The sequence below is a fragment of the Sorghum bicolor genome, chromosome 7 (assembly GCF_000003195.3).
Source record: "Sorghum bicolor cultivar BTx623 chromosome 7, Sorghum_bicolor_NCBIv3, whole genome shotgun sequence".
Classification (NCBI taxonomy): Eukaryota; Viridiplantae; Streptophyta; class Magnoliopsida; order Poales; family Poaceae; genus Sorghum; species Sorghum bicolor.
In genome coordinates this window covers 58,999,265-59,070,071 of record NC_012876.2, presented here as the reverse complement: position 1 = coordinate 59,070,071, position 70,807 = coordinate 58,999,265, and the positions used below count along the sequence as shown (strand labels likewise).

Sequence of the window (70,807 nt, the reverse complement as noted above, 5' to 3'; positions counted from 1 at the left end):
TGGACCCTCAGAGAAAGGGCTTGCGATCGTCTCGAAGGGCCCTAGCGATTAGTCTTGGTCCGTCCGACTACCGAGACATAGGTTTCGCCTCGCCCGACCCTTGGGAACATCGAGCTAGCCCTATCCAAGGGTTGGGACATGTTCCATGTCTTCCTGGTCTAATAGGGTGCAAGCCTCACCCGATCCGACCCCGTGGGTTCCCCCTTTGCCTCGCTTGACGACCGGCACAAGGCTTCCGCCTTGCCGACCCCTCAAGGCGATCCCCACTTCGCCTGGTGGATAGAGGTGAAACCAAGGAGCGGGCAATGAGCGCCTGTTGACGGTTCTTAAGTATCAATTTTAATCATCAAATAAATAAGAAAAAGGACCTATATGCAAGCAACACCTAGAATTAGGGTTTGATCTGACAGAATTCCATGAGTTTTGCTGTTTATCTATTTCTGTAGGGGGTTATGAGGAAATATGGAGGAAAGGCCCACACGTCGGGTTTACATAGAGATATTAACTTGTGCGCCAATTTTCCTTGGTCTAGAAGAGTCTAGAAGCAACATGAGTGAGCGGGAGGCCGAGCGGGCCCACAGGCAGGGCGCCCGCCCTACCCCCATGGGCGCCTGCCCTGGCCAGGCCGCCAATCAGGCTCCATCACGCGGATTATGCTCCACTGCCTCTAAGAATTAAGGAAAACCGTTCAATTAAGGTTGGTTTGATCCGACGGCCCAGATTCACTTGAGGGGACTATATAAGCAGGATCCCTGGCCCCTGGAGGAGGGCAATCCCCATTATTCATTAGCATATTTTCTAGAGAGGATTTAGAGAGATGCTCCTTAGGGTTCCAACCTCATAGGGCTTAGCATCCAATGTGAGATTAGACTTAGTTCTTCTAGATTGAGAGAGATAGAGTGGAGGTGTAGATCGAAGGAAGGCTGGCCTGTCGGTGTCTACTCCGAGGTTGTACCTGTGGGATCAAGTCTCCAAACCCGAGGCTTGCTCCTAGGATTCTTCATTATTTCGACTTCTAAATTCTAGTAAGTTCTTTGTTTTATTGTTCTTTAGTTTATGAGTTTACTTTAATCTCTTCATGTAGAGTTTAGAGTAATCATCACTAGCGTAAACGTGGTGTTTGGGCTAGGATACTCATAGATATCCCCTGTCTAGCCGGACCGTGGTAGTAGCGAGGAACGTGACATTTCCGTAGCTACCTTTGTAGCCCATAATCCCGTTAGCAGGATCGATAGGGTTTATAGGTGCAGGTCAAACATCCTCTGTGGTGTCTAGATTCTGTAAGCGTCCCCAATAGAGCAGTAGATCATCCTTACCAAGGTTGGAACGAGGGTACAGTTGTAGTCTTCTCTATACGTCGCTCACATCAAATCATAGTGGTCGTAGCCTAAAGGTTAGTAGTAATAGATTTGGTTAGTCAGATGCACGCTTTCTCCTAGTGGTAAAAATATAAATACGATACTCTGGATAACCTCCCGGGTGAAGTGCTCACCGATATCCGTGCGCTTGCGGATCATTTCCTGATTGCGTTACCAAACATCAACAGCACCCGGGCTTAGGGTGGGCACCAACTATCCACCGCCACCCCACACGTGGAAGGCTCGTACTGCGGTGTCATCCAGTCGTACGGGAGTTGGCACGCCCCAAATCATCTAAGGCTGCACTAGGCCACACTTAAGGGCACGCGCATGTGACAGTGTCGGACGAACCGGCATTGTGCCACCAAAACCATGTACGACACCAATCGGAGACGACATAGGCTGTGTTGCCACCCGGCGCAATGGTGTAGAACAACATGGCCGACCAAGTGGCGTACCACTATTGCCACAGCAGCAGTAGCGCGATGACGTGGGGGGACACCCCCGCCCTCGACGACCAGGTCAGTGGGCCCTTGCTGACAGGGAGGAAGCAGCACCGTCGTAGAAGCTCCTTCCCCTACACTCCTACGTCTTTTTTCTCTTTCTTCTTTTCCTATCTTCCTTCTTCCTTCACCGTGTACCCCAAGGCTCCTCCCTTGAGCTATAAAAGGGAGGCCTTGGGACCCTTCTCAGGCAAGCTCTCTGAACTCCATAGTTCATAGACATATAACACCAATCACATACACACCGTAGAGGCTTGGGAACCTTCTCCTTCTCTCACCCACTTGTAACCCCTATTACAAATCAATCAAAGAGCGAGTAGCACAAGCACCACGACTCGAGTAGGGCCATTCCGCCTAAACCAGAATAATCCCTCGTGCCCACCTTTGCTCACCATCCAAGCCTAAACGCGCAATCACATAAATTTAGGCCCTATTTAGTTTCCACCCAAAAATATTTCGCCTCATCACATCAAATGTTTGGACACATACATAGAGCATTAAATATAGATTAAAAATAACTAATTGTATAGTTTGCATGTATTTTGTGAGACAAATCTTTTAAGCCTAATTAGTTTATGATTCGACACTAATTACTATAGTTATAAATGTGCTAGAGTATCAAAAAAATTTCTTTTCACAAACTAAATAAGGCCTTACTAGCCAATGGTTTGGTGACACCGACACATATATATATATATATATAAAAGAAAGAGAGTATAGCACAATTTTTTTAGTCAGTATATTCTAAAGAGTTACACGCATTGTTCTTTTCATTGTAGTACCGTGGACTTGACCATCCATAAGGACCGGTTGGCTTCATGCGTGTTTGTGGGCTCGTGGCAAACCTTCGAGTTTGCCCACCACCTTTTCTATGATCACTACTACAGAATGAGGCATTGGTTGATGCCTAAAATGGCTAAAAACCTCGGCCATTTTGCGGCCCGGGTTAAAGACCCCTTTAACACCGGTTCGTAACACGAACCGGTGCTAAAGGGTCCTGCCCAACGGCTACTGACAGGTGCTGTCGGGGCAGAGACCCTTTAGCACCGGTTCGTATTACAAACCGGTGCTAAAGGGGTCCCTTTAGCACCGGCCAGAGCCACGGTCCGAGGCAAATCCTTTAGCACCGGTTTTTGTTACAAACCGGTGCTAAAGGGTAACCCTTTAGCACCGGTTTTTGCCCTGAACCGGTGCTAAAGTTCCGGTTTATAGGCCGGCTCCCTCCTCCCCTCTGCCCATTTGAAACCGAGAGCACCATTGTTGTTCTTGGAGCTTCTTCTTGCTTGTTCTTCATTTGTTCTTCATCTCCAACGCCCATCGTTGATCTTCTTCGACTCCGTCATCGTCTCTTCGTGCTTGGAGGTGACTAACTTTTGTCTTTCTTGTCTTTTCATGTTGTTTTTGGCTTGTGATGTTCGCATTATTTTTAGCTCAAATCCACGTTGTTATTTTGAATCATTCACATGAATTAGTATCCATATATATATATATATCGTATTTCATGGTTGACCTAGTATTAATGTAGTTTGCAAGAATGAATTATAGTATATTTTATGATCTTAGAAAGTAGGATAGTTCAAATTAATTGGTTTGTTAATATCACTTGATTTATTTTTATTACTACATATAATGTCCATTGTATCATACATGTTTACTAGTAAATGTGGAATTTATAATTGTTTAAAAATTGAGTATGGATAGTAGATGGCAACCGTGACCGGGTCTTCGGTCTCTCAACGGGTTCAAAAGCGATACCGTCCGGAACTCCCTCTCATTACTTGTGGCAAGTGTGGGCAGAAGATTTTGATGGAGTACAAAGTGTCGAAAGAGGGAGTAAACAAGGGTCGTATATTCTACAAGTGTCCAGATCGTAATGTGAGTTATTTCCAGACATTTGCTTATATATGTGCATATTTTTTTAAATGATATTAATTAAACTTTTGATTCTATCTTTTAATTTAAGTGGGACGGTACCGGCGGATGTACAGGTTGGTACTGGGAGGAAGAATACATTGAACACATTAAGAAATCTTTTGCACAGGTGGTTGAGGCTGAAGGTGGTGAGGTAGTGAGCCAACGAAAGGAGTTCAATGATGTTGATCAAGCGAATGATCTATCTATTATAGTTGGGATCGGACGCGAACTAATTATGTTGCTTAAGTGCATTTTAGTTTTGGTTTTTTTAGTGCTAGTTGTGATTGTATTTGTTGTAGCCAAGCTTTCCTAAATTAATCAACTTTGTATCTTAGACATGTTGTGCAATAAGATGAGAAACTATATGTGTGCATTTTTTTCATAATATATATGTTATATTTAATGCAGATGGTAACACGTAATTGGATGTATAATGCCGATCGGCGCTCCGAAGAGTTCATTAATGGCGTGCACTATTTCTTAAGTGTGGCCGAGTCAAATAAGAGGGACGGTTTCATGTGCTGTCCATGTACCGTGTGCAAAAATTTGACGGAATATTCTAACTCAAGAACTCTTCATTCACACTTATTAAAGTCAGGTTTCGTACCAAACTACATTTGTTGGACCAAACATGGAGAAAGCGGGATTATAATGGATGAAGGTGAAGAAGAAGAAGAAGAAGAAGAAGAATTGGACCATGCCAATATTATTGCTCAGTACGGTGGCTTCAATGATGTTGCAATGGAGGGAGATAATGAAGAAGAGGTGGCAGCAGAAGATGATCGGGGCAATGATGCTTTTGGTGATGCCATCCGTGATGCACAAAGAGAATGTGAAAGTGATAAAGAGCAAGCCAAGTTCGAGCGCATGCTAGAGGACCACAGGAAATCGCTATATCCCACCGCTGAAGAGGGGCAAAAAAAGCTGGGTACCACACTAAACACTAAACACTAAACTATATATATATATATATATATAAAGCTTTTTACATATCTATTTAATTTTTGATGTGGTCTATTCATTTTATTATAGGCAAAGCTTAATTATTAAGCTAAGCCTATAATTTTCATTTATATATGCTTAATATGCGTGTAATATAAATATATTATTGTATCAGAAAAACATGTATTGAAAAACCTATTATTATATATTATATATAAACAATAAACAGAACCGAAGAAGTGAACCAAAAAAAAGAAAAAGAAACAATACCAACCGGTGTTAAAGGGTCCTGCAACGTGGCAGCCCTGGCAGGACTCTTTAACACCGGTTGGTAGGGGGGGCTTTAGCCCCGGTTGCCCGAACCGGGACTAAAGGGTGGGCCTTTAGTCCCGGAAGGGCAGCACCGGCTCGGGAACCGGGGCAACAGGCCCTTCCCGACCGGTGCTAATGCCCGAAGGTGTGGCAGTGATAGGGTAGAGAACGGTCGACTAATACCTGTGCCTAGCATGCTGCCAGTTTTGGCATTTATCTTGCACACGTAAGCTGCATCCTTTCATGCCCACACAAGTAATTAAACGGCCGTTTGTCATCCTTTGCATGCTGCTGCTTGCCAATGCCATCTATTAACTTGCACGTAAGCTCTGCGCCTTACATGCCCACAAGTAAACTGGACTGCCCGTGCACGTAAGCTCTATGCTGGCCACGTCAACAAGCAGGTCCATGCAAACCTGAGTTCATCATGCATGCATGACTCCAGGCCACACACATATAGAGATAGTAGCAAAGATCAGTTACAATAGCATACGTGTGTGTCAGTGCGTGCATTCTAGCTTGATAAATGCATTTTTGGCTTTTGTTTTTGCAAAAGTAGTCTAGCTTTACTATTGTAACAAGATATAAGATTCGAAATTGTAGAAATGTTGGCTCAAAATCACGTCAGCACACTGTCGTGCCGTCGTCGGCCGTGGGACAATGGGATAGACACTGATGATGAACGGCTGGGCCGGGACTCCAGCAGAAAAACCCCGTTGTCTGGCTAGCTATAGCTCCGATCTAAACACGGTTTTTTAACTCTGTTTTTGTTGAAGAGTGCGGTGAACCCAAAGTTCCGTTGTCGTCGCATGCAGCCGATCGACACGACACACATAGATGTAAAGCTGACAATGCAAGCAAGCATTATGGACACACAGGCGCTGAAACTCTGAAAGACGTACTGGACTCCCATGCATGCACACGTACGACCCCTACTAGTTAGTTGGCTCCGAGCACGGCTGGGGATCTGAATTCGATGAATTTGTAGGAAATTGCATTGGTAATTGGTTAGATAGTCAGCGTTCATAGTATTTTTTTTATCTAATATAAGAAATATAAAATTCTGAAGTTTCCATGTATTTTCTATCTGCTAATCAAGTATAATGTAAAACCCTACCTTCAGCGTAAAATCTACATGCATATATAGTCTATACATGTTGTCTCGTGTATTACAAAAAAAATGGACCAAAATATAGTATAGCTATATTTGGTAGGCGTCGTCATCAGATGCATCACCCGTTGTTAGTATATATATATACATTATTACAATGCTTCAATTGTGAAAATGGTTGATGAGACCCGTTGTTAGTATATATATATATATATATATCACCCGAGACTTTGTATTCCATGGATGAGTTCATTTCAGTTTGACACACATCTATCGGTAGTGTATATATATACACATGTCACGTGGTGCAGCTAAGACGTTTACACGTTGCAAGATCTTTGCTTCTTTTTTTTGATACTAAGACCTTTGCTTCCTACAAACCCAACCCAGCACCGGTCAATGTAAAATCCTAGCGCGGGGTTTCCTTGAAATCGCATAGAAAACCCAAGAAAAAAAGGACCAAACTTTCATGACCGTCTACCTCCATCTCCCTGACACGCATGCAATGCAATGCAAATAAGCACTGCGGCTGAGATGAATCAGTATCCGAACGGACCTGTTCAGCAATGTCAAGCGCTGACCGTTCACAGACAGCATATATAGTATGTGCCAATCGGTTCAGTAATTTCGCACGCAAAGTCAAACGAGCCTGGACCTGCGTGTAATACACGAGATCGCACGAGAACGAGACGTGGAAATGCAGAGCCACCACGGCCTGTGTATCTCCAAAACCGCACCCACTCCTGATGCTGCGGCCACACGCGGACGCACGCGAATGGCCGGGAGCGACAGCTCGTGGCCGCGTCGCGGGCGGGCAGGCGGCGCAGTTGTTGCCGGCACGCGGCCAGATCGCGAGCTGTCGCTCTCCGGCGCCGTGGCCGCGCGCCACGGCCTGACACTTGGTTGCCCGCGAGCTCGCCACCTGTGGCGGCGGCGAGCGCTCCCTGCAGGGTCCAGGCTTCAATTTCAACCGTCAACGGCGAACCAGCACGCACACGCAAGGCCGGCCGGCCGGGAGGAGGAGTGTGCGTGATCCCGGCATCTTTTTGCTTTGCTTGTAGTTTCTCACCCCCGATGGCATCAGCGATTACGCTCTCGTTTTGACGCGATGCATGCTGGCGTGGCGGGGAGAGTGCACTTGAAACGGACGGACACAGATCGAGGCCGGGGGCGGCTGCTGCAGGCTGTAGCACACCTGGTGCCCGGTGTGGTAACACATGTGTACGTGGCGCTCCTTGCGTAGAAAGAACGCTGCATGCATGCATGGCGTTGGTCCCTAAAGATGAGTAGGTCGCCGCTAAGTTTCCGAGAATGAGATGTGTGCTGTATCTCGGTAACGCTAGCTTGCTTGCATTGTCAGGTTTACATCTCTGCGTGTCGTGTGGATCGGCTGCGACAACGGAAGTTTGGATATTCACCTCACTCTTCAACAAGAACCTGATGAGTTCGGCCGCGCGTGTTTGGAGCTAGAGACACCAGCCGCTTCATCATCAGTGTCTATCCCACGACCACGACAACCACCGACGACAGCACGGCAGTGCTAACGTGATTTCTAGCGAGCATTTCTACAATGTGGAGTGTCGCATAAACTCTTCGAACGAACCTTATCTTATATACAATAGTAAAGCCAGAGTACTTTTGGAAAACAAAAGCCAAAATGCTATTATCAAGAATGCATGCATGCAAGCACACGTATGCTGGCTATTGTAACTGATCTTTGCTACTATCTCTATCCGTGGCCTCGAGTCATGATCATGCATGCATGATGAACTCAGGTTTGCATGGATCGGTTTGTTGACGTGGCTAGGAAAGCAGTACGTGCACGGGCAGTTTACTTGTGGGCATGCCAGCTAGGCGCAGAGCTTACGTGCAACATAAATAGCATTGGCAAGCAGCATGCAAAGGATGGGCATGTGCTGATGGAAGACGGCCGGGCAGTTTAATTTACTTGTGTGGCCATGAAAGGGTGGAGCTTACGTGCAAGGTAAATGGGAAACTGGCAGCATTCTAGGCACAGGCGGGCAAAATAAGGTTGCCCCGAGCCCACGAACATGCCGTGAAGCCAAACCAGCCTTATATGGATGGTTAACTCCACGGTATACTACAAACAAAAGAAGAATGCGTGTAACTCAGTGAAATATATCTAACTAAAAGGTGTGTTACTCTTTAATTTATATATGGGACAAAATGTGGATAAATTTTAAGACGTGTTAAGAACACTTGTCACAAATATTTTTCCCATACTACACCTAGGCCCCTAAGTTTATGAGAAATACACTTTTAAGCCATGAAATTTTGTTAAGTAATTCAAGAGAAGTTCTAGTCCCATATCATTATCTCCTCGTCTACGTGGTATGCTAATTATGTGCTACCATAGTCATCTGGACATTTCCCTCTTCATGGGCAAGAAAGGATAGAAGAGGTGCATAAATGATGTGGCAACTCAGTGCACAATCAGCATGTGTAACATAAGCGAGGAGATAATAACATGGGTGATCTCTCATCAACCACTTGAAAATTTTAGTGGGTTAAAAGTGTATTTTCATAAATTTAGAGGCCTACATGTAACAAGAAAAAAGATTAGAAAAATGTATTCTGACTTTACTCTCTTCAAAGAAACTAACTCTAAGAATTAGTTCATGGTCATGATGTACTACCTCCATTATAAATTATGAGTAGATTTGGCTTTTTCTAGATACATAGCTTTTGTTATACATTGGGAAAGAGTGTATATCTAGATGCATAGAAAAATCTATGTAGAAAAAACAAACAACATAATTTGAAATGGAGGGAATAGTACTAAGGGTGGAGCTTCCTTAGAATCAACATAGCCCATACCCCCCTCCATGTCATCTGGCTCAATTAGTGGTGTTTGGTTAGGTTGAAAATAGTCAGATAAATCTAGCCAACACCCATTGATTATTGGTGTTCTTTGGCCCGGTCGAATCAAATTTAGGATACATAGATGCACTCTTGGTGACGAGCATTCCCTCTATTAATTTGAACTTGATCTATAGTAGTGCAAGAGAGGTTAGATCAATAAGAGTAACTGATGTTAAACAAAGCGAGGCTATATTTTTTATGTTTTTTGACAATGTGTTTAAAGTAGCATGTTAATGAAACAATGTGCAAACTAGTAGACCAAGATAAGTTTCTTTCCAAATATGGAATTCATTAATAAAAAATAATGTATGAATCAAATTCCTATTTTTGCCTAGAACCAATAATTCACATATCTGGAATGCATGAATCAAGCTCCTACTTCGGCCTAGAACTAATGATTTAATTATCTCTTGATGGCTTGACGATGATCAGGGGATGAAAAACTCACAACTAACCACCTAGGTGTCCTATCACACACAAAGGGACCAGGTATAAATAAGTCAGAGAAAAGGTGAGGGGAATGGGAGAGAGGCGAAGAAGAAGGTGGTGCACATCCTTGAACACCAAGATGGTACAAGAAAGACAAGATCTATATAGCGCATGCAAGATTTGGAAAATACCAAAACTACCTTGATCTCACACAAGTGGCCACCTTAGTGTCCAACCGCCCAATCTCAGTGATTAATATAGTCAAAACATTGCACAACACAAGCATACCATAAAATAATTTTAAAAAAATACATAATCGCAGTAATCAAACCTGGTAGATTGTCCAGCGACCACCTCTGTTGCAATCAATATCATCGTTAATGTGTGACCTCCAATGTTCTGATGCAAATCCTTGTTGGTGACCTCACATCTTGCTCTATGATTGCTTAGGAAACTAATCTTGCTATTTCTCCATGAAGCCTCCACTAGTTCTTGCTATTTTGCTAGATCAAAGTTGGTAGAGAGGTAGTGGCGGCGATGAGGGGCTGGTGGATGATGGGGAGAGGGCAAGGTATGAGGATAAGGCAAAGATGGAGGAGAGGTTCATCAGGGTAGGACTAATTGTGATAGAGCATAGACAGTGTGAAGGCATCGAGTAGGAGCAGATATTTGTAGAGGTTACTAGGTGGAGAGAGAAACCGACAAAATATGCTTGCGTGGCAGATGTTGTCGAGTGGTGTGACGTGTGATAGAGTGGGGCGGAGTGAGGGAGGTCTTCCAAAAAAATTATGACAATAGTGCATGGACATTGTGAAGGCATTGGGTGGGAGTAACTACTTATGGAAGTAACTGGATGGAGAGAGGAATCAGTGAAATACCTATGATAGTGTTTTCAAGTAGTGCACGGGTGCATTTTATTTTGGTTTAAACATGGGTTGAATAGCTGGACAAATAAATAAGCTGGCACAAGGCTCAGTCCAAGGATGGTGTGACCTAGTTGACCTTGTGTCTAGACTGACATGGGCCAATAAGATGTGTAATCATGGGCCAAAGGGCGGCCTAGTGTGTCGGCCCCAGCCAACCCCATTTGTACCTTGTATATATAGCTCCGCTCATACCTATCCCTAACTATCAACACCACTTGTGTAGTCATGCTCACACTGCATGCATTCCCAATCGCCTTTTGTCTCGCATATCACCACTCTTCTTACTTCCTCTCCCCTCTTGATGTGCCCATTCCCTATGCTAGAACTCACTCAATCATGTTCTCCCCTCCTTTCTAATTGACTTGAAACTCGATAGCTAATGCATGCTTTCATGTCTCCTAGATTAAGATTTGCACCTTGCCTTCGCCAAGATGTGCTTTTGGATCACTAGGCATGCATCACCTTTCAATCTTACCCATCTTTGATTTCTAGAATTATGAGTGTCTCTCATTAGATTTTTGTGTGATGTCAGTGACAATCTAATCAAACCATGCCTCATCTATAGGTTGTATTTTCCAAGCAACAATAGGAGGAAGATAACATTAATCTCCTTTGGAGGTTCTTCATTTAAATATCTGAATGGAGCTTGATATATAACATATACATAGAAACTATTTTTCAATGCATTAAAGCTGCAAGTTCTTATGTGATGAAGTAACATAGAATGCTAGTAATGAATTTGTTAAGATTAGGGTAAGTGTTAGGGGTCTTGGGATTAATATATAGAAGTATACAATAGACTTTCTTTTTAGTAGGGGAAGAGTGAGAAGGAGCAACGGTCCTGTGGCTTGAGGGAAAAATAGTGCGAGCCACTGACTGTAGGTGATGGTGGACAATTGGATATGAGAACAATGGTTTAAAGGAATCATGACATAGGTGAATTGCTAGAGGTGGGGATGAGTGCAACTTGCAATGACACACACATATTCAAAGACACAATCTAGGTATCTACATTTGATTCTATGGTTGAAAGGCGTTGCCTAAAACTTTTCTTTTCTAGTTGTCTGGTAAATAATAATTTTTTAGCTTATATGAACGTAATTTAAGTCATATGTACCTCTGATTATTGCACAGATAAAAGTTACGTGAACTATCTAAAGGAACTCCAATAATGGTCCCTAAAATAGGAGCGTAGTTTTGTAGGGCTCTACAATTAGCTCTCGACTCTAACAACATCCATTATTTTCCTCCTTTATTTATTTATATAGTACACACTCATATTTTTTTCTTTCTTTCTTGTCTTTCTATACACCGTACTACTTCCATGTTGTCCTCTGGCATATGCTCGATCCTCTTCCTCCCCCAGGAGCGCCTACACTATCGACGATGGATTCGACAAGCATGAAGAGATAGGAAAGTGAGCAAAGCATTGTGGAGGTGAGTGGAGTCAGTGAGGAGACATGCCTCATCCAATATCACTAGAAGTGTCAGTGGCTACAGTCCAGGATCTCGAGCTCCATGTCATAGGAGATGAACACGTCATAGGACCACATAGCCTAGAGATAGGGGAGCTCTAGGAATGCATAGTCCCACTTGTTTATGCGTGCCTGATGGTAGTAATGTAGGTGTCCTCTTCAAGCACCTATGGGTGGTCTCACTTTGAGGAGGTGTTCGTGGTCATGGTGCTGAGGGAGAAGGCAAAAGAGGACATCACAGAGACCAGACAAGTGGTAGAGGGTGCAAGGTTAGTGATGAATGATAAGGCAAATTGCTCGATGAATAGATAATTGTGGTGTCGATAATGGCATGTACACTACCTTAGGAGGCTCATCACCACCGGCTCGAGAGACCCCATCACCGTTAGTTTTCAAACCTATTGGTGATCTTGAGGTCATCAACACCCGTTTGCAACCATAAAAAATGCCACCCTAAGGTGGTGCCCATTTGGCGCACTAGCCACCAACATAGGGGAGACCACGCTTGCATCATGGGGGCCACAATCGCAGAGAGTGTCGGTACTATTGTAGCGTCAAATGAGGGTCGTTGCTTCGCTAGGGGTCACCTGCTCCTGTGACAGGGTAGGAGGGAGGGTACGCTCATGCTATGGGGACCAGGGCCATTGCCATGGTAAATGCTGAAGGCCACCATTGCTCCAAGCTACCATCATGCCAAGCATTAAGGGCCGCCTTCGTAGCAAGGTCTGAGCTAGGTAGAGAGATGGAGGGAGCTAATGGATGAAGAGGGAGCCACGGAGAGAGACATGAAAAAAGTAACATATGGTGGAGAGAGAGCAAGCAGCTCCATGCCTTTGCGTGGCGACACGTGGGCGCATGGGACCTATCTATCGGCCATAGTGAAGAAAAACACGTGGGGGAAGGCGCTAGTCCATACCACTCGATGATCTCTAAGGCTAGGCACTTTTTACCTTCGCTTTTAGTTTTGAGCCAGTGATGGAAATGTTTTTCGGCATCTGATTTTAACAGAACCAGCGCTGAAATACTATTGGCGAAAATCAATTATGTAGTTGTGACAGCAAGGAGTCGAGAAATTGACAAATGTGGCTAGAGTACAACTTTTTGCCTCTCCCTTGAACATAGAGTAGGGGCTATGTTGGAGTTGCTCTCATGACTCATTCCCTTATCTTCTTGGTTTTAGCCTATTTTATTTTGTAGACCCCTAACATTTTAGAAATTGTGATCAGGACCACATAAGTGCTATTTTCATTGACACCCCTCTCCACTTCCCTCCCGGACCTATAAATACCACACATGTGGCTCCCCCTACCACCACCATTTGGAAGAAGAGATCCTCTCAAGATTGCTCCCCTCGTGTCCCTCTCGCCTAACACCACAGCGCCACTGGCGCAAATCACACTCGGATACGAAAGGGAAGTACAGCGAAGGCACTTGCCTGCCTTCTGATCTTGAGAGGATCACTCTGCTTCTTAATTAGAAGCTAGGCTGCAGCGTAGGGGCGGCCACCACACATGGCTTTCCTCCTCGCTGTAGCTTGCATCTACATCGTGTTCTCACTACTCACTCTGTTGGTGCTGCTCGTCGTGAGCAGACGCAGAACGACGGCGGTCACTGCCGGAAAAACCGGAGGTGCCACCACGGAGCAGGATCACAACAAGCTGCCTCCTGGCTCCCTGGGCCTGCCGATCATCGGCGAGACTCTCCAGCTCTACACCCAGAATCCAAAGGACTTCTTTGCCTCCAGGCTGAAGAGGTAATCCGATTGCTAGCTGCCGGGCGCCATTGCTGCAATATATATTATTCTGCTACTTGCAAATGCTTACCGGCAGGGTTAGCTAACATGCACCATCTTCGACATGGGATCGATCTCTGTCGTCTGTGCCGGCGGCCCGGCCGCATGCAGGTACGGCGAGGTGTTCAAGACGCACGTCCTGGGTTGCCCGTGCGTGATCCTGGCAAGCCCGGAGGCGGCGCGGATGGTGCTGGTGTCGCAGGCGCACCTGTTCAAGCCGACGTACCCGCCGAGCAAGGAGCGCATGATCGGGGCGCAGGCCCTCTTCTTCCACCAGGGCGACTACCACCGCCGCCTGCGCCGCCTCGTCCAGAGCTGGGTCGGCCCCGACGCGCTCCGCGCCCTCGTGCCCGACGTCGAGGCCGCCGTGGCGTCCACGCTCCGCCGGTGGGAAGGCAACGTCACCAGCACCTTCCACACCATGAAGACGGTGAGTGCCAGCAAGGAAAAAGATGTCCGTCCGTCCGGCCGGGACTGATCGACTGCTGCTCAATGCGTGTGCTGCCGGCCTTTCATTCTCTTGCACTGTACGGTTGCGAGCATGCGTGGTGGACGCGTGGTGCGCCGTGCGGCGCCTACTGCCTGCCTGCCTGCCGTATTTTAGTTCCTGTCCTGACGGTGGTCTCCCTCGTCCCTCCCTTGGCTTTTTCCTGTCCTTGATTTAATTATTCAATTCTTCGCAGCTCACCTTCGACGTCGGCGTCGTCACCATCTTCGGCCGCCGGCTGGCCGACCACGTGAAGGAGGAGCTCAGGAAGCACTACTTGATCGTGGAGAAAGGCTACAACAGCTTCCCCATCCCCGTCCCCTTCACTAGCTACTGCCAGGCCATCAAGGTACACATACGTACGATCCGGCCTCTTCTTGAAACAAATGGTGCTCGAGATCGATCTCATCGATCCCTTCGTCACAATGTCGCCAACCGCCTCTTGCTCATGCAGGCGAGGCGGCGGCTGGGCGAGATACTGAGCGGCATCCTGGCGGAGCGGCGGCGTGCGCGGAGCGGCGACCTGGGCGGCGGCGGCGACGACGACGACCTCCTGAACACCCTCATGCGCTACCGCGACGACACCGGGGCGGCGCTCTCGGACGACCAGGTCGCCGACAACGTCATCGGCGTGCTGTTCGCGGCGCAGGACACGACGGCGAGCGTGCTCACCTGGATCCTCAAGTTCCTCCACGACAACCCGAAGCTTCTGGAAGCCGTCAAGGTGAGATCGATCGAGCGCGCCGATCGACCGGCCGGGAGACCCTGCTTGCACAGCAATCTTTTTGTAGCATCTACTATGATCGAGAGTGACAGATGACATAGTAGGTAGCAGCAGTAGTACTACCAACAAGCTCGATCGGTGTTTGGTTCTAACCATCGTCGTCACCATTGTCCTTGGCCACGGCCGGCGTGTCGATTTGCAGGCGGAACAGATGGCAATCTACGAGGAGAACGATGGCGGGAAGCTGCCGCTGACGTGGGCGCAGACGAGGAGGATGCCGATAACACACCTGGTACGCCCTGACGTGTAAACTTGTGCAGCCAGCACACATCTCTATCACAGAGAAAGGCCTTCCATTTGGAACCTTGCTCTTGTTTCGTTTCAGCTAAGGTTATTAGAACCTTTACGTACATTAATTTAGGCCTTGTTGCATTTTTTTTTTCCTTCTATAACTTGTGAAACTTGTCTGCAGGTTATCTTGGAGAGTCTGAGGATGGCGAGCATCATCTCCTTCACGTTCAGAGAGGCTGTTGAGGACGTGCACTATCAAGGTACGTTTTTCCTAGCTAGCTCGCTCGAAAATAGAAGGACCGATGGATTCCAAAAGGCAGCACGTGTAGAACATGGAAGCGGCAGTGTGGCCGGCCGGCATGCCTTGCCTTGAGTAGTGTTGCAGCAGTGTAGTGTGCTAACAAAGTTAACTACTTTAGCCAGATGGGATCAGCCTTTAGACACCCATGATGCATGAGGCAGTACACAACACAAGGACATGCTGCTTTTAGGGAAAACTTGTGAACCTGGCAAAACTCACGATTACCATGAAATAAGTCATGCAAGACAAACACGGTTGTAGAAGAGTAAACAATCAACATGCCAAAAAGGTGGAAAAGCTCTTACCCATGGCACTCTGAAGCAAGATTTTTTTTTTCTAGTGTAGTCCTAATTCCTACCAAGCACAAAAATGACCGAAAAATGCTTATATTCTACTCACTCCAATTGATCCAAATTGCAAGTCGTTCTAGAAAAAGGATGAATTTTTCAAACATAGATTTTGCTACATGTCTAAATATAATTATGTCTAAATATAAAGTAAAAGTTATATATACCTAGAAAAACTGGAATAACTTACAATTTAAAATGAATCGGGGAGAGTATTCAATAAAAAAAGGATGGATAACAAAATTCACCAATAAATTAAAAAAAAGGATGGATAACAAAATTCACAAGGGATTGAAATAACGTTAATTCCTGACGAAGACTCTCATATATGCAAGTTGTGTCGAGTCAAATCCACCTCAGCAGCGTATAATACATGGAGATCCTATATGTAGCATCATCCAGGTGGCTGAATCCATCGTCTTCTTGCATATAAGCCTAGATTCATCGTCTTGCATATAAGCCTCAGAACATTAAAAGGGGAATGCATCAGTAGTTCATTAGAGTCCTCAAAACCCCCCACCAAGAAGGAGACATGCATTTTCGTGCCTTGATCGGACTAGTCGGCAGCTGTTTGTATGAACACGGCTGCATCCGAGCGTTGATTTCGGGCGTACGTCGGCCCACGCGGGGACGACGATCCGTTTAATTTTCACCTCAGAAAACACGGCAGCGCCCTCTCGTTCCCGGTTAAAATCTGCGCGATCCGCCGCCGCCGTCGTTCCTGGCTGTGCTGCTGCCGCTGCCGCTGACGCTGCCCTTCCCGGACGGCACCGGCACCGGCGGCCGCTGCTCCACTCGCTCCATTCCTGCAAGCAGCATTACTGCAGGATATCAAATGAGACAGACAGGGGAAAGGTAGCTGATCGGCCGGCGACGGTGGACACGTGGAGTGGTTTGGTTATTCGGGAGAGACATTATTTTTATTATGAGCATTATTAGTTGCGGCGTTTAATCTGTAAAGCTCGATCCGGACTGATTGCAGTACTAAAAAGGTGTGTGTGGTTCTTGTTTGGTTTGCAGGGTTCCTGATTCCCAAAGGGTGGAAGGTGATGCCTCTGTTCAGGAACATGCACTACAGCCCGGACTACTTCCAGGATCCACACAAGTTCGACCCTTCCCGGTTCAAGGTAATGAATGGCCTAGCTAGCCTAGCTAATGGGGGTCAGGATGCATGATCGAATGGAATTGGCAGCATGACGTCAGCATTAGCATCGCTGATGGAGCTGCAAAAGATTTGCACTACTAGGAAGTCTAGGATAGATAGATAGATAGATAGATATCCTGCATATGTAATAATAGCAACACAAGTCCTAATCAACAGAGCGCAGAGTAGCATTACTAGTGCTGTAGTGAGGCCAGGCCACCAGCTAGCTCTGTTTTACGTGGCTTGCTTGCCTTGCCGGTCAGCTATGTACCAGTTGTCGTTTGCTGCTGCAATCAGACAACTGAAGTCAAGGACGACAGTAATTACCAATTTTTTTTATTAGGTACGACATCAATTAACCGGCGGCACAGTCATTGTTGACTCGTGCCGTGGTAGACTCGTTAAACGACCAATCACCCGGCCAGGCCTGCATGCAGTTGGGAGAGAGAGAGAGAGAGAGAGAGAGAGAGAGAGAGAGAGAGAGAGAGAGAGAGAGAGAGAGAGAGAGAGAGAGAGAGAGAGAGAGAGAGAGAGAGAGACAAGAGACAGCGCTCATCAGTGACACCTCTAGCTCTAGCTCTTAGCTTTTTGTTACCGCACAGCCAAGCTAGTGACAGGCCACACGACAAGCAGTAGTCGCCATACCAGTACACCACCCCAGCACGCGTGCAAGTATATATATATGCAACACACCTTGTTCTGTTGGCAGACTAGAGAAATGAACAACATACTACAGCAGGCTTAATTAGTAAACAATAGCATTAGCGGCCTGCTGGCATGTGTATCATCCAGCCTAGTAGCTAAGGGGGAATTAGTCGTCGTTTATTAATTTGTACTGACGCGTGCGTCGTGTTCGATCGCAGGTGACGCCGCGCCCCGGCACGTTCCTGCCGTTCGGGAGCGGCGTGCACGCGTGCCCCGGCAACGACCTGGCCAAGCTCGAGATGCTCGTCCTCATCCACCGCCTCGTCACCACCTACAGGTATATACTGATATCATTCACGCACGCATGCATGCATTTATGCATTTTCGTCGTACAGTACGTACCCAATACCATGCAGCTCATGTTTGGATCGATCGTTCAATTCGGTAGCTTAATTTTCTAGCTTTATGTTTTCTTGCTTGGCAATTATTGGCATTGGCACAGGTGGGAGGTGGAGGGGTCGAGCGACGACGTGACCTACAGCCCGTTCCCGGTGCCGAAGCGCGGCCTCCAGGCGAGGCTCACCAGGGCCGCCACCGCCTGAGCGCGCGACGGCGGCCGCTGCACTGCATGCATGTTGGAGGATCTGCTCTCCTGATGGCCGGCCCTATCATCGGACCAATGCAATGCAAGCAACGCATCCAGCAGCACACCCAGGCCAGGAGATAGAATAGATCCCGGCAGGGGGTCAATGCAAGGCATCGTCCAGTCATGCATGTGGCAGCAGCTAGCTACTGTACTACACCACACCTTCTGCATCTGCATGCGCGCGTTTCCATTTCCTTGTCGTCGTGTCGGGTGCCGCCGGTGGACTAATGTTCGCCGGCGGCGGCCCTGGTGACATGTGTTCTGCCTTCTCGGTCCCCTGCATGATCGCTTATACAAATATATAATATAGCTGGTCAATCATTGGGGTAGACTCTGTACCACCTGTCCAGTTTAATATATGCTCTCTCCTCTCTCTGGGCGCGGCTTGCATTGGCATGCTCTGATGATGCTACCAAGTGTACAAGTATAAGAACAGTATTGGTGTCAACGTGCCAATGTGGTAATGCATGGCCTGCTGCACTGCTGCAGCGGTGTCACACACAGACAGAACCTGCTAGCGCATGCACAAGACACCAGCGATCGCGCGCGCGTCGTCGTCGGCTTTTTTTTTGACGAGAAAAGGCATTGGAATTGCACCGATCTATGCAGCTGCTTTATTTTTATTTATTGTTCGTTCGTTTCAGTCAGTCAGTCACGGGGCACCGTTAGTGTAGATATGATAGTTTGCACGCAAGACGGCACGAGTGCAGGAGAAAGTGTGCGTGTGGTCTCGCCCACCATCGGTCTCCGTTGCATGCATGACAGCTCGCGCTCTTCCCTGACAAGTGACAAGCAATAACTAGTGAGACGAACTGCTAGGTAGCTTGCACGTCGTCGTCGTCGTTGCCTCTACAAGAATAAGAGAAAACGCCGCCCCATGCATGTGACGTGCCGAGCGTCTCGAGCGAGATGGCGGGCACTGGAGATGATGAGGAGACAATCACAGGGCAACGTGAGGCTTTTGGAGATGGAATGCTTGGCCGCATTAGCAACAAACCCGGCGCTCTTTACACACCTCGCTCTCCGATCGATTTCATACTCGGTCACATATATATAGATAGCTAGTCACATGAGAAAATGCAGCATGCATGCATGCAAGAGTGAGAGCTAGCGACTGTGCGACACACCACTGCACCATGCATATATACCATACGAACTAAGACTAGTAAAACACAGAGAAACGGAGATAAAAGGGGGCTCCTCCACTATGGGTCGGTACGTGGCTACGTCCACTAGTGTGTCTGCTCCGATCCAGTTCAGGCTGCAGTGCACAGCACAGAGCCACAGACAGCAGAGAGGATCGGACCGCATTCCCGAGTGGATTGTGTGTGATATCCCAGATTCCCAGTCCCAGCTAGCTAGCTAGCCCCTTTTCGGGGGCAAAAGCATCCGGGGCATCTCATGCCATCATCCTCGCTGTCAGACTGCAGATCATGCCATCATCCTCGCTGTCAGACCGCATTCTTTGCTTTCTCCTGATGTTGAGTTCTCTGCACTGTACTAGTGCATCCTTTCAGTTGAGGTTGATACACTGTCCATAAAAAAAATGTAATTATAGCTCAACTTTAACCAAATTCATACTTTCAATGAGACGTAAATATCAGTACTAAATAAATTTACTATAAAATGTATTAGTACTTTTTAAAATAATTTTAGTTAAAATTGAAACTATTTGACTTCTCGTGAGAATTGTATTCTTCAATGGACCCAGCCAAGGCAGTGTGCAGTCAAGGCGTGGCTGCGATCCGTGATACAGAATCAAGTGCCCCCACACAAGACCACAAAAGAAGAGCCCTAGTGATTGTGCTGTGTTCTCATCAGACGGACGGAGACGATCGACGACTCCATCGGTCCATCCCCTACGGCTCTACCAGATGTATAGCATGGTACAACGTACTCCTATATAGCTTCTGGGCCTCCGCTTGGCTTTTCCGATTGGCAAGGCGAACAAGTGACGACGACGGCGCCAGTACAAGCAAGGCCGCCACGTACGTACCTGGTCGTACTCTCGTACCGCCAGCTCGTCGTCCCGTACTGACCTTGACGAGTACGTGCTCACGCACGGAGAAAAGGGGACACAGACGACCACAGTGCTCGATTGAGATCAGTGCCAGCCACTGCTCCAGTTCGGTCACTACTGCCTTTTTATCGATCGTGTGATGAGTTGGCACCCAGTGCTTGTAACAACAAAAGTAAAGTCATCTCTCGTGGTCGTGGGGTTCATCAGCTCTAGTGTTGGAGTCCAGCTAATAACGAGCAAGTACTCGCAGTGAGTCAGTGGTGACCGGGCAGCAGGGGGAGGCCCGGCCGGGCGACAGACATTGCGACAAGCCCCCGTGCCGGCGCGCGCGTCGCGGAGGCATTGGCGAGCCTTGCCCTTTCGGAGCCGTTAAGGTCTCCCTCACCTCCCGACCAAAGTACAGTGGCCGATTGCCGAACAACCTTTAATTCTCCGCTGAATCCACACGTAGTATTCCTCACAGTGTGAGGTTTTCAAACTTATTGAATGATGAAGCTAGACGTCGCATAAACAAAAAATGGTGGCACATATCAAGATATTTTTTATAAAAGATAGTGAATAGATGGATTTGATCATGATAGAAGATATGGTAGTCTTGAAAATCGTGGAATGAAACAAGAACCTATCTTTCAACAACCACCTGTTTGTTCAGTCGATGGATTATGATCGACGGGTACATAATGCTTTTAGTTTTCTTCTGCGAGTCAAAGTCGCCGCCGCCTTCTAAGTCATTCTCAGCTCTGGCGGGCTAAGTTGTTGCCATTGGCATCTGTCTCATTTCCCTTCCTCTTCTATGATGGCTCTTATTGCTAGTTAGATCTGTGAAACCTTTCACCTCGCTAATCTATTGGTGTCGTGCCATCATCTTGATCTCTAGCTTTGTCCTCCTCTCTAGTGGCTCCTGCTACCAATGTTTTTAATGATCACCGATGTTATTTAGTAGCTGAGTTTTGCATAGGCCATAGAAAGGGCCATAGCCTCAAACAGCCAAATTTAGCGGCTTAACAAAAAGCACTTGTTAAAATCAGGTACTCTTGTCTCCCAGCTACTGACATTTCAAAGAATCAAAGAAAAGACTTAATCTAGAATAAATGAGACAAGTCACAAAACTATGAGAAGCATGGTTATGTAGATGTTGTAGAGTTCACCTAGACACGACACCTCATAAACCATGGTGAGAAGAGGGAATGAAATCTTGCCTACTTGTGTCCACTAGCTAAGACATTGTGTCAAATTGAAAGTTGGAAGACAGAGTGCTTCAAGCTTAGCTTGGTGGTGTTCCTTGTTGCAAATGTCACGTGGTTATACTTATAACCATCTACCACGACCATCATAGCCAAAGCCACTTTTTTTCGGAGAATTGGACAATAGGAGTGTGAAATGCAATGTCAAAGTTGAATGATGCCCGAATAAGTGGCATATATAATTTATTTTGGGCCTCGCTACTTTGGCTTAAGAAGAAGCCACGTCTTCATATGCGGCTTGACAACCGTGAATGACGCTGCTAAATGGTTCTCAATTTTGCAGACTTAGCGTGCTATTTACTACTTTAGTGCTAAAGCCAACCATCGTAGCTTCCGTCCTACCCAAACACTATAGCTGCTATAGCGGTGGCTAAATCTGTCTATTTAAAATATCGTTTGCCATTCGTGTTGCCTTGATAACCCACCTACACGTTGTCGCTATAACCCTAACCTTACCCAACAGTTGTCCTCCATTGCCAACACCACCACACTTTTGTAGAAGCCCTTACCGCCCTTACTGATGTTGGGGAAGTTGGCCTAAGGTGGCAGTCATGTGACACTAACTCGTTTGTCTGAAAGACCTGAGTGTTCTCCCGTTCCTAATTGGCATTATTTTTCATCCGGAATCTGGACCTGGTTGTTCCGCTGACCGCGAGAAAGCGTCTGTGCTGCTGCTGAGCTGAAATCACGAGGGAGCCAATCATGCCGGCGGTGCTGCCTGCATGGCTGGGCCAGGGCCTAGGACGGCCAACCGACCGGCCCCGGAATCTTTATGTTTTGTCAATCTAGGAGATCTTGAGCAGCAGGCCGGCGTCGACACGTGGAGAGCCTCGCAACTCCTTTCCGTCGTGTCACGTGTGCGTACTGTGCGGTTAATGTGAGTGTGAGTGTGACTGACTCCGACCTGACCTGTGAAAGAAAGATCGCCTGTGCGCGTAAGCTGGCGAGGTCCCGAGAGCAGCTCACAGATGGCATGGCAGGCGATTTCCATCTGCTTTTCAGGATGCCCAGCGCCAGCGCACCGAAGCAGCTACCTGGGCTCGGTGCGGTGTTTGAGTCGCTGAGGTTGAGGCGTCGACATCGTCCCCCCCTGGTAGCAGAGTTGCATGATCAGTGAGCTTAGGTCGAATAGAATTTAGAACAGCGATGGATGGATTTGCGAGCCTTGGCATGAATTCTTCAAAGAAACGTGTCGATTCCTTTGCGGTTGTTCCTGAAGGAAGGAACTGCTGTTCACTGCCATGGAAAATTTACAACCGGTTGATGATCTGTACTAGCATCAGTTTCTTTGCTACACAAAACACCCTACATTACAATACAACTGAAACTCGCACACGGAGTTCAGTAAGAATCAGGGGGGAAAAACGTATGCCTAGAGCATAGTTACACAAAAATTACTTCAAGCTTTGCACAGGGATGGTCTTTGATATATTGCTCGAGTTCAGAATCATCTCTAAATCTGAAACCGTACAAAGCCTGACGTTGTGTTAGACCGACCGGGTAAATTCTGTATACTTTCAGGTCATCCCCACCTCTAATACTCGGTGGTCTTTCATCCTTCCATACAGGAACGTGATTGAGGGACCTAAATTTACTGAGCACTGCAGATTCCAAGGCTCCCAGAGTTAACCGGCCCGATCTGCACAGCATAGATTGCAAACATGTTTAAACTTGTACAGGGAGCAAGATGCAATGAAAGATATTGTCACCCAACACAACTTGGCAGACATTGAGCAACATAACTAGCAGGATAGCTCGATCAATTATGAGAAAACAAGCAAAAGAGATGGAGATTACAAAGTATATGAAGTTTCCTTTATTACCAGTAGGACCTATGATTGAAATGCAGTTTTATTTGCTCTTCTAATCTACATTGTTATAATATAGCCTCACCAATCTAACCTTTCTAGATCTTTGGATTAAAGATTTTGTAGTTTTTATATCTCAAAAAGTAAAGGGTGAGATCAATAGTAGAACTTCCATACCTCATATAAATGCTCTCTGACTTAAACCGCCCTCTTTCTCGGATAAATAAGTGGTAAACTGTTCCCTTTTTGCTGGAACAGCTACAAGGACGATTTGTAAATTTTGGAGTCATTTCCTCCTTTAACTGGATCTTGGTAGCAATATGTATACAAAGACGACAAGATGAATGAACTGCTGCCATGTCAATAAGGGCTTTGAAAGAATCAGAGGGACCATCATACTTCCACCTAAGATGCAAGCAAAAGAATGAGATGTGTTTACTGTTAGTACAAAACCATGACAGATGCTATAATGATGTCTGTTTGATGATCTTGACAAACCCATATGCTTGATGCTACAATAAGCCACATGTTACTCAGGAAGTTCTATTCACTCTTAGTTTAATACAGATTTCAGGATCAAAACTTCAGATGCTTTGTACAGAACTATAAATATTCAAAGAAACTGTGAACAGGGACCTAAGTCTTATTTGGAGTGGTAAACAAAATGACTTTAGAGTAAAAAATACATACGTGACTTTAAACTTGTTGTGGAGTTCTATCAAGGTCCATGAACTTTGAAAAGGCATATTGGACCTTAATGACACATTTAACAGGTTTATTTATGGACCATAATCAGCAGTTTCAAAGTTTATGGACCTGAATGACATGCCATGACAATTTTAAGTATCACCCATGAATTTATCATTCCTTTTCGCGCTCTATTCTTCACCAAAATATGTTGAGGAAGTTTTAACTTCACAGAAACTGTGTAAGCTGTATACATATGATTTACTCTCTGCTAGGTGCATAAGTTCACTGGATTCGAATAAATGGACTGATGTGGTGCTATTAATTTTGGTTTCATGGAAGTTTCTGGCAGCATCTAGCATGAATATGTTATGTGCAATTGTATTCTCAGGATTAAATATTGGATGGTGCACACAGTAAACTAGGACTTGAACGTTACCATAACCTAAAGTACAAAATACAGGAATCTAGAGTAATGCACCAAGTAATTGATGCAAGCAGACAATTCAAGAAATCTATAAGAGTGAAACAAGAAAGTAAAATCTAATCCTGGAAGAGGCTGATAGTAGAACATTGCATTCCACAGCAAGAGCTAGAAAACATCATAGTTTTGTCATTCAGGGGCATATTTGTTTACCTAACTTATAAGACATCTTATACAATCCAAGGTCCCCCAGTTTGTTTAATCCTATAAGTTACCCTGGACCAGCTTATTTCGACTTTTATATTCCGCAGCTATAAAGTTGATTATATAATCTGGCAGGCAAACAAAAAGGGCATAAATACAAGAGCAGTAGAGCACTGCTATGTATACAGTGCCACAGCAATAATCAGCCTACATTCACCAATCATTGTAACCATTTTTCTTCACATTGTGCAGACAAAGGGGGACATTAAAGCGCAGTGCCTGTGCCAAGGACATACATGTATCATGTTGTATGTGCATCAGTTTCTAATTTGAAATGGTGAAAATAACTATTTGACCCAATTTTTATGATTCGTTAAAATAACTATTGACAAAGCATACAATTTTGACCTGCTTAATGAAAGAAGTATCCCATGATTTTAGTTTATAGCTGTTAGCTGCAAGCTTTGGCGGTGTGAATGGTCTACCTCAGACAAATGAGTTACTGCATGGTGAGATTCACTACCAAAGTGACAGAGCCACTGTTATGAACCTTACGTGGTGTTTGATTTGTAGAAATGTAACACAAATGGAAATGAAATCAGATCACACCCTATATGTTGCCGTAACATTGACAGCTTTTAACTCCATTACGTTTGTGTTACCAATCCTACCACCAAACAGCGCCTTAGTTCATTTGGGGATAACCATTGGCCAGAAGATAGCCAGGCAAATTTGGCTTGGAGGGAGGCTAGAGTATTTGGGAGAATTGGATTGTTTGTTCTTCTTTCTTCCCCCTTCCTTGATACATCACTTCCATTTATATAGAGAGGACTCCTGGCCGCCTAAGGAAGGCCCAATCAAATTATATCCAATCCTATATCTAGTTTACCCAAATCTAATCCTATCTCTTACTGATCAAATCCCTCTAATTGATCCTATGGGCCCCTAACTGATGCCCCATGACAGCCACACTAGCCTCTCTATAAGGAGAAATGGATTCATGTGGAAAAATTCTCTAATTGCATGGTGATTCAGTTCCTCAGGAAAGCGCATCTTTACAAAAATTGTTTATGGTAATCTGATATTGATATGAAAAAAATTAATTGGTCAAGCATCACAGGTTCACCACAGATAAAGTTGACAAAATAACACAGTACAGTCCTTACAAGTGGAACAAAACTCAAACAGCTACACATGACATCAGATTCATTCCAGATCACGTTAAATCAATATATGATCTTCCAGATATCATTGACTTTAAAATGATTTGCAGCCCAATTACCTCAAAGATTGATTGAAGGCATCAGGATTTGAAGCAATATTTTTCATTGTCTTAGCAACTGAAGCAACATCATCAAGTTCCTTAATATGTAATATTGCACCTTCTCCCGGAGAAAACTCTTGAATATTTGGAGCACCAACAACAACTGGAATAGAACCTGTAGTGAAGGGCAAATAAAATATTAAATCATTGAATTCCAGTTACAACTTTAGGCTTCACAAAATATAGAATGCAAATCAATCTTTAGAACTGGAAGTATATTTCAGTCGATGAAATAAACATTGCAGTTTGCTTTTTCCAACTCAAAAATATATAATGGAATAAGCTTCTACATGAACTAATCAATTATAAAACAATCTAAAAAGGAAAGGAAGCCTACCCATGAGGTGAAAAAAAGGTTCATCCTAGGGAGATGAACCAAACAACGAACATAACCTCATGCTCGGCATGCCATGGGGGAAGAGAGTTTACAAACGCAAAAGCAAATTGTGTGGGTGGATGGCTAAGGAGTATAAAAAGTCACCTGCTACCAGTGACTGAAAAAACTTTTCTGTTACGTAATCCTCCTCATTAGAATTCTCAAATGCCAAGCTGAATCTGTAGCGTTTCAAAGTGTCCACTTTGTCCACTGCACCCAAGCAAAAGATATGAAGTACATTAAATTTAGTTTTACATAACATAATATAACAAAAATGCAACCCCACAGAAGAAACTATGCCTCAAGAATAAAAAGGATCACTTATCACAGACAAAGTATCTATAAAATAAAGAACCTGAATCTAACCATATGCAGCAGAGAAAGTGTACCTTTGCCATCACGGTTACGATGACAACTACCATATGAATCTATTTTGACATCCAAATTTTCAAGCATCTCAAGGGCTTGCAAACGAAAATTTCGTGCACCGCAGTTAGAAATAAAGGCTGCAGCAAGAGCTTCTTCAGTCTTTGGAGGCACAGGTGCCATGATATCATATTCAGCCCATGAAAAGTAGCCAACTGGTACATCTGAAGAAAGGCTGGTGGTCATCACAATCTTGTACCCTCTCCTGTTATAGAAAGCAATGAAATTGCCAGACCATTAGAATATTGATTCTCAAAATTAATAAATCATGCTTTTTTGAGGACAAAAGTCCAAAGTTCAATAGACAAAAGTCCAAAGTTCAATACCAAAGGCATGGATGATAAAAACATGGTTTAGTATGAGGATCACAATCAATGACGTTACTTAATTCAAGACCAAAAGTATTTCAAGCAAATGGGCTTGTCATGGATGATTGCTTTGACCGACACCCCATTTTCCCTCTTTAATTGAAATAACATAATGGTTAAAGATCAGCGAGAAACAGGTTTGGCAATTGATTTTTTTTTCTCGAAAATGCAGGAGAGCTGTGCATCATTATATTAAGAAGATAAAAAATGGGACAAGAACCCATACAAAACAACACAAAACCACACGCACAACTCTAAACTCAAAACACACACTTCACTGCTGCTGCCAGGGAAACAATGCGCCTATGACAGAAACTAAACACGACCAAAATAAACAATAAGAAGAAACTCCAACTGCATTGGCATTGGTCCATTAGCCTTGCACTTCTTAGCATAGATATCAGAAGAAAAAATAGTTCCAGTGTAAAAATAACGAATATACAGAAATAGATAATTTTATGGCCCATCAGTATTAAATGAAGAGTGCAGTTTAAGTTATGTGTACCAAATTCAGAATGTCAATTCAAATGGGCAAAGAAATCGTAGGAAATCACCGATCAGAATAACTTGGTTCTTACCCACCCTCGAGCCACATCAATATTATTCTCTGAATAATATTGAGATGATTCCATTGATCTGAGGATACCATCTACAGAAGGATCTGGTGCAATTCCAAAAGTAGCATCAGGTGTCTTGCTTGCAGAAAAACCAAATTCACATCCTACATAGCACTTATTCCAATCCTGAGTGAGAAAGAGAAATGCATAAGTTCGTATATAGACAGATGTGGAGTAAGACATGGATGGGCCATTAATGTTACAGATATGCAGCAGAGTCTCCATAAATAGCAGCACATCACTAATTGCACAAACACAAACATATGGACCTATTATTCTTAAAGTGTGTACGGCCCAACAGAAATGAAATTTCCAAAATCATTTTTTAGGCAAAACAACTTGTAACCTTCTTACTATACAAATCACAAACTCGTACATCAGTTTTATGACACAAGTTAGTTCTACTCATCATCAGTAATATGGAACAATAATAAATTAAAACAAGCAGTGGGACAAAAAAAAACACAAAAATCTTCCTTAACAGGGGTGGAGATTCAAGTTAGCCAGCTTGGGCTATGGCCCCCTTTTCATTCTGGCATAATATGCAAAATTAAAAAACTAATGGCTTGTACTGCATGCTAGGCTCAAACTAGTATTTTGCCTAATATAATCCTAATCCACCACTGTGTAAATTTAATAATTTATAGAACTATGATTTACAGCGGCGATCTATAATTTCTATAGGTGACCCCAATCTGTATTTTAGGCAAGTTACATCATTGCTTTTAAAACAATAGACTTCCCAAGCTTTCAGAACAACAAAATTGCAACTGAGGATAAAATTGAAAGGAGGGCATTGAGCAGCTGCTTTTGGGAATTGTTTACTCCTTTGTATTCACACACTCCTTGAGTAACAAATTAACATTGGCTCCACTTTCCTTTCTACATCAATAGGACACAAGAATCATTCTAATCTAGGATCAATACAATTTCCTCCCTCCAAAAAGAGATGGATTGATGAAGAATAAGTGCCAAATGACAGTTTTCTAAACCATATGCTATTTAAACTTACTAAATTTATCTGAACAAACTATTAGAATTAACCATTTGACACAATACAAGCATGCAGAGATGACATGAACTAGCATTTCCACAACTTCCTAGTCGTTCAAGGAACAGAGTACTAATCTAGTACAACAGTTTAGGTCTTTAGGCATATAAACATGACTGGACATAAAATCCAACCGGTTGAGCAGCTAGGCCACAAGGCTGTCAGCTCTCATGCCAAACATGAAACATGACCAGTATGGGGCAGGACAGAGAGGGGAAACTAAAATGAAGCAATTCATTTTGAGTGATCTTATTTGTATCAGGTTCAATTTCTCTCTTTAACCCAGTTATTAAGCCACAAGCTACATGGATACATGATACTTAAGGTTCTATAATCATGTAGGAACTAGTGGTACTCTCTCGGACTATGCACATATAAGTAGGCCACAGACAATCTGAAGAAGCCCTTGTATCATTCAATGACGTATTCAGACCACTCAGTATTTCATAAATTCGTAATGAATGAAGATCTAAACTTTAAAACACCAAAGATAAAATGCTGTTATGTTTCACCAAGTTGAATACTTCATTAGACGGATGCTAAGGTTAGATGGTCTAGGTTTCACACGACAGAGATTTCATTTCACCCGAACTTATGAAGCAACTTCGATCCACCTGACTAGCAGATCAGTGGAGCCCATTCGTTAACAAACTAACTTCCCTAACACAAACTAAGAGCACGAGGGAAAAGGCATGCACCAGACCTTGGCAGCGCCACCAACAAGTACGGGATCCCTGTCGAAGTCGCGGTCGTAGGGCACATCGTCCTCCCTCTCGAGCCGCTGCTCGCACCGCCGGATCTCTTCGTCCTCGCCGTCGCCGTCGCCGCCTGCCCTCGGGGTGGCGCCCCCGCCCACGGCGTCGCCCCAATGGCCGGAGCGGCGGTAGAAGGAGGTGGTCCAGCTCTCGACCGCCTCGGCGTTCTTCGCCATGTCGAGGCGGCCGAGGAACGCGATCTCGGCGAGGAAGGCGGCGCCCACGAGGAGCGGCAGCAGCCACCCCCAGCGCCGCCGCCGGCCTGCCGCCGCCTGCGGGTGGGAGGAGCCCTTCATCGCTGGCCGCCTTGCCGGCGCCGGCGGGGAAGTGGTGGAGAGATCGTGGGGGGCGACCGCGAAGGGAGTCGTTGGACGACCTGGTGTGGTCAGGGCAGGCGAGTTTGGGACGAGCCAGGCCAGCCAACGACCCCAACGCCTGCAGCAGCCCGGATTTGGTTCTGTTCGGCCGCTCGGTCGGCTCCATTGACACGGACGGGCGCCGGCGAGAAGCAGGCAGGTTGCGTGGGCGCCCATATGTCAGAGAAATGGAGTGGCCACCTTGCCTTTGGGCCTTTGTTGGAGAGCCGGCCCGGTGGGAATTGGACCGCTGATTCCATCTTGTCGCGGGCTGTTACAGTTGGGCCCAAAGCAGTCCTGGTTAGTTCAGGACTAGATGGAATCTTGGGCTTCAAGTGAAACCAGGCCGACATCGGAAACTTTCCATTCGGCCTCCCTCACTAATATTACAATTCAATCTTTTTAATAAGAATTTTTAAAACCAAACAAACGGCATCCTCAACTTCCAAAAACCATTTAAGGCCTTGTTTGGATGTTGTCGGATTCACTTCAATCCATGTGTGTTGGTGTGGATTGAGGTGGAATTTAGTTCAAATTCTACTCCAATCCACCTCAACACATGTGGATTGATGTGAATCCGACTACATCCAAACAAGGCCTAAATGATCTACATGCCCCAGTTAGAATAATTTTTAAGGCAGTTTCATCTCTTTTTAATTAAATTCTAGTAAACACCCAATAAGATTAAACCATAGAAAAGAATTCTCTAAGCTTTTAGAAAATTCGAGAGAAATCCTAGATATAGATTAGGACACAAGTCCCCATATATAAAGCTTATGTAAACTTCTAGAAATTAGATTTATCTCTAGGAAAATGAAAAATAGTCCCAAAACATTATAACCGATGTCTAAATGTATTTTAAAACTTTCCATAACAAAAATGTGATGCTTGAATTTAGGTGTCTATTCAACAGGCTCAATAGGAGAGGGGTCAAGCCTCACTGCTGCAAGCCTGCAACATAGTGGAGATGTTGAGGGGTAATGTTAACGTTGGAGAGGAAGCTAGAAAAAAAGAAATAGATGGAGGAATGTGACATGCAATTTGGCCTCAGCAGCCGGCACCCTCCTAATTCTTGCTCTGCGTCACATGTATTCGCCATCACCTACCCATGTTACCAAGATCTAACTCTCTTATGTTCGCCCTTTTCTGAGTGAAAACCCTATGAATGATTACATGTTATCCAACAAATTATTGTTTGTTTGAACTGTCATCCACATTTTTAGCAATCAATCATGAAGCGCTCTGTTGTAAAGATTCTTTGTAACTGTTTTCCAAGATTTGGTGAAAATAAAGTATTTATAACCAAAACATTACCAAAGACCAAACATGCAATTGGCCACATAAAACAAATACGATGGCTCACACATATTAACGTGGTGGTCAAGATCGCCCGGCACATATGAATCGCTGCTGTTAAAACGGAATGAAAACAAGGCAAAGAAAAATGAATTATAGCCGGGAGAAAAGAAAAGTTTGAAATTTCATCACGTGGTGCTCCCAATTACCTTTTGGACCTTGGCTTTTCTTGTTGGGCCTTTAGCCAACTAAATTAGCCATGTTAGGTATGTGCCAACTTTGCAAAGAAAATCAACAAGAGTTTGTGTTGCTTGTACTCAGGTAAGGTGGTACAGTAAAGAGTGGTTAAAAAGACATGTTAATCCCTACTGGACCACAACATATTATGAACGTAGCTTAGACAAGAGGGGGATATAAATCATTTGGAACCGTCATGCATCTACACTTCATGTACTCCGGGAACATCAAAACAACGAAAGATCAGTAACCGGTTTATTAAAAACAACTCGAAAAGGAACGAACAATTCACACCATGTCCCCCATGCATGCTGCATCCTGACTTCCCGAGCATGCATGTTGTTTGTGGCTGGCAATTCATTCTTTCAACATTAACAATTTAACATTGTACATATGCGTACCTTGTACATACATATATACTAGGGATATATGTTCTTTACTAGGGATATATGCGTATACCTTGTACATACATATATACATATGTTATTTAACATTGTACATATATACTAGGGATACATATATACTAGGATTTAACATTAGGAGTATGTTCTTTATTATATATGTGGTCCATGAAAGACAGATAGCTAGGGATATATACAGCCAACCCAAACAGGACTGTCATAACAGACATACTCCCTCCGTCCACGAAAGAGTCAATTTTTAGAGTTGTCCTAAGTCAAACTTTTTAAACTTTGACTAAATTTCTAGAAAAAAATACTAAGATTTATGGTATCAAATTAGTATCATTAGATTCATCATAGAATATATTTTTATATAATGTGCATTTTATATTATAGATGTTGTTATTCTTTTCTATAAAGTTAGTCAAACTTTTAAAAAATTGACTGGCACGGATCCTAGGAATTGATTCTTTCGTGGACGGAGTGAGTATTAATTAGTTGCTGAGTGGTTAGTGGTTACCAATTTGGAGGATGCAACAAGAGAAATGGCAACAAATAAAAACAGAATAAATAAAGCCATGGAGTTTAATTTGCTGGTCTCATTCGTCGCTCTTCAGTTCCTTTACATACATGTTGATTGATTCACTCGCAAAAAAAATGATTGATTCTCCCCTATCATAATATTTACGACCGGGGGGGGGGGGGGGGGGGGGTAAGTAGATTTGTGGACACACCGTCCACAGCCGTCCAGATTCTAGAGTCGGCAACTAACGGACTTGTCATGCATTATAAACTGCAAACCAGTGTGTTCAGCAGGGACCAGCAAATATGATAAACGAGATCATTACTCAGTCTGAGAATTTATTAAGCCCTGTCTCGTGTGATTGCATTCCTGGCCTGCTCTTAATTAGTTTGAAGCATCGAGTACCGGCCCAGGCGATCGAGATGGTAATTGGATTGGATCGATCGCGGCACACAACTGCAGTGGAGAGCGAGGCAGCAGGAATTTTCAAAGATGCATCTCTATCTCAACAGCATACACACCCGCACGTACGCAGCCTTTTGGCTTTTGCTACCTGAAGGTATCTTTGGTGTCGTTACGATCAATCATGTTCGATTCGATCACGACGCACGGGTGCCGACCGATCGACGATGCAAGGCCTCTTTCCTAATCGATCGTGCATGCTCATACATCGACCGTATAGTAATAATAACCATCTAAAAAGCAAGCGTTCATGGCATCTTCTTTTGATCTCTTCGACAAAGCGTATGCCTGCCTACTATATATATATGTACCTAGGATGTACCTAGGATGGCTAGCAGTTGCACCTAGGGCTATTAGCTTTAGTTTCTTTTTAGCTGGCCCAAGTGTGTTCTGTACCTAGCTAGAGTTTGTTTGTTTGGTTGTTATATATAATTAAACACGCCATGAAAGAGACTAAGAGTACTAATTTATGATGATGGTTAGCTTTGCCTTTTAATCAGCAGGCCGTCGAGAGGAGATGGAAGAATAATCGGTTCATTATTCATGCGAAGTGTTTTCTAGATGAGATATATACAAGCTTGTTTCAATGTACGTAGATTTTATGGGGTTTTATAAAGATTAAATAGTGTGTCACATCATAGAAATAGAGCTTTTGTATGTATCGAGGAGGAGAGAAACGAGTGAGTGATTGCCGATTAGACGGGACGGAGTCCACATCAGACATATGCACAGGTATACCTCAGAAATGAAGACCACATGATTAGCAATGCATGGCTAAATTAGGAGGGGTGAGAAATAAAGCCGAGATGCATATTATATTCGGTCCTGTGTCGTACCAGTATGTGCGGAGCGCACTCGCTCTCGATCGATCGTGTTGCTCGTTAGATTGCCGGCGGGCGGACAAAGCTAGGCCGCCAACTCTACATGGCATAGGTACACCCGCACGAGCGCCGCATTATCGGGGTGAATGGGTGATCGATCATTTCGTGATAGCCCCTATAGCTAGCCCAGCGATGAAAAGGATTTGCCCACAATCTCTGCCGCCCAGGTACGTATATACTACTACTCCTATCCTACTCCAGTACATCAATATATACTCCTATGTACGGGCTCGAGACGCAGAGCAAGTTGTTGCAACTTCTTGGATCGCATGCATGCACCACACGAAGGCCACGTACGTACTCCTGTTTTTACACGGCGCCGGCTCCACCGCCTCTGCCTAGCCTCTATAGTAGGGTGTTGTTTAGTTCAATTTTTTTTTTCCAGATTTCTCATCACATCGAATCTTGTGGCACGTATATGAAACAGTAAATATAGATAAATAAAATAACTAAGTATACATTTTATCTATAATTTGTGAGATGATTCCTTTAAATCTAGAAAGTTTATGATTGAATAATATTTGTAAAATACAAATGGCGGAATTGTTATGGTATCATTTTTTTTAAAAAAAAAGTTGGAACTAAACAAGTCCTAGAAGGTGTAGTAACTAGCTACTAGTTGTGTCATTGTCATGGATCGGCCGACATGCAGGGGCGAAGCCACGTTGTGTTACCGTGGTGCACTGGCACCAGGGTGCACCAAAAATTTGTTAGTAAATTCACCAATACTCACCATGTAATATGAGAAAAATTCATTTGTTGCGTGAGTGGTGCACCACCATAACATTGATGATAGCCTCGCCCCTGCCGACATGGCTTTAGCCAAGTGTCTTGCAGCTACTAGTACTGCTGCAGGAAAAGCTCATCAGTCATCACGGTCGCCGCTCGCTCAGCTCGACAACAAAGCAACACACCAACACGGACGGACACGAGGAGGAACCGGAGCTACTAGCACTAGCACTAGAGTAGCACTAGCTGCTAGAACTGCATGCAATTAGCAAGGCTCTGTTTGGTTCCGTTGTTAGTGTTTAGTTGGCGTTTTATTAAATTTTAACTTTCATCACATCAATGTTTAGACATATGTATAAAGTATTAAATATATAGACTATTTATAAAACTAAAAACACAGCTAGAGAGTAATTTGTGAGACAAATCTTTTGATTTTGAACCTAATTAATCTATGATTAGACACTAATTGCTAAATAAAATAAAAAATGTTATCGTATCTGTTAAACTTTAGCACCTCCAACCAAACACACCCTAAATCAGAAGGCTACTAGTGTAGAATTAATTCACGCCTCACCCTTTTCATTTGTCCCCAAACAGAGATTAAAAGATGGACGGCTTTTGTACTCCAACGACGAGCACGTACTACTGACAGGGGCGGAGCTGCGTTGCTCCTACGGGGTGCAAATGCACCCCCCAAAATATTAAAAACAGTGGATTTGGCTAAAATTTCACCATATATGCACCCCCGTACAATCTATTTTTATGTATCCACAAGGCAAGTGCACCTTCCTCTAATTTGCTCTAGCTTCGCCACTAACTACTGATGAGCTGAAGCAGCAGGTAGAGTATATGCATGGCTATGGCCTGCTTGTCGCGGTAGCTAGGTACTACTAGGCTAGCTCCAACAAAGCAGAGCAAGCACACGAGCAGCGTGGTGGTTGGTGACTGCTGATTTGCTGTCGTCCTACACACAACGGATCACTGCTACTGCTGCTACTACTAGTACTAGGAGGCTACTAGTGCCGGCGCGCGTGGAATCACGGGCGCTTTCGGTTGGCTGATGGCTGGCGCATTAGTCACCCGCACGGACGGGACCGAGAAAAAAAGGATGGTCGCCATTCATCTGTTGGTCGGCAGTAATCGAAGCTGGAGGAGTAGTTAACAGCTGACTGAACTTTCACAAGAACCACGACAGCATGCACCAATCGAAGCAACTTTTAGCTGATCAGTTGTCGACCTGAGCATATCATGTCGCGTCTTGAACTCACCTCACGCTCACGGGATGACCATGGATCGGCCGCGTCGATCGTATCCTGATGACACTGTCCGGGGAAAAAAAAAAGTGTCTGAGAGGAGAACGCGATTCGATCTCTCCTGGATGTACCTAGAAACTATTCAGCTCATCAAAAGCCATACTATAAATTAGCCAAACAATTAATCCGAGTGCAAATTATTCCAAGAACAACCGAACGAGCCCTCCAGTCCCCGATCGATCGACTTGTACGCCTGGGTGGGAGTGGGACTGCGAATCTAGTGTGCCATCTCTGTTCCATACTTCCATATCGATCTCTTTTGGCTTTTTTTTTTTTGTTCGCATAACGATCTTGGCAGTATGTAAGCCGCTGAATTCAGCGAAATATAATTCTGAGAAAGGGAGACTCGCTTTCCCGATCGAACTCCCAAAGACCCAAACGTCAAAGCGCAGCACTATTTAGTGTTGAAAGCATGCAACCACACACTCGTCACCGTACCGTTACAGGCTTTGATGATTGACGAGCACGAACTTTCGTCGATCTAGAGCGCGACAGCTACTCATGTCCAGCAGCAGGTACCAGCTAAGCCTAGTAGAGCAGGTTCAAGCATGCAATGCATGCTGGTAACCTAGGTTAGAGATGACTAGATTGTTGCACGCCCGGGGGCCGCCTCCAATAGTCCAATCATTAATGCCTTGTTTAGTTAAAAATTTTTTTGCAAAATATGAATAGTAGCACTTTCGTTTGTATTTGACAAATATTGTCCAATCATGAACTAACTAGGCTCAAAAGATTCGTCTCGTCAATTCCAACCAAACTGTATAACTAGTTTTTATTTTCGTCTATATTTAATACTCCATGCATGCGTATAAAGATTTGATGTGACGGGGAATCTGAAAAATTTTGCAAAATTTTTTGAGAACTAAACAAGGGAAACCAAATCCTCTAAGGCCTTGTTTAGATCTGAAATTTTTTTGAATTATGACACTATAACACTTTTATTTTTATTTAACAAACATTGTCCAATCATAGACTAACTAGACTTAAAAGATTTGTCTCGTGATTTCACAGACAAACTATGCAATTAGTTTTTGTTTTCATCTATATTTAATGCTCCATACATGTACCGCAAGATTCGATGTGATGAGGAATCTTGAAAAGTTTTTGGTTTTTAGGGTAAACGAAACAAGGCCTAATTTCCCCTATAGTAGATTGCATCTTAAAATTCTTTGTTACTCCTCCGTCTCATAATACTAGACATCTCAAATTCTGTACCAAAAAGAATGACTTTGTAGTGGTTTCACCCTAAGCGCCATCCCATCAGTCCATCCATCCCCTGCACATACTCCTTTCCATCACAGGAGATGAATAGAAAATGTTGCTGTGAGTGGTGCTTTGGCGGTGTTAAATCAGAAGGGTATATGTCAGGTTTTTTAACCTCAACCTTATTCTACGTGATCAATTCCCAAACGTCTAGCTTTGTGAGATGAGGGAATATATATCGTATTACTTGATGGAAAGACAATGACGCCTTCCACGGGGACTGTACGTGAGCTATATTGCAACTTCACTTATCTGTAGCCGTCTATCATCTCTGAAGATGCTCTTAGTGTTTGACACATGTCCACGAGATGCTAACCACTTTCTTGGCGGATGTGCAACTTTTCACTTACATGGATCTTATGTAAACCGAGTCCATGAATAACCATTGTTGCGACACATAGTTATTGGAAGTACAGCTTGTGTGGAGCCAAGAGCATGCGAGGTGGCAACTACGTCCAACTCTCGTTGGAATCAATGGCGTAGCCATGATTTTAAGTTCTGTGGTGAATTCCACAGCGTGCTCGTCAAGCTGGCTCTTCTTTTATATTTCTTGAAATTTATTTATAGAGATAAGCATTAAACTGTCCTGTGGAAATCTTAGTTCACATATGTGCTTTCCTATCAACCTTCTGCAAGCCTCTAAAATAAAACTGCTACACTAGTAATGCAAAAGCCGAATCCATCAAAGATGATGCGGAATTCAATGGTCACATTCCATCGATGAGGATGTGGGATCCGATGGCCATGGATAGATCCATCAAGGAGGGGAGCGGTATCTGGTGGATGCAGGTGGATCTTGCTACACTCCTCTCAGCATCTGGTGGATATGGCTGCCATGGTTTTTGTCGGTCTCCTATGACAATGATCGGCCATCGGCCTTCTACAAGTCATCCAGATAGGTTGGGGACTTGGGTTTGGTTCCTTTATTCTTCCTTCTATATGGTTCTCTCTCTCTCTCTCTCTCTCTCTCTCTCTCTCTCTCCAGCAAAGCCTAGGGCCAATGAAGGTTGAGCGGGAGCGGTGGCGGAGATAGAAATATGCATAGTGGAGAGCTGATGGAGAAATGAGTGTAGGTTATTTATTTATATTTTTGCACCGAGGTTAGGCTCCTATTTTCCTAAATTTCTTTCGATATTTGATGATTTAACCATGCTTGCTATTCTTACCATGGTAGACAACCGTCTCTCTTGATAGTGCCCATGAATTTTGAAGTCTATAGGTTTATTATTTAGAAAGCGCTCATACTCATGGCAGCCGACTTGGCAATATGGTGCATGTGAAAAATCTTCCAGGTTCGTATTTTCAAAGAGATCATAGTGGAGTAGGATGAGTATTTGTTTATAGGAGCGAGTGTGCTTGCATGCATGTGATCGTCCTGTGTTTGTGCTATGATTCACAATAAAAAGACATGATCATTGAATTATTATTGCTAGCTAGATCTTGAGATTTATGAAATTATCATAGAGCCTTGCTGTCAACAAGCATGTCACGTACCATGCTAAAAGAATAGCACTTTAAATCCTAGGAGATATATATATATATATATATATATATATATATATATATATATATATATATATATATATATATATATATATATATATATATATATATATAAAGAAAATACGAGCACTCGTATGCGCCAAGTCGTTTAAACCCAGATATTCACAATGATTAACCTAACTAGTTGGGTTGCGCTCAATTTTTATAAGTTAAACCTCTATAGTTGCCTCCTTCTATGTATAATTCCTTATTCTACTGTCCACTGTGAGCAAGCCGCCTTTATAGAGAGGTTTTTTCACTCTCTTTCTATAGAAGGCATTATTCTGGCAGTGACGGCTTGCTATCACGATGAATTGCCGGTAGATATCATTGCTCACAATTTGTGTCTGTACTATAATAACGGCGGAGATCGAGACTCAGACATAGAGAAATTAGGCTAATACTAGTATGTAACACAAATCCATCGGCAAAGAGACTCAACACTCAAGCAACACGTACACACAAGACCGAAGAAGAGATTCAAGGGTCCGGGTCCAAGACTCCAAGTAATTAAGCATTGTCCAATCCATCAGTTCTAGGCAGCTGCGGCCACAAGCAACGGAACAATAACACCAGCATGAAACGTGACAAATTAGTGAAGCTGACCTCTCGGCTCGGGCCGTCACAGGGAGAGGAATGCATGCAGCAGTGAAATCCAGGACTTGTTTACATTTAAATTTTTTTTTTGGATTTAGACACTACTTTTGTTTTTATTTGACAATTATTGTTTAACGGTAAATTAACTAGGTTTAAAAGATCTATCTCACAAATTACAAATAAAATATATAATTAACTATTTTTTATTTATATTTAATACTTTATATATATATGTAACGCAAGATTTAATATGACAAAAAAATATTAAAATATTTTTAGATTTTAGGTGCAACTAAACAAGGCCTATCCGTGGCCTGCTGCAATTTTTCTCCTTGTCTCATCCTCAGCCCTGCTGCAAATTTTCTCGAGGCAGCAGTGCACCGTGCCCATCAGCCATCGGCCATCCAAGTACCCAACCATCGTGTAGCGACTGGAGCGATCGGGCATCTTGATTCTTGACCAATGAGCTAGTCCGGCCGGGAAGGTGTCCGTCTTGTCCAGGCCGAACGGTTCATGTAGAGGTAGGTCCTTCCTACTGGTGTTTGACATGAATTTCATTCTACTGTACGATCGAGAACCGAAACTCCGAAAGCCATTGATAGATCGATCGAGGAGATGATCATCATGGCACGTTTGAAAAAGAGTGTCGATCGTCAGCACTGAGCACAAGCACTTTGCATGATAAATTCAGTCGAACTCGAACCCAGACCCAGTCACCGGCAGATAGCGAAGGGTCACGTTACAAATTATAAATTATCACACGCAAAATGCGGATTAGTGAAGCTGTTAACTACAGTAGCAAATAAACTGTGCCCGTTACAAACAAGAGGAACGTGTACTACAAATAAAACAACAGCCATAAAAGAGACTTTGTTATAACCAAGAGGAGCATCTATATATCACTTGTGTAAAAATACTAATAGAACAAGAGGAGCCGTCATGAAGAGAACTCGTGCTAGCTTTTTGCATCACGCCATCATATCACCTTGGGGTTTTTATTCATGCGTTTCTTTGGCGAGCGTTGTAGGCCACACTCCCGTCCTTTGTTTAACGTCGGTTAAGTTTTGAAGGCTCCACGAGTCTAAAATTAATTAATACCAGAAACCTCTCTCATCTTTTTTCAGCGGAGAATTAGATTTCCTTTGAAAATTGGCCACTGCACACATGGTCGTACAGTGTGCACTGAGCCACTGACTGAAGAAAAAAAAAAAGGCGCCTTCTCGTCAATGCAAAACGATTCTCCTGTCCATTTTGTGCTGCAGAAGACCGAGCATCGCAGCCAACTCAACAACGGCTAAGCATGAATAAGGACACTCACAATGCAAACTCTATCATAGAATCTAAAATTATTTATTATCTCGAACAATGTAGACTTGGAGTCCAAATAAGACTTGAAGTCTTATTTTTTCTACCTCTTTCTTCAATAAATATGCCGCAACATCAGCAAAATACCATAAATAATATGTAATTAAGTGTCTTGGACTCTGTGATAGAGTCTTACATTGAGAGTGTCCTAAGGGGGCACAATCATGTTCATTCTCTCCCCATTCTCAACCAATCATGTCACTTCATGCCTTGGATCTGGTGTACACATGGTTTCTAACTCAGTTTCTATGATTTTTACTCTCTCTTCAATAACTACTTTGCCACATCAGCAAAATGGTTAGGTGGCACTGCAATTAATATCTATAGAAACTACGATGCTTAGGTGGCACTGTAATTAAAATCTATAATAACAATGATGCATGTTCAGCCGGCCAGGCACATTCAATTTAAGCGGTTCTGTTGTATCTGCACGAGGCTCTGCTCTGCCGTAGGCGCCAACCACATGCAAATATGCCGTAGGGCGTAGGAACAGGGCGCGTGCAAATATGCTCAACGAAATTCATTCAGCATATATAAACGGTATGGATCTTTCTTGACCGTTAGGATGAGATAGCAATTTCTTTTTTATTTTATTTTAAAAAAAGACATTTTCCCAGATATCGAATATGGATATATGCATCAGATAACCAACCGGACGTATGTATAATCCGGGCAGCTAAAGTCGGTTATTAAGTTTTGGATAGTTCTATCACATATGAATTGGAATGGACAGGAAGTCAAAACAATTTCAGTCTAAAGGGAATAAGTGAAGTATAGCGATTACCCTTTTTCTGAAGCTATATAGACTTTACTAAAATATTTTAATAAACTTATATTCAAGTATAAATTGAGAAAGTACACATCTCTAGCTAATGCAATTTTCTTCGCTGGAAATTCCTCGATTTGACAATAATTTTCTTCGCTGGAAATCTTGAAAATGTATGATAATGTGTGAATTTATAGTTTTTTTTGGGTATTTTACTAACGTCTCTTTATTAAGAATTAAAAACATGTGATATATATGAGGGTTGAATTTACTCAATATTCAAAGAAGTTTTTGTGATTGACATTGTTCGAATCCGGCTCATCCTATATTCGACACACATTTATTTGAGTTTGTAGCCTAGACAAATTCATATTTGGTATTCTATATTATTCATATCTTATTCCAAACTAACAAAAATATGAAAACAAATTCGGTGCAAGTAACATTTCGGATCTGATTCAGGCCTTGTTTAGTTCCTAAAAAAATCTAAAAAAATTTCAAGATTTCTCATCATATCGGATCTTACGGCACATGAATAAGCATTAAATATAGACGAAAACAAAAACTAATTACACAGTTTATCTGTAATTTGCGAGACGAATCTTTTAAGCATAGCTAGTTTTTGATTAAACAATATTTATCATAGTGCAAAATAAAAGTACTACAGTACTCAAAATCAAAAAAAATTATCAACTAAACAAGGCCTCAGCGGGGCAGTAGTAGAACAGACAACGATGCAGGACGAGAGCAAAGGTCTTGTTTAGTTCACCCCAAAACCTAAAAACTTTTAAAGATTTTTCGTCACATCAAATCCTATAACACATGCATAAAACTTTAAATAGAGATAAAAAAAATAACTAATTACATTGTAATTTGTGAAACGTATCATTTAAGCTAGTTAGTGTATAATTAGACAATAATTATTAAATAAAAATAAAAATACTATAATATTCAAAAAAAAGCTATTCACCTTTTAACTAAACAAGGCCAGAATACTAGCGGAAAGTGACGCGTCGGCAGACAAATTCCGTCTCACAATCCTTCGATACGACCTGCGTACGCGAGGGCGGATCGGCGGAGAGAACAAAAACAATCAAGCCAGAGACGCCAACGCAAGAGCGGCTGCCGTTGCTCCCCACCTCCCCCTACAGCCCTTGCCCCGCCCCCTTCCGGACGCCGACGGGCGGGGCAATGGCTGCCTCACCACTATATAAACCCGCCTCCCCGTTTCCCAACCGGCCTCTAGCTACAGCACCTCATTCACTCCCTCCGGCCGTTGCAGACCTCCGCGCCTCCTCTGTCCAAAGCCAACAGGAGGAGGCAGCTTGGCGGCGGCGTTGGGCGGCAATGGTGGACGTGGACCGCCGGATGTCCGGCCTCAGCCTGACCCCGGCGGCGCAGGCAGCGGGGCTGCGCCGCCTGTCCACGCGCGCCGCGGCGGGGCCTTCCTCGGCATCGGCCTCCCCGCGGCAGCACGGGCTGCACTCTTTCGCCCCTGTCGCGGCCGCGGTGCTGGACCACCTCCGGGCGGCGCACGTGCCCGTGCTCCCGGGCCTCACGGACCTGGAGCTGGCGCGCGCCGAGGCCGAGCTCGGGTTCGCGTTCCCGCCCGACCTCCGCGCCGTCCTCGCCGCGGGCGTCCCCTCGGGGCCCGGTTTCCCCGACTGGCGCTCCCGCTCCGGGCTCCGCGCCGCGTTCGACCTCCCCATCGCGGCGGCGTCGCTCCAGATCGCGCGCGGCGCGCTGTGGCCCCGGTGCTGGGGCGCGCGCCCCGCCGACCCGGACCGCGCGCTGCGGCTCGCCCGCTCCGCCATCCGACGCGCGCCGCTGCTCGTGCCGCTCTTCGACCGTTGCTTCCTGCCCTGCCGCCCCTGCCTCGCGGGCAACCCGGTGTTCTTCGTCACCGACGACCGCGTCCTCTGCGTCGGCCTCGACCTCCTCCACTTCTTCACCCGCGACGCCTGCTTCCAGCCGATGCTGGACCCGCGGTCGGCGCTGCCGTCGTCGTCGTCGGTGCCGCCGCAGCAGCACGCCGGCGAGGCCGCAGCTGCTACGCAGTGCACGCGCCGCAGCCTCGACGCGGCGTGCGGCGGCCGCAAGGCGCCGCGGTGGATCGAGTTCTGGAGCGACGCGGCGTCCGACCGCCGCCGCCGCGACTCGTCCTCCTCGGAGGCGTCCACCGCGTCGTCGCGGTCCTCCGGGTGCGCGTCGCCACCGCCACCGCCGCCGGCACCGGCCAGGCGGTCGCGGAACCCGCACTGGGTCGACAGCTACCTGGACCGTCTCGGCCACGTGCTGAGGCAGGGCGGGTGGAGGGACTCGGAGGTGACGGAGATGGTCGAGGTGGCAGCCTCCGGGGTGTTCGACGGCGGCGAGGACGCGGCGGCGACGGACCCCGCCGCGGTGGACTCAGACGCGGTGCTCGACGCGCTGCTGCTCAAGGCGGACCGGTGCTCCGACTCGCTCCGGCGCGCCGGGTGGAGCTCCGAGGACGTGTCGGACGCGCTCGGGCTGGACCTCCGCCGGTGCAAGGAGCGGCCGCGCCCCGCCGTGCGGGTGCCGCCGGAGATCGCCGTCAAGGTGGAGCGGCTGGCGCAGTCGGTGGCGCGCCCCTGACCGAGACTGACTGAGCTACTGCTACCTCCTCCCGGCTCCCGCCGCCGTCACCGCAGCCGTGGTGGCATGGTCACATCAGCCCAGCCGCCGCTGGAGGGAGGCAATTAGAGAAAAGAAAAGTTGCTCTTTTTCTTGACTTTTTTCAGTATACAAGAAAAGAATACTTGTACTTTAATCAAGTAGTAAAAACTGTACGAAAAGTTAACCCCACCATCATGTCCATGCGGGGATGTAATTAAATGCTTTGAAGTCAGTAGTAGTAGTAGTACTACTAACGGCTACCTACATTGATTGACGTTGCAAGAGTATCTAACACTGAATAAAAGAGGTAGCAATACCATGGTAGTAATTAGCAGGAAATTTACAGCGGATATTCATCCGTGTTGTATGAGAGGAGGAAGAAACCCGTGTGCCGGGACCGTACTCGCATGGTTTGGTTTTTTTCTGTCAATCTTTTTGATAAGGAGGAAACTGTACTTTTTGTCCATTCTTTGGGTGTCAAGGTGGATGCCGATGTCTCCCGCCAATCTAGATCTCATCTCATCTGCCGTGCCGACTCCTCATTTCCAGTAGCAAACGGTCAGATTCCAGCCTTCCAGGCATCGGCTGCCGTACCAGTATAGAGTACTACTACTACTACTCTGTGCTTTGCTCTTGCACGTACTACCCCGTACGGAGTACGTATACTGTTCAGAGTTTATTCACCACCTTGCTTTAATCACGCGTCACGATTTTTACCGCCTTCTTTTCAACCCTTCATTCTTCACTTTTGATGCCATGAGTGAAAATTGTTGTGGGGGGTAATGCTCGTGCGGTCATGCATGCACTTGTGCTTTTGCTTGCCGCCTTTTTTTTTTTTTTTTGTTGGGCCACAGGGAAAAAGAGCAGCCTTGACGCCTTGTTGTTCCGCTGCCGTGCTCCGGCGCACGCACACGCGCGCGGCCGCGGCCTCGGGAGGCACGCCACGCGGTCATGTCCCTCCTGCCCGGCGCCCGCCCTGCCCGTCCACCACTGCCGCTGCCTGGTGTGGCTGGCGGCTGCACGCGTGCAGGGCGCAGCGCGTTCCCCCGTTCCCACTGCCTCCATGTCATGAGAGCGACAGGTTGGTTTTTAGGCGGCGTTGGGGACTGCGGCGGCCGGCCAAACCTGTGCCGCGCGGGCGGGCTCGCTGCTGCCTGCTGCCCTGTGCCGCGCGGCGTCGCGGAAAGCCAAAGCCACGGCCTGTGGCGGAACAGCGACGCGTGACCGAGAGCCGCCGCCGCCGCGCGCGCTCCTCTTCACACGCGTGTGTGTGTGTCCGGTGGTCCTGGGCCTGGCGACTGGCGTACTGCGCGGGCCGTGGCTGCTCGTCGTCGCATCGCGACCGTTGGTGAGATTTGAAATGGTTGGCAAAGGCTGAGCGCAGCACGCTGGCTGGCTGGGGTTCCCAGGAGTACAGCAGGTACAGTACTTGGCTGTGAGCATGGTCGGACATGGGAGGCTGCTGGGAGAGGTTCTACGAATTTTGAACTTGGGAGGTGCGGTAAAGCAGAGGTGATGCAGCTTTCACGAGCGAAGCTGCCCCCTTTCCGTTAGATTTTATTTAGTATTACTCAGCTTAAGATTAACTCACCTTGGTTTACGCCGCAACTTGGGATTAAAAGTAAAAAAGAAAAGAAAAAAAGAGCAGCGTAGTAGTCTTTTAATCCGTTCTTTTTTGACGTGACTATGCTCGACAAAGTATATTTCAGCTACTCTTGTAGCTTCAACATCGTGTCCAGCGTTCCACTTCGTATTGTCCGCCACAATGGGAGTTTCTTGCTCTTGTACGCTACTTCTTCCGTTCTATTAAAAATATCATTTTTTTATGGTTAGATTTTATGTTTGACTGTTCATCTTATTAAAAAATTTTATATAAACATTATTTATTTTATTATGACTTATTTTATTAATAAAAATGTTTTATATATTTTACTATTTGTATAAAAAAATAAATATCACGAACGGTCAAATAAGGAATTTGAAAAGTAAAAAACAAAACTTTCAATGGAACAGAGGTAGTATAGTTTGGTTCTATTCGCTTGAGTTTATATGTCGAATCTGTTAGTTATTCAACGGTGTTTTTCTCTCAGAACAAATTAGCGAATGATATTTCAGCTATGACTTTTCACACAAGCGAACAAAAGCATTATGCAAAGGTTGCGGCTATTTTTCAAAGTAAAAAAAATCAGTAACCCAACTTCACTGTTAATGAAATTTATTGACCAGTCGACAAGGCAGACTACCGAAGGTTCAACGTTCACGCAAGCCCTAACACAGGGTGGTGAGGCCCTGTTTGGTTCGCTAAATGTCAACAGCCACTCATTTATTATGAGACGAAAATATCGTTTTGTACTAAAAATTAGTGTTGATAAATTTAAGTGAATAGGACACAATCCGCAAAGAACAAGAACAGGGCAAGCATGTTGCATACTGCATGCACAGCAGAGAATGGTCCACAATGGTTAAGGCCTTGTTTAGTTCTGAAAATATTTTAGATTTCGGTATTGTACTATTTTTGTTTTTATTTCACACATATTATTCAATCATGGATTAACTAGGTTTAAAAGATTCATTTCGTGATTTACAGGCAAACTGTGTAATTAGTCTTTGTTTTCGTTTATATTTAATGCTATATGCATGTAAGCAAGATTCGATGTGACGGAGAATTTTGAAAAATTTTAGTTTTTAGGATGAACTAAACAAGGCCTAAAAAGGACAGAGGGCGATAACAGAAGAGAAAGATGATCGATGGAGATGATTCAAGGAACACTATGCACATTTAGTAACAAACTAACAACTAATTAACAACATACTTAGTCAAGAAAGTTCCCTTGTAGCTGCCCGTGCAGACAACTATAACCCCAGCTGCCACTTTCCCCTCCTCTTCTACCATGGCTCTCGCTGTCGCTAGACGAAGCCGCTAGATGCTCACGCTGCTTCCAAAAGAAGAGGGGGAGACCCGTTCGATGGTCATGACTATATGGTAGAAGACATACCTGAGTGGCATGCATGGCTTCCTTGATTGTGGCTCCTGCGACATCATGGTGGCCGCTAGCGTAGTCTTGAAATTGAAAGCCAAAATATATATTAATGATGTAACAAGAAGAATGAAACAAGAGGTGATATAACTTAAGCTAAGATTTTGACTAAATATATATGAAAGATCAAGAGGTGCAATGCAAAGGATTAAACAAACATGAGTATGTAATTGATCATTTTATCATGATTGAATAGAGATTAATTAAAGAGAATCTGAATGGATATTGTATTGGCAAATGAATAAAAAGAGGGTAAAGATAATCAACTTTGATCAGTTGTGTATATTGTTATAAAAATACTTTTAATCTGTTATCTTATGACAATAAGGTTAACATGAGCCACCACGCTTAGCAAGAGGGCCTCGAAATTAGGATGTTAATCGTCAAAGAAGAATTTCATACTAATTTTATAAGGATTAATGACAAAAGGGAAGGACCAAACGCCGACAACAATTTCTATAATGACTGTGGCTAAAATCTGACTTTACATGCATGACCAAATCATGAAAAGTATATTGCCTTTGATATATTACATGCGATTGGTCTATCGATTCCCCAAGGGAAAATTTAGGGACCTCCATAAAGCAGTTATTGAGATGGAGCTCTGTTAGATTAGTTTTTTTTTTTTACTCTAGCACCAAAAGGTAGATTATAGATCCTATTGGAGAAGCCATAGTTGTTCAACTCTATGAGTTCCTCAAATAACAACAGCCATGACTATAAGAGGTAGATGCACTAGGACAATCCATGCCGTTCGCAGGGATGTACTAGGACAGCCATGACTATAAGAGGTAGATGCACTAGGACAGCCATGACTAAGTTGGCAGTATCATGCACGCATGATGCATCACGATGATTGCACTTGCACGATAATCGAAACAGGGTTCTTCTGTTACAATAACCTTCCATCAAAAAATTACAATTTTAATAATCGTATCAACTTAAGGATCTTGAATTTAACTAAATATATATAAAAACTTCAATATTTATAATCTCAAATATCATTAGATTTGTCATAAGATATAATTTATTTCATCATATATACTCATTTGGTGTTATCAATATTCTATATAATTTGATCAAACTAAAGATACTTACTTCAACTAAAAATAAATTAAATTTTTTTCCTTTTGGCTCGGAATGCAAGTACTCCCACCGTACTAGATATACTTGACGTCCTGGGCTCCCACCGTGATTTTGCAAAAGAATGACGCTCTGGCTTCCGAAAGGGTCCAATAGACTGGAATGCCCTTGCCATTTGGCCTTCCGCCTCGATCGATGCCCGCCCACAACAGACTGAAGCCGCATGCGCCGCCGCAAAATCACGTCCAAGTAAAAAAGGTGTAGGCCACGGGAATCAAACCCCTGCCCTCGCCCACGAGGGCCTCAAAACCAGCCCCGGTAACAAGTAGAGCAGAGAACCTTTCATGTCTAGGATACACCTACGCCTCTATTTAATAAGGGCAAACCGGAAGATTATCCCCTAATTAATGACTCCTTGGTAAGAATAATCATATCCTAAACGTCATGTATTTCTAGTATGGAGGGAGTATTGACAAAGATTCAAAGAACATGCACGCTACTTTCTTCATTTCAAATTATAAGTCATTTAAATTTTTTTAATACATCAAATTTGCTATATATTTAGACATAATATAAATCTATATACATAGCAAATTGTATATACCAAAAAAGTCAAAGCGACTTTTTAAAAACAAAATCTAATTCATGCACCATACATGTCCCATCGCATGTAGGCCTTCCTGTCGCAACAAGGTGGTGTTTGGGAAGTGGGAAACGAGGATTGGGATAGCTAGGGAAATGAGAGGTGGGATAGATTTAGGCCCTGTTTGGTTCTCCTTACTAAATTTTAGCCAACTAAATTTTAGTCATTTTAGTAGCTAAACTTTCAAATACATTGACGAAAAAAAAGCTAAAATAGTTTAGTCCCACTAGTCACCTAAAAATAGCTAAAATAATTTTAGGTAGCTAAAATTTAGCAAGGGAACTAAACAGAACCTTAATCTCATGTTTGAATGAAGACAGTAGTAGGGAAATAAAGACCAGTAGTCTTGTGTGTGTATATGTTGGACATTATTTATCCACGTCCTTTTATATGCATCGAGATGTGTAAAATTTAAATCAATAGTGTGAAACAATAGAGAAAGACCGTGAAATAGTGGGGGAGAAATGCAACAACACAAATTTCAAACACATATTTAAATTTCAAGTACATACTGCACTGTATTTCTGGATCCGATCCCATATGCCGCGCGCCTCGACGCGGACACAACCCGCAATGCCAGATCCGACCCCATGGCGCAAATCCACCGTATAGCACGTCCGTCCGTGTGACGACCAAGCAAGCTTCTTCGTTGGCGAGGACGGACACGTACGGCCGGAACGGAAAGGCATGCCGGCCCGCGCCGGCCAGCGCTCTTCGAGGAGGTGCGGCGTGCATGGCCGGCTACGGGCTCTGGTCCGTTTTCTTACCGCGGCGCACGGGCTGGCGGCAATCGGGTTTGCTGAGGATGCATGATGATCGATCCCCACACGTGTGCTGGGCATGCATGGGGACGAGCGCGCGCGGCGGGTCTGGCGTACGTCCTCGTGGCCGGCCGCGCGCATGCATGCATGCAGCGGCAGCGGCAGCGCCCTCCTCCGACGGAGAGGTCCCCCAGCTCAGCGCCGCACTGGTTTTTGGAACGCCAGCCAGCCGGTGTGCCGGACTGCCGGTCCATGCATGTTACACACATCGATCGTTCCATGCATCTTGTTCTTGTTGTGGGGGCGGCCAGCTACGTGTATATATTCTCATCACGCCTGCCTTCGAATCGAAGTAGTAATCCATCGTCCATGTGATGGTGATCGAGACGCCACTATATATGATTGGGATTAGTTGGAGCGCAAGTGCACAGACTATAGTATAGTGTAGTCATCTGGACTCGCTGCATGCCATGCATGGCAGTGCTACAACATACGGCCAAGCTTTGGTTTTGTTAAAGGCAGCGTGTTTGCTTTGTCGGCGGGGCACACGCCACGCACGCGTCAACACAACACAGTGGCCTTGTTTAGTTCAAAAAAAAATTTTGTAAAATTTTTCAGATTCTCCGTCACATCGAATCTTTAGACGCATACATAGAGTATTAAATATAGACGAAAATAAAAACTAATTGCACATTTTGGTCGGAATTGACGAGACAAATTAGACAATATTTTTCAAATATAAACGAAAGTGCTACAATGTCGATTTCTCAAAAAAATTTAAAACTAAACAAGGCGAGGGCTAGAGAGAGAAGAGATGGATTGATTGGTGGAGTGTGTACAGCATATATAGATAGATTTTCGGGCGTAGTGTTGGGACGGAATACATCGGGATAGCCGTTCCGTTTGTTGGGACGTACGCTAGCTACTACCTAAACATTGCATCACGTGTGCCATTGCATCCAAAGTTGACGAACCATCGGCGCTCGTCGGCACGACAGCACTGCACCCGGCCTCGAGTCCAACAATAATCGATCCATGGGAAGCCGTAAACCTGCGCCCCGCATCCTACTCGTTGGACTGGAGAAGTCCCTGAGAGCAAATATAATAATATAACCTATTTTTTGACTGTGAGGTTTCTTACAGCTCATCTATATAATAGTTAGTTATTCACTATTAATATATGACTCACTTATCTTTTTTATAAAGTTTTTTGTCTAAACTGGTCCTCTCTTTTCTTTTTTCTCTTTTCTATCTCACTTAGTCGACTTATAGTCTATTATAATATTTGCTCTAACAACTGTAATATTTTCGGGCGTAGTGTGGGACGGAATACATCGGGATAGCCATTCCGTTTGTTGGGACGCTAGCTACTACCAAAACATGCATCACGTGTGCCATGCATCCAAAGTTGACGAACCATCGGCGTTCGTCGGCACGATCGACAGCACTGCACCCGGCCTCGAGTCCAACAATAATGTAAACCTGCGCCCCGCATCCTCGTTGGACTGGAGAGGTCCCTGACGACCATCTCCCCTGTGGCCTGTGCTGTCTCGCTTGCCGTGTTAGAATCCGAGGTGAAACCAATCTCCGTTAAAGCCAAGTGTCCGTACGACCCAATGGCTGCCTAGAAAAAAGGCATTGTTTAGTGCCTTGTTTAGTTTTCAAAATATTTTACAAAATTTTTTACATTCTTGCGGCACATACATAAAGTACTAAATATAGATAAAAGAAATACTAAATAATTACATAGTTTATCTGTAATTTGCGAGACGAAACTTTTGAACCTAGTTAGTCCATGATTAGACAATATTTGTTAAATACAAACAAAAGTGTTATTATTTATATTTTGCAAAAAATTTTGGAAGTAAATAAGGCCTAGTTCTATCTGTCCAAATATCACCAGTGGCGGATCCAGAAACGGACCAAGAGGGGGGCTAAATAACATAGCTAATTTTTTTTTCACGCTCAATCCAGTACACTAATAGATATAGCTAAGATTAATAATTCAATATTGATTCAAAGTGCTCAAAAGCAAATATTCATAAAATAAACATAGAAAAATAATAAATACATCAAGTCTTTTCCTAAAAAGAAAATCTGTTAAAAAAATTTTGAGTTCAAGAGGGGGGCTGCAGCCACCTCAGCCCCCCTCCCCTAGTCCGCTAATGTCTATCACATCGAATTTTGTGACACACGTATGGATCATTAAATATATATTAAAAAATAACTAATTACATAATTTATCTATAATTTGTGAGACGAATTTTTTAAAACTATTTAATCTATGATTAGAAAATAATTGACAAATACAAATAAAAGTATTATAATATTAAAAACTTTTCACTCAGGTACACTACAAGCCTGGTGGGTACAATCTGTCGGTTGTACCCTTGTACTAGTACGGCTGTATATAGCACAAGGCGTGCGATTCGAATCTCTGCTGGTCCGCTGCAACTCGTCGCCGACTCGCCGTGATCATTGTGCACGTTCGTTCGATCGGGGTCCTGCCTTGCCACCGTGCGCGTGCGGCAATACCGAGACAGCCCTGTTCATCTCTCGGCAACTTGGGTTCCATGTGTGGGTGATGATCAGCGTGGGTTATCTATCCCAATGACCGGACAAGATTAGCGTAGAATGCAAGCTGCGCCACTGCGTAAAAGGGTCCCATCGATCGTGTGTGTGTTTCGTCGGAGATTAAGGCCTTGTTTAGTTTCTAATCTAAAATTTTTTTCACCCATCACCTCGGATATTTCGACGTATGTATAAAGTATTAAATATAAATAAAAAATAAACTAATTACACAGTTTATTTAGAAATCACGAGACGAATCTTTTAAGCCTAGTTAGTGTATGATTAACTTTAAATGCTATAGTAACTTACCTGTGCTAATGATAGATAAGTTAGGCTTAATAAATTCGTCTCGCGGTTTCCAGTCGAGTTATGTAATTAGTTTTTTATATCAATATCCAAACACATCTTCCGACGTCCTACAAAACATCTCATGTGACATCCAAAAATTTTTACCTCTCCAAATAAACAAAGCCTAAATTATGTCATTACGTGCCCAGCCGTGCCATTCGTGCGTCGGGTGCATGATCACGTGATCGTTCCAGCGTATTAAGGGTGTAACCGCCGTGACCGTGCAATCGCTGGACGGGCATAGTATGTGTTTAGACCTGCCGATGGATTCGATCCAAAGATCCGAATCATCGAATGGAGTGAGCCTGCCTGTGTTGGACTTTTAATTAGATGAGGGCTAGCTTATCTGGAGTTGTGGATATAATTCAACAAGTACAGATGGGTACCAGTTTGACCTAGACCTTGTTTAGTTCACCCCAATGACGAGCCAGAAAAAAATTATAGCTGGGGCGAGTTCTAACATGAAGATGAACGAAAAAGCTTATGGCACAAATCGCACAGTATTCATCGACTACGATTGTAAAAAATATAGCAAAAAACTAGAATCACAAAAGTTATTATGAAAAAGGCGGACGAACAACATAAGATGTTGTCTCAAATTTGCAAAAAAATTAAATAACTGGCAAAGCTGCTGTCTCTGCCAAGTTCCGCTTCTCCTCCCTCCATCGTTCCTAGCGATGGCAGTGAGCGGACGAGCAGTGTGCCGCGTTGGTGCCTAGCAGCGGCCGGCGAGGGTGGCGGCGAGCGCGTGGCTGGTTCCTTGCAGCGAGCGGTAGACTGAGCCACGGGCGGTGCCTAGCAATGGTGGATTGGTGGCAGCATTTGCGTTAATACAGAATGAATTGGGGGTTCAGGAAGCTAAGCATAAGTGTAACATCCTGGATTTTTACGAAAACCAAAAATACGAGCTTTTTAAAATTTTTCCTGTAATCATGTGAGGCATATAGTTTTTAGGTCTAACTCGAGACTAACCGGCTAACAAAACGTCGCATTCATATAGAATCGTTTGTAGACGAGTGCTCTTAATCGCGAGTCGTCTTAAGTTGGGTCTTGTTTAGGGTTTTGAGTTTCTTTTGGAGTGCACAAATCCGTAGCAAAGTCTTTCTGAATCTCTGTTGAGCCTATCTCAAAGGCGAAGCGAATCCCTTCTCAACCTTTTCATTGGAGTACGTCTCAAACTTCATTGGATTATATCTGATCTCTTTTTGAATCCTTCTCCAAACTCCTTTGTTTTCATTCCATTGTGCCTAATCGAAAATGGAAAAATCCTTTTCTTTTCTCTTGGGCCGAATTTCTCTCTTTCTCTCCATTCTTTTCTTCTCCTTTTGGCCCACGGCGGCACTGTGGCCCAGCCTCGCGGCCCAGCTCCCTGCCTCCTCTCCCCGGCCCAGCTCGCTCCCCTCCCCAGCCGGCCTGCTCACGCCTTGCTCCTTTCGGCCCACGTACCCCCCCCCCTGCAGGCATGCGCGCGCGGCCCAGCTGGCCCAAGCCGCGGCCTGCCTGGCCCAGCACAGGCGCCCCAGCGCCGGCCCTAGGCGCGCCCCTGGCTCCCAGGAGCGCCACCGCCGCCGCCATGGACACGCACCCGCGCGCACCTGCCCCTGCCTCGGCGTCCGTACAAGCAACACGGGATCTGCTGCCGCGTGTCTCGGCTGTCGCATCGATGGCGCGGACGTCGAGACGACCTCGGAACCCTAGCCCGCGCCCCTATAAGAGCCATGGCCGCCGCCGCTCTCTGCTCCGTTCCCAGCGCCGCCACCCTCCCCTTCTCCCTTGCTCGCCAGCGCCGACGCGTCCGCGCCCTCGACCTCGTCGCGCCCAAGGCGCTGTGCGCCCTCGCCCTCGAAGCCGCGGACGCCACCTCGCCGAGCAGCAACAACGTCGGCCGTGACCCCAACGGAGCTCCTCGTCGCGCCCCCTGCTTCAGTCCACGAGCTCCCTCCTCTGCGTCGAGCCTTCTGCACCGAGCAGGAGCCGCCGCGCCTCGCCGTGGTCACGACGTCCCCCCCGCATCGTCCTCGCCGCGCCGAGCCCCGGCCCCGCAACGCCGTCCTCGCACCGGAGCCGCCCGCCGCGTCGAGCTCCTGTGCGCGACCTCGCCGAGCCGACCACCGCGACGCAGAGCACCGCGACGCCGAAGCCACCCACGACCGCGCCGGCTCGGCCCTGCTCCACTCCGTCGAGCGCTGTCGCCCCAGCCTCCGTCCGCGACCTACGACGCCGAGCCACCACAGCAACTCCAACCTCGTCAAGCCCTGCTCCAAGCCGTGAGCCGCCTCTGCGCCCACGACGGCGTCGAGCCCTGACGCGTCCACGCCCTCGCCATGCTACGGTCACCCTCGCGACGTCCCCGTCCTCGCCACGGTCACCGCGTCGAACTCCTGTGCACGACCTCGCCAAGCTAAACCCCCGGTGAGCCTCGCCCAGACCAAAGTTTTCCCTTTCCCATTTCGCCTCGCTGAGACCGGCCTTCGTGTCGTGTTCTTCCACTGTCGCAGGGAAGCAGTGGCCTCACCGTGCCCTTGCCGAAGATGTGACGCCGTCCCGATGCCTGCTGCACATCCCGGCCAGCAGCAGGCTTGCAGCTGATCTGCGCCCCTCGTGTCCAGCAAGGTCGAACCTTGAACCTGGCCGACATCGTCTCCGACGTCGGCAAAACCCTTGTCCTTTCTTGTATCTTTGTATAAACTTGTTATATGATATATATATCCATGCCTGTGCCGTGCCTTCGCGCCGGTCTATTTATTTATCTATCTCTATCTATCTCTCGTGCTATGGAAATGTGCTACTCCGAGTTGTCATCGTGTCCCTTGCGTTGTCTTTGGTCGAGTCGTGTTTCTTTATGTGTTTGTCGTTGCCTGAGGACCGAGCCTTCGAGCCGGTTAGGGAAATGGTAGTGCGTTCGATCATTTCGATCGTGGGTTCGTCCCGCCGTGATCGCGATGCCGAGCGTAACTCATTCCCTGTGTTTAGTTGACTTCGTTGCGCTACGGTCGTTAGCTCCCATTCCCGTCCCTCGGACGTGGTCATCGTGGACTCGATGTCATTAACGACGCGGTTCTTACCCGCACACCCGAGACCTAAATGACCTAGTCGAGTGGGATACGAATTAGGGGACAACCGTCGTGGAACAGTCGGAAGCCAACTCGTTAGGTGAAGCTCATGGTCGCGAGACGCCTCGCCATGGCCATCGAGCCTATCCTATTTTTGTCGCATGTTTATCTTATCTATCTCGTATGCTTATGCCACCTAGACCCGGGCATTTCCCGTGGTTTCCGCGGTGACAACCGCATCGCCTGAAACTACGGAAATGACCTTGTGCCGATTCAGAAGCACCTAGGTTGAGAAGTGTTATGAGTTGGAGTAGATCGTGGGGTCGTATCTCTTTTAACCAATCGTCGTTCGTTCCATGGCGAGTTGGTCAAAAGAGTGTGATTCATTCTTCTTCTCTCTTGTTCTCAATCCCATCGATCCAGTAAGATGTGGATTAAGCCTCTTTTGCTTGTTTGATGTTTCGTTTCCAATCCCGCGATTCTCGCTGTTGCTATGGCGAGTGGGTCACACGAAGATGAATCTCGTATCCCTTCCCTGCCTTTTTGGTTCTTTGTGCTTAAACTCTTGTATGCTTGTACTTAATCAACCGTAGCATTTCTTTGGTTCTCGCGGTGACAACCGCACCGCTAAGAACCTTAATGATGTCTTAGTGCATTTAGTGCACCTAGGTTGTGGCGCCCTACAAGTAGTTTGAGCACTCGTGTCCTTGGTGTGTCACTCCCTCTTATGCCCTGTCTTTTGCCGTGGCATGAGTATTGGAAGGAGTAGACCACTTCCCTTCTTCTTCTCTCTTTATTCCACCCTCTCTTGGCTCTCGCCAGCTACAATGGCGTATGGGTTGAGAGAGACCGGAACTTCTCGTGCTCATAGTCTTTACGATTCCTGTCGATCTCTATGACACTTGGATCGAAAGACCGTAAGCTGTGGTGTTTGCTTAGAATGAGTTAGAGTCTAAGCCATTTATTAAAGCCGTACAGGTCGACACGATCGACCCGGGAAGTACCGGCTAGGCTAAGACTCAAGCTTGTACTTGGTGAACAACCATTTCCGTTTCTTTTAGCCCAGGGATCGGACACCCACCGAGAGGGCTAAGCCGTTTTCCTTTCGGTGCTCTTTCAGTGTAGTTGTTCTTCAGTGTTTTGTCGCCTCTTTTCACAGTCTTTCTAGGACTAGTGGATTGATTGTTTCGCCTTGTTTGTCGTTTATGAGGTAGTTGCTTCGGGTAGCGTTGATCGAATCGGAACCAGTTGAAGGAAGGACATGCAGATAGGAGAAAGACCTTGGATGAGTACAACTACAAGTGAACTGAGGATCTTGGAAATGTCACTCGACAGGTGCCACGTCCCACCCAACCTCGTAGAATCCTATTAGACATACAATAAGTAGATGCTAGTGCTTTACTTTTATGCAAATGAATTGAGATAGGTTGCATGGTAGAAATGCTTGTGAGCCATTGCCTTGTTGCAACCTATAACCCTCGCACACCCGCTGTTAGGTTAGACGCTTGCAAACTACTTGCTACTGCTTCTACTACGCATTATATCTGTGATGCGATGCATTGTGGAGGATTGGATGTGAGTGGATCAGGCACGTGGTGCCGATAACTGGTTAAGAAATGGATAATGGATTTGGGGAGATCTTGGCGTGTGTCTTGGGTGTGTGGTGAGGGTCGAGTCGACCGAGCAGGATCTACGACGAGTCTTGGGACAAGTCTTGCCGGAGGACGCTACCTGGGCGTTCTCCACGAGAGATACCTGTGGCAGGTACATGTGACAGGGAGAGGTCCCGGAGTGGAGTGTCTTCGTGGGACGAAGCACCGGGATGGGAGGTGCTGTTTAGCACGGGGTAATCGGATGTCCCGTCGAGCGGGGCATCGGTTGGCCCCTCGTGAAGATGTCCTGTTCGGTCACCCTAAGGACTGAGATGTCCTGAGAACCGGTTCGTAGGAAGCCTTGCACCCCACTCGCTCTTATGGGGAGGAGACGGATGTACGACCAGTTAGGGCGGTGCCACTACTACTAGGTTGTTGGTAGACAGTGTAGGGAGGTACGGGCATGAGGACCCACACCCTCCTAAGACAGCGTAGTGACCTTTGGGGGCCCGGTACTACGCCTCACAGTCTCAGCGTACCGGTGGTACTCCGGTATGGTCCCAGTTCTGAGTGGTAGGGTGGCATCGTACTTAGTTGGAAGGCAGCCCGGCATCAGCCTAGGTGGGGCGCACCACCGATGATGGTGATCTTGTGGTTAGTGCAAACCTCTGCAGAGTTTCTGGTTGATCGATCGATACATATGCCGTGTACGGCTATGGACCTTTCCTATGTTTCCGCTTCACTTGACTAGAGAGAGGAGTCCCTTCTACCTTCCCCTGGGTTTGTGTTGGATCCGGCGTTGGCCGTTGAGGCAAGGCACGAGTGGGAGTCGTACTTGCCGCCTAGAGAGTGAGAGTGTGGTGAGATGTGTGTGATGGGATGGATGGATGGATGTGTGGATGAGATGGAATAAAACTTGATGAATTATTATTATAAAATATTGATGAACTTGCATAGGAAAAACTACAGCTATACATAGGCCTCTTGATATACCCTTTGCATTTCCACCTACCACAAAGCTACGCAAAAGCATAGGGTGGGAGCCAGTGGCCAGTACAAATCGTACTGAAAATTGTTTAGCAGGTGTTGAACGAGGTCTATGACGATAACTAAGGAAAATAGAAGGATTAGGTGGTCTCGTTCCTGCGCTCAAGTTTGGTTCGGAGATGAAGGCTACGCCCGCTGACAAACTACGCCGACTCTGATGATTGCACGTGAAGGAGGAGCCTTCACCGGATACGCGCTACATCGACTCTGATAAAGACCCATGTGTGTTTCCGCTAGAAAGACGATGTAATAGGTTTGTTGACCAAGAGTTGTAAAGTAAATGTGTTGTAATTTTGTTTCTAACGATGTATGACTATGATAAACAGCTAATATATGATAATGGGATGGTTCAATTTTTGAATTATCACATTATAATTCGAATCTGTGGATTTTTCCCTTTTTGGAAAAATCTAGGTCGTTTCAGTTGATATCAGAGCCATACTTGACCCTAGGACGATACCATTAGTACCAAACACTAGTTTAGAAGCCAAACATTCTATCTTTTGTAGAGTTATAGATGCTAACACTTGTTTTCCCCCTCCGCCTTGAATTCTACTGCTAACTGACCTCCCTGTCTCATAAAGTTGACCGTTGGAATCCTTTCCCATACCCGCCCACGCTAGATCGGTAATCGTGTGAGACTTTGAAGGTCCGTGAGTCGCCTCAAGTCAACACTATGCCTTAGGAGTTGTAATGCTGTTTGAGTGCTTGGATCTTATGTTGTTGCATTTCTTCTGCTTCTTGTTGTCTGAGTGTAAGTCATAGAACCTGTTTTATGCGAGAAAGACTCTGGATCCCATCCAACCTAGCCGACTAAACCTAAGACCGTCCTGAGACTAGATAGGTGACCCTGGCTAACAGAGCTGAAAATGGGTGTAAAGCTGGTGCATCATGTCTTGCCCATCTATTTCAAAACTGTTTTTGGCTTCCAACTAAACTTGTCTTCAAAATTGCCACTTGGTTTGAAAAATTTTCTCTCCTTTTTGGTTAAAATATTTCCCTTTTTAACAAAAGCATCTCTATTTCAAATGGAAAAGTGTTTCAAAACTCTCCCAATACCTTCCCTTTTCACAAATAAAGCAATTTTAACTCCTTTCTCAACTTAATTTTATTCAAAAGCTATTTTATGAGACAAATTGAAAACAAATCATCTTGCAAAAGGTGTGACAAAACCTCTTCCAAAAATATATATGTATAACAAAATAAAAGTTTTGCTTTTTCATCAACAAAATGAACTTACAAGTTTCAAAAAAAATGTTGAAAAACAAGATTTGGTTGTGAAAGCTTTACCTATCAAAATGAGAAATGATTTCTAGTCATTTTCAAAACTAGTTTGTTTAATTCAAATAAATAAATTAAAAAAAAACGGCAACGCCTTGTTTTTGTAAGCTAAAAGAGTTTCAAAATCTCTTGATTTGAAATCTTTTATAACAAAATCTTCAAACGATTTGGTTTTCAAAACTTGCATTGATTTCAACCCCCTTCAAAAGCTCTCTTCAATTTGAAGTCTAAAAAAAAACCTTGACTTTGTAAAACTGCTTTCACGAAACCTGTTTTCTGAAAAACCTTTCTTTCAAAAGCTTTTTGCAAAGAGTGATGCATGAAAAATAGCTGGTGAAGGCCAACAACCCTGGCTATGTTTAAGCCTGCCAGAGCTAGATGTTCATCAACCCCGTGCGATTCTTGGATACCCAGTGCCTCGGTGTAAGAATTTGGATACCTAACACCCGCGACTAAGCCTTGGATACACCCAGAAAATGACTCACTCCCATTTTGGAAAAGGTTTGGGGAGCGATCACACTGAAGATGAAACAACTCAGAAGTAAGAAAAGCTTTGGGAACAACACCCTCGCCTCTTCACCCGAGCAACGCCTAAATCTCGGGGACGAGATCCCTGTAAGGGGGGTGGTCTGTAACATCCCGGATTTTTACGAAAACCAAAAATACGAGCTTTTTAAAATTTTTCCTGTAATCATGTGAGGCATATAGGTTTTAGGTCTAACTCGAGACTAACCGGCTAACAAAACGTCGCATTCATATAGAATCGTTTGTAGACGAGTGCTCTTAATCGCGAGTCGTCTTAAGTTGGGTCTTGTTTAGGGTTTTGAGTTTCTTTTGGAGTGCACAAATCCGTAGCAAAGTCTTTCTGAATCTCTGTTGAGCCTATCTCAAAGGCGAAGCGAATCCCTTCTCAACCTTTTCATTGGAGTACGTCTCAAACTTCATTGGATTATATCTGATCTCTTTTTGAATCCTTCTCCAAACTCCTTTGTTTTCATTCCATTGTGCCTAATCGAAAATGGAAAAATCCTTTTCTTTTCTCTTGGGCCGAATTTCTCTCTTTCTCTCCATTCTTTTCTTCTCCTTTTGGCCCACGGCGGCACTGTGGCCCAGCCTCGCGGCCCAGCTCCCTGCCTCCTCTCCCCGGCCCAGCTCGCTCCCCTCCCCAGCCGGCCTGCTCACGCCTTGCTCCTTTCGGCCCACCTACCCCCCCCCCCCCCGCAGGCATGCGCGCGCGGCCCAGCTGGCCCAAGCCGCGGCCTGCCTGGCCCAGCACAGGCGCCCCAGCGCCGGCCCTAGGCGCGCCCCTGGCTCCCAGGAGCGCCACCGCCGCCGCCATGGACACGCACCCGCGCGCACCTGCCCCTGCCTCGGCGTCCGTACAAGCAACACGGGATCTGCTGCCGCGTGTCTCGGCTGTCGCATCGATGGCGCGGACGTCGAGACGACCTCAGAACCCTAGCCCGCGCCCCTATAAGAGCCATGGCCGCCGCCGCTCTCTGCTCCGTTCCCAGCGCCGCCACCCTCCCCTTCTCCCTTGCTCGCCAGCGCCGACGCGTCCGCGCCCTCGACCTCGTCGCGCCCAAGGCGCTGTGCGCCCTCGCCCTCGAAGCCGCGGACGCCACCTCGCCGAGCAGCAACAACGTCGGCCGCGACCCCAACGGAGCTCCTCGTCGCGCCCCCTGCTTCAGTCCACGAGCTCCCTCCTCTGCGTCGAGCCTTCTGCACCGAGCAGGAGCCGCCGCGCCTCGCCGTGGTCACGACGTCGCCCCCGCATCGTCCTCGCCGCGCCGAGCCCCGGCCCCGCAACGCCGTCCTCGCACCGGAGCCGCCCGCCGCGTCGAGCTCCTGTGCGCGACCTCGCCGAGCCGACCACCGCGACGCAGAGCACCGCGACGCCGAAGCCACCCACGACCGCGCCGGCTCGGCCCTGCTCCACTCCGTCGAGCGCTGTCGCCCCAGCCTCCGTCCGCGACCTACGACGCCGAGCCACCACAGCAACTCCAACCTCGTCAAGCCCTGCTCCAAGCCGTGAGCCGCCTCTGCGCCCACGACGGCGTCGAGCCCTGACGCGTCCACGCCCTCGCCATGCTACGGTCACCCTCGCGACGTCCCCGTCCTCGCCACGGTCACCGCGTCGAACTCCTGTGCACGACCTCGCCAAGCTAAACCCCCGGTGAGCCTCGCCCAGACCAAAGTTTTCCCTTTCCCATTTCGCCTCGCTGAGACCGGCCTTCGTGTCGTGTTCTTCCACTGTCGCAGGGAAGCAGTGGCCTCACCGTGCCCTTGCCGAAGATGTGACGCCGTCCCGATGCCTGCTGCACATCCCGGCCAGCAGCAGGCTTGCAGCTGATCTGCGCCCCTCGTGTCCAGCAAGGTCGAACCTTGAACCTGGCCGACATCGTCTCCGACGTCGGCAAAACCCTTGTCCTTTCTTGTATCTTTGTATAAACTTGTTATATGATATATATATCCATGCCTGTGCCGTGCCTTCGCGCCGGTCTATTTATTTATCTATCTCTATCTATCTCTCGTGCTATGGAAATGTGCTACTCCGAGTTGTCATCGTGTCCCTTGCGTTGTCTTTGGTCGAGTCATGTTTCTTTATGTGTTTGTCGTTGCCTGAGGACCGAGCCTTCGAGCCGGTTAGGGAAATGGTAGTGCGTTCGATCATTTCGATCGTGGGTTCGTCCCGCCGTGATCGCGATGCCGAGCGTAACTCATTCCCTGTGTTTAGTTGACTTCGTTGCGCTACGGTCGTTAGCTCCCATTCCCGTCCCTCGGACGTGGTCATCGTGGACTCGATGTCATTAACGACGCGGTTCTTACCCGCACACCCGAGACCTAAATGACCTAGTCGAGTGGGATACGAATTAGGGGACAACCGTCGTGGAACAGTCGGAAGCCAACTCGTTAGGTGAAGCTCATGGTCGCGAGACGCCTCGCCATGGCCATCGAGCCTATCCTATTTTTGTCGCATGTTTATCTTATCTATCTCGTATGCTTATGCCACCTAGACCCGGGCATTTCCCGTGGTTTCCGCGGTGACAACCGCATCGCCTGAAACTACGGAAATGACCTTGTGCCGATTCAGAAGCACCTAGGTTGAGAAGTGTTATGAGTTGGAGTAGATCGTGGGGTCGTATCTCTTTTAACCAATCGTCGTTCGTTCCATGGCGAGTTGGTCGAAAGAGTGTGATTCATTCTTCTTCTCTCTTGTTCTCAATCCCATCGATCCAGTAAGATGTGGATTAAGCCTCTTTTGCTTGTTTGATGTTTCGTTTCCAATCCCGCGATTCTCGCTGTTGCTATGGCGAGTGGGTCACACGAAGATGAATCTCGTATCCCTTCCCTGCCTTTTTGGTTCTTTGTGCTTAAACTCTTGTATGCTTGTACTTAATCAACCGTAGCATTTCTTTGGTTCTCGCGGTGACAACCGCACCGCTAAGAACCTTAATGATGTCTTAGTGCATTTAGTGCACCTAGGTTGTGGCGCCCTACAAGTAGTTTGAGCACTCGTGTCCTTGGTGTGTCACTCCCTCTTATGCCCTGTCTTTTGCCGTGGCATGAGTATTGGAAGGAGTAGACCACTTCCCTTCTTCTTCTCTCTTTATTCCACCCTCTCTTGGCTCTCGCCAGCTACAATGGCGTATGGGTTGAGAGAGACCGGAACTTCTCGTGCTCATAGTCTTTACGATTCCTGTCGATCTCTATGACACTTGGATCGAAAGACCGTAAGCTGTGGTATTTGCTTAGAATGAGTTAGAGTCTAAGCCATTTATTAAAGCCGTACAGGTCGACACGATCGACCTGGGAAGTACCGGCTAGGCTAAGACTCAAGCTTGTACTTGGTGAACAACCATTTCCGTTTCTTTTAGCCCAGGGATCGGACACCCACCGAGAGGGCTAAGCCGTTTTCCTTTCGGTGCTCTTTCAGTGTAGTTGTTCTTCAGTGTTTTGTCGCCTCTTTTCACAGTCTTTCTAGGACTAGTGGATTGATTGTTTCGCCTTGTTTGTCGTTTACGAGGTAGTTGCTTCGGGTAGCGTTGATCGAATCGGAACCAGTTGAAGGAAGGACATGCAGATAGGAGAAAGACCTTGGATGAGTACAACTACAAGTGAACTGAGGATCTTGGAAATATCACTCGACAGGTGCCACGTCCCACCCAACCTCGTAGAATCCTATTAGACATACAATAAGTAGATGCTAGTGCTTTACTTTTATGCAAATGAATTGAGATAGGTTGCATGGTAGAAATGCTTGTGAGCCATTGCCTTGTTGCAACCTATAACCCTCGCACACCCGCTGTTAGGTTAGACGCTTGCAAACTACTTGCTACTGCTTCTACTACGCATTATATCTGTGATGTGATGCATTGTGGAGGATTGGATGTGAGTGGATCAGGCACGTGGTGCCGATAACTGGTTAAGAAATGGATAATGGATTTGGGGAGATCTTGGCGTGTGTCTTGGGTGTGTGGTGAGGGTCGAGTCGACCGAGCAGGATCTACGACGAGTCTTGGGACAAGTCTTGCCGGAGGACGCTACCTGGGCGTTCTCCACGAGAGATACCTGTGGCGGGTACATGTGACAGGGAGAGGTCCCGGAGTGGAGTGTCTTCGTGGGACGAAGCACCGGGATGGGAGGTGCTGTTTAGCACGGGGTAATCGGATGTCCCGTCGAGCGGGGCATCGGTTGGCCCCTCGTGAAGATGTCCTGTTCGGTCACCCTAAGGACTGAGATGTCCTGAGAACCGGTTCGTAGGAAGCCTTGCACCCCACTCGCTCTTATGGGGAGGAGACGGATGTACGACCAGTTAGGGCGGTGCCACTACTACTAGGTTGTTGGTAGACAGTGTAGGGAGGTACGGGCATGAGGACCCACACCCTCCTAAGACAGCGTAGTGACCTTTGGGGGCCCGGTACTACGCCTCACAGTCTCAGCGTACCGGTGGTACTCCGGTATGGTCCCAGTTCTGAGTGGTAGGGTGGCATCGTACTTAGTTGGAAGGCAGCCCGGCATCAGCCTAGGTGGGGCGCACCACCGATGATGGTGATCTTGTGGTTAGTGCAAACCTCTGCAGAGTTTCTGGTTGATCGATCGATACATATGCCGTGTACGGCTATGGACCTTTCCTATGTTTCCGCTTCACTTGACTAGAGAGAGGAGTCCCTTCTACCTTCCCCTGGGTTTGTGTTGGATCCGGCGTTGGCCGTTGAGGCAAGGCACGAGTGGGAGTCGTACTTGCCGCCTAGAGAGTGAGAGTGTGGTGAGATGTGTGTGATGGGATGGATGGATGGATGTGTGGATGAGATGGAATAAAACTTGATGAATTATTATTATAAAATATTGATGAACTTGCATAGGAAAAACTACAGCTATACATAGGCCTCTTGATATACCCTTTGCATTTCCACCTACCACAAAGCTACGCAAAAGCATAGGGTGGGAGCCAGTGGCCAGTACAAATCGTACTGAAAATTGTTTAGCAGGTGTTGAACGAGGTCTATGACGATAACTAAGGAAAATAGAAGGATTAGGTGGTCTCGTTCCTGCGCTCAAGTTTGGTTCGGAGATGAAGGCTACGCCCGCTGACAAACTACGCCGACTCTGATGATTGCACGTGAAGGAGGAGCCTTCACCGGATACGCGCTACATCGACTCTGATAAAGACCCGTGTGTGTTTCCGCTAGAAAGACGATGTAATAGGTTTGTTGACCAAGAGTTGTAAAGTAAATGTGTTGTAATTTTGTTTCTAACGATGTATGACTATGATAAACAGCTAATATATGATAATGGGATGGTTCAATTTTTGAATTATCACATTATAATTCGAATCTGTGGATTTTTCCCTTTTTGGAAAAATCTAGGTCGTTTCAATAAGAGCCAGACCATGTTGTTGGATTGGAGATTTAGGGAGCCAAATTGGACCCTTGTTGGGCCCTTGGGCTAATCTTAACAAAAAAAGGCTTAGTTTCCACTACCTAGTAGAACCAGACATCGTCTTCTTCGATACTCAGTGCTTCTACGCTAGTGGTCTTCTTGCGGAGCGGCCTCTCCTCGGTAACCCTATAGCCGAAGCTAAGGAAGAAGAGGGGGTTCGGGGGTCTTGGACGAAGCCGTTGGTAGCTGGGGCGGCCGCCCCACCCCGCCGCTAGGGTGGCTCCGTCATTGGTTCACCCTGAAAACCAAAGAGTTTTTCAAGATTTCCTGTCACATCGAATTTTGTGGCACATGCATAAAATATTAAATATAGACGAAAACAAAAACTAATTACACAGTTTAGCTATAAATCACGAGACGAATCTTTTGATCCTAGTTAGTCCATGATTGTATAATATTTGTCACAAACAAATCAAAGTGCTACAGTACCGAAAACTTTTCACTTTTCGAAACTAAACAAGGCCCTACTTATATACATTCAGTGATCAATGTTTCTGCTGTACAATACAAAATGGATGTGTTATGTTTCATTGAAGCTGCCGCGAATAGCAGGATGCAAAGAGAGCAGTCGTGAGGCAGCGAAAACGTTTCGATTGTTCCGGGCAGGGGGGCGTTGCCCGTTGGGAACTTGAGAGATGAGACCCCACATCCCATGCCGTGGATCTGCTACAACACAACGCAGGCGGCGAATGGCCCTTGGAAAATGACACGTGGGCCAATCAGCTGTACGGGGTACATGTGGGGCCGCCAGCACAGCACAGCAGCACCCTCGTCGCACGTGGACTCGACCGTTGCGGGCTCGCGGCACCGCAGCCGGCAGCCCCCACCACCTCCACCTTCACGTGCGGGCGCCTGCCCTGCCCCCCCCCCCCCACATGCCGCCACGAGGGACGACGACGGCCGGCCCCGCGACCCACGCGCCCGCCTGGCCTGGTGCGAGCGCCGTATCGTGCTGACGGCCGAGGCACGAGTGCGTGATGTGGTCTGATCAACGACGCCGGCCGCCTGGCCCTTCAAGGCTTCCAAAAAAAAATTTGCAAAAGTTTTCATATTTTTTATCACATCGAATTTTTAAATATTAAATATAAATAAAAATAAAAACTAATTACACAGTTCACTTGTATATATTTGCAAGACGAATTTTTTAAATTTAGTTACTCTATGACTTAACAATATTTATCAAATACTAAAAAAACAGAATGCTATAATACCTATATTTTTTTTAAAAAAAAATATAGAACTAGACAAGGCCAAGTTCTTTATCCTATCCAGAACAGTTGGTGGCACGCCATGATTGATGCGCGGCCGTGGCGGTGGCGACCGGCGAGGGAACTGGCCATGCTGCGCCGGCCGCATGCCCGGGCGCGCGGTCCTGCTCATGCGCGTGCACATGCTAGCCTTGTTTAGTTCCGAAAACTGAAAAGTTTTCGGAACTGTAGCACTTTCGTTTTTATTTGACAAACATTATCTAATTATAAAGTAACTAGGTTTAAAAGATTCATCTCGTGATTTATAAGTAAACTGTGCAATTAGTTTTTATTTTCGTCTATATTTAATACTTTATGCATGTGGCGTAAGATTCGATGTGACGGGAAATCTTAAAAAGATTTTGGTTTTCAGAGGCAACAAGGACACAGCAGGCGGTACCGTGCGCATGGATGAACGCTGCTACTACAGACTAGCCTAGGGTCAGACACTACAATGCCTGCAGGTGGCGTACGTACGTATCTGCGCTGCGTGAGTTTGACTGTAACATTTTTAAGACTAGTTAGACCATTGTATAATATTTATCAAATACAAACGAAAATGCTATAGTATCTAAATCTAAATAAATTTTGGATCTAAACTGGGTATAAACCAAAGTTGTAATCATGAGCATTGGATGAACTGATCTTCTTTCTGATGGGAGACTCGAGCAGCGCGGCACCTAGCTAGCAGCAATAAACAGCCGGCCACGCCTCAAATCGCTCGACCGACCACCGCCCAGAGGCCAGAACAAGACAACACGTCCACACCGTACCACATCGACCAGCTCGTCGGGGAGCGATCGGGATCGGCCGTCGCGCTCCAAAGAAAAAGCATGGATTTTGCTCATCGCCAAAAGTTTCCGGTCCTATGTACCATTAAAGATGTGCATGCAGCCCGTGGGCCCGAGGCACAGCCCGTGGCACGGCAATTCGGCCTCGTCCGAGCACGGCCCGGCACGGTTGGAAACGGACGCGTGCCGGCCCGCGGCACGTAGCAGGCCGTGCCTGGGCCGATGCCTCGGCACGGCGGGCGGCACGGCACGGCCCGCAAAAAACGGCCGGCCCGTTAGCGGCCCGTGCCGTATATAAGCCAAGCGCCGCGGCCGGGGGAGGGGACGCTCTAACCCTAATTCATTCGGCGGCGCCGCTCCCCATCCCCACCCGCGCCGCTCCCCCTCCCCACCCACGCCCGCTTCTCCGCACCCTGCACCAAACCCTAATCTCCGCCTACGCCGCCGCTCCCCACCGCCCACCGGCCACCGCCCACCGGTCGTCTTCCTACACTCCGGCGAGTTCTCCACCGCCGGATCTACAAGCTCCTCGTTCGTCTTGCACTGTTCTCTGTCTCTGCCGCTCGTCTGCTCCATTTCTTCGTCGTCGGGCTCTGCCTCAACTCTTCCCCGTCTATCCACCGCTCTTCTTCTCCATTTCTTTGGCGCCGGGCTCCGTCTCCGAGCAGGTAAGCACGACCGCTCGCCTTCTTGTTACCCTTCTTCGAGTAAACCCTAGATCCATCCATCTAACCTTGACTTTCTCTGTTCGCAGGTCGTCGGCGTGAAGCTGGTGCCGCCGGAGGCGTTGAGGAACGGTGCCGATTGGTGAGGACATGGCGAACAATGATGGTGAGGACGGCTACTCATATTTGCCAACCTTGGCCGATGAGCTCAGGGATTGTGGGATGCCCGGAGAAGACGAAGACGACATGTCCGATGTCGCTGACCTTTTGTTCGGTGCAGTGCCATCGGCTACCTCTGGTGCTGGTCGTGCTTCTGCTGCGACTGGTGCTGGACGTGGCCGTGGCCGTGGCCGTGGCAATGCGGCTGGTGCTGGTGCTGCTGGCCGAGGCCGTGGTGCTCCTGCAGTGGCAGCGCCCGGCGCTCCTGCAGTTGCAGCGCCCGGCGCTCCTGCAGTGGCAGCGCCTAGTGCTCCTGCTTCTACTGCCCCTTCTCTTAGCGACGCTGCTTCTCTTGCATCATCTGCCAGCAACAGTAAGCGTAGATCTCCTGTCTGGAAACACTACGATGAAGTTCATGATACTGTTGATGGTGAGGATCGTTGTTTTGCTGTTTGCAAACTCTGTAAGTCTCGTTTGTCTGCTACTTCTGCTAATGGAACTGGTCGCTTAAAACGTCATCATACATCATGCCAAAACAAATCTGATCATGCTAGTATGATTCAAACTAGGCTTGCTTTAAACCCTGATGGGCTATGATGTTGATCCTAGGGATCCTGCTAAAAAAATATATCATGTTGTGCATCAGCGCTGTGCTTGCCACATAATTAATTTGATTGTCAAATCTGGCTTGAAAAGGCTTAAACCTTACATAGAAGTTTTTAGAACTGCAATTAATTTTCTAAATTCATCCAATCATCGTGTTGCTCAATTCAAGAACTACTGTCTTGCTAAGGATATCAGGCCACGTAAATTTTGTTTGGACATGGATGTTAGATGGAACTCCACATATCTTATGCTTAAACATCTGATGCCATATAGATTTGTCTTTTCTGCTTTCATTAACTCTCAATCTGGATATGCACTCTTGAATGAACAACACTGGTACATTGCTGAAAAGGTATTGGAGTTTCTTGAATTGTTCTATGATTCAACTGTTGCACTTTCTGGTGTGTACTACCCCACTAGTCCACTAGTACTGCATCACATTCTTGAGATTGCTACCCACCTGGGAAATTATGAAAATGATAACCAGCTTGGTGATGTTGTTGTGCCAATGAAAACTAAATTTCTTAAGTACTGGAAAAAATACCCTTGTTATATTCTTTTGCATTTGTTCTGGACCCAAGGGCTAAGATCAGAGGTTTGCAAAATGTGCTTGACTTGCTTTCTCAGTGTAACAATATCAGTTACATTGCTTATCTTGCTGAGGTAAAATCTGAGTTGCATGCACTGTATGACAAGTATGAATCTAGATTTGGTGCAGCTAGGCTAGCTAGGACTACACATCCATCTGGCCTGACAGGTAAGAGAAAACAGGCATGGGGCAGAATTTTTGGATGATCAGTTTCTTCTGGAACATCTATTCCAAATGGTTCATCATTTTCATCTATTTCATCTGCTAGCATATCTGAGCTCACTGCTTACCTTGACAGTGACAATGTTGTTGCATATGATGATGATTTTGATGTTCTCAACTGGTGGCATGAGCATAAACTGACCTTTCCAGTTCTCTGTCTATTGGCTAAAGACATTATGACTGTTCCTGTATCAACTACTTCTTCGGAGTCTACTTTTAGTCTCTCTGGCAGGGTGATTGAGGAGCGACGACGGCGTTTGGGCGCCGACACTGTGGAGATGCTGATCTGCACCAAGGACTGGGAGCTTGGCGAGGAGCATGGACAACACACTGTGGTGGACAAAGAGTTAGAAGACTACATGAAGAACCAGTTCCTTGATGAAGATGTCGAAGTAACAGAGGCTTCAAAGACCTAAGATGATTTAGGCACTGAGATGAGAGACATTAAAAACATTTGAATGTTGGCTTGTAATAACTTTGATACTTGAAACTTTGATGATTGAATATTTCCATGAGTTGGCCGTACTCTTTTCCTTTCTAGGGTTTTATCTCACGAGGTGTGAGTTTTACCTAGAAAGGTTTTTAATGAGGCGGCATTGCAGACAGCTCATGGAGTTCATTTTGGGTACATCTTGTTTATTTGCTCTATCTGTGTTTCCTGTGATCAAATCTGGTATTTTAAAATTTGACATTCAAGCTGCTTTGTCAAAATTGTGGTGTGGGCTGTGGGCTGGCCCGAAGGCCTGCTGGGCCGCGGGCCAAACGGGCTGGCACGGCACGAAAAACGGCCCACGGACCGTGCCTGGGCCGTTAGCTAGGCACGGTGTACTGTGTCGGCACGGCACGGCGGCACGCGGGCCATGCGGGCCCGTGCCTTAACGGGCCGTGCCTAGCACGGGCCCGGGCCGTGTCGGGCCGTACCGGCCCGTTGCACATCTTTATGTACCATCCGTCCATCCAAAACGTCCCCCGCCTCCCGGCGGCGCTGTTCGAGAGTCACCGATCGAGCGACGGCTCTGTGTTCCCGGAAGGCGAGAGATAGAGGCACGGGCGGCGCCAGGGGTATGCCCCTGTATTCCATGGAATACCCATGATTTTTGTGACAAACATATATATATATATACACACACACACACACATGTATAATCAGCATATATGTTAGTTTGTTGAATGTTGCAAATATATAGCCCATAAGAGCAACTCCAATAGTTTGGCTAAAATTAATTGTCAAATTTTATTGTTTAGCTATTTTGTCGAATAGAAAAT

General features: G+C 46.0%; 6 protein-coding genes across 6 annotated transcripts; 3 read left to right on the top strand and 3 right to left on the bottom strand.

Moving 5' to 3' along the window:
* LOC8083537 (abscisic acid 8'-hydroxylase 2) lies at nt 13,170-18,606 on the top strand. Its single transcript, XM_002445588.2, has 9 exons — nt 13,170-13,606; nt 13,757-14,075; nt 14,329-14,481; nt 14,587-14,856; nt 15,059-15,148; nt 15,329-15,407; nt 16,816-16,922; nt 17,803-17,921; nt 18,087-18,606. The coding sequence occupies exons 1-9, from the start codon at nt 13,365-13,367 to the stop codon at nt 18,184-18,186; spliced, it is 1,479 nt and encodes a 492-aa protein (XP_002445633.1). The 5' UTR covers nt 13,170-13,364; the 3' UTR covers nt 18,187-18,606.
* Nucleotides 22,666-29,968, bottom strand: LOC8056895 (glycoprotein 3-alpha-L-fucosyltransferase A). The gene is made up of 7 exons (XM_002444459.2): nt 29,483-29,968; nt 27,694-27,854; nt 26,707-26,948; nt 26,423-26,527; nt 25,900-26,056; nt 23,480-23,707; nt 22,666-23,133 (listed from the first exon to the last, which is right to left on the bottom strand). Exons 1-7 carry the CDS (start codon nt 29,828-29,830, stop codon nt 22,878-22,880), a joined length of 1,497 nt encoding a protein of 498 aa, XP_002444504.2. The 5' UTR covers nt 29,831-29,968; the 3' UTR covers nt 22,666-22,877.
* On the top strand, nt 42,214-44,304 carry LOC8056461. Its single transcript, XM_002445587.2, has one exon. The coding sequence runs from the start codon at nt 42,457-42,459 to the stop codon at nt 43,879-43,881; it is 1,425 nt and encodes a 474-aa protein (XP_002445632.2). The 5' UTR covers nt 42,214-42,456; the 3' UTR covers nt 43,882-44,304.
* Nucleotides 46,645-49,439, bottom strand: LOC110436812. Its single transcript, XM_021464329.1, has 2 exons — nt 49,179-49,439; nt 46,645-46,963 (listed from the first exon to the last, which is right to left on the bottom strand). The coding sequence occupies exons 1-2, from the start codon at nt 49,399-49,401 to the stop codon at nt 46,716-46,718; spliced, it is 471 nt and encodes a 156-aa protein (XP_021320004.1). The 5' UTR covers nt 49,402-49,439; the 3' UTR covers nt 46,645-46,715.
* LOC110437309 (spidroin-1-like) lies at nt 54,270-60,658 on the bottom strand. The gene is made up of 2 exons (XM_021465710.1): nt 60,423-60,658; nt 54,270-54,558 (listed from the first exon to the last, which is right to left on the bottom strand). Exons 1-2 carry the CDS (start codon nt 60,656-60,658, stop codon nt 54,270-54,272), a joined length of 525 nt encoding a protein of 174 aa, XP_021321385.1.
* Nucleotides 65,915-68,111, top strand: LOC110437308 (formin-like protein 5). The gene is made up of 4 exons (XM_021465709.1): nt 65,915-66,232; nt 67,404-67,496; nt 67,600-67,968; nt 68,055-68,111. The coding sequence occupies exons 1-4, from the start codon at nt 65,915-65,917 to the stop codon at nt 68,109-68,111; spliced, it is 837 nt and encodes a 278-aa protein (XP_021321384.1).

What these genes read in the sequence shown, in the direction of transcription:
- LOC110437309 (XM_021465710.1), bottom strand. Translation starts at nt 60,658, where the DNA reads ATGGCGGCGGCGGTGGCGCTCCTGGGAGCCAGGGGCGCGCCTAGGGCC. An exon ending in GGCCGCGAGGCTGGGCCACA is followed by an intron (nt 54,559 to 60,422) that starts GTGCCGCCGTGG and finishes TCGGCGTCGTAG; the next exon opens with GTCGCGGACGGAGGCTGGGG.
- LOC8083537 (XM_002445588.2), top strand. Translation starts at nt 13,365, where the DNA reads ATGGCTTTCCTCCTCGCTGTAGCTTGCATCTACATCGTGTTCTCACTA. An exon ending in AGCTTCTGGAAGCCGTCAAG is followed by an intron (nt 14,857 to 15,058) that starts GTGAGATCGATC and finishes GTCGATTTGCAG; the next exon opens with GCGGAACAGATGGCAATCTA. An exon ending in GGATGCCGATAACACACCTG is followed by an intron (nt 15,149 to 15,328) that starts GTACGCCCTGAC and finishes ACTTGTCTGCAG; the next exon opens with GTTATCTTGGAGAGTCTGAG.
- LOC110436812 (XM_021464329.1), bottom strand. Translation starts at nt 49,401, where the DNA reads ATGCACGCCGCACCTCCTCGAAGAGCGCTGGCCGGCGCGGGCCGGCAT. An exon ending in GGATCCAGAAATACAGTGCA is followed by an intron (nt 46,964 to 49,178) that starts GTATGTACTTGA and finishes TTCAATTTCAAG; the next exon opens with ACTACGCTAGCGGCCACCAT.
- LOC8056461 (XM_002445587.2), top strand. Translation starts at nt 42,457, where the DNA reads ATGGCTGCCTCACCACTATATAAACCCGCCTCCCCGTTTCCCAACCGG.
- LOC110437308 (XM_021465709.1), top strand. Translation starts at nt 65,915, where the DNA reads ATGCCGTGGATCTGCTACAACACAACGCAGGCGGCGAATGGCCCTTGG. An exon ending in CGGACGCGTGCCGGCCCGCG is followed by an intron (nt 67,497 to 67,599) that starts GCACGTAGCAGG and finishes GCCGTATATAAG; the next exon opens with CCAAGCGCCGCGGCCGGGGG. An exon ending in CGGGCTCCGTCTCCGAGCAG is followed by an intron (nt 67,969 to 68,054) that starts GTAAGCACGACC and finishes CTCTGTTCGCAG; the next exon opens with GTCGTCGGCGTGAAGCTGGT.
- LOC8056895 (XM_002444459.2), bottom strand. Translation starts at nt 29,830, where the DNA reads ATGAAGGGCTCCTCCCACCCGCAGGCGGCGGCAGGCCGGCGGCGGCGC. An exon ending in TTGTTGGTGGCGCTGCCAAG is followed by an intron (nt 27,855 to 29,482) that starts GTCTGGTGCATG and finishes TTTCTCACTCAG; the next exon opens with GATTGGAATAAGTGCTATGT. An exon ending in TCAGAGAGCATTTATATGAG is followed by an intron (nt 23,134 to 23,479) that starts GTATGGAAGTTC and finishes TATGCTGTGCAG; the next exon opens with ATCGGGCCGGTTAACTCTGG.